This window comes from Corvus kubaryi, unplaced genomic scaffold (genome assembly GCF_017639235.1).
Source record: "Corvus kubaryi isolate FWS band 111438036 unplaced genomic scaffold, C.kubaryi_AGA036_p1.0 37395, whole genome shotgun sequence".
NCBI lineage: Eukaryota > Metazoa > Chordata > Aves > Passeriformes > Corvidae > Corvus > Corvus kubaryi.
In genome coordinates this window covers 1512130-1584218 of record NW_024581134.1, presented here as the reverse complement: position 1 = coordinate 1584218, position 72089 = coordinate 1512130, and the positions used below count along the sequence as shown (strand labels likewise).

General features: G+C 37.9%; 1 protein-coding gene across 1 annotated transcript; it reads left to right on the top strand.

Annotated features, from left to right (window-relative positions):
* Positions 1–35875: 35875 nt before the first annotated feature.
* On the top strand, positions 35876–46918 carry LOC121670079 (testis-specific serine/threonine-protein kinase 2-like). Its single transcript, XM_042039831.1, has one exon. It carries the CDS (start codon positions 38810–38812, stop codon positions 39803–39805), a length of 996 nt encoding a protein of 331 aa, XP_041895765.1. The 5' UTR covers positions 35876–38809; the 3' UTR covers positions 39806–46918.
* The last annotated feature ends 25171 nt before the right edge of the window (positions 46919–72089 follow it).

Sequence of the window (72089 nt, the reverse complement as noted above, 5' to 3'; positions counted from 1 at the left end):
TAACTGTCAAATTACGATACTTGTCAAAACATATCGCCTTCTTTCTATCACCATATGCCAAGATAAATCTTCACATTCTCACTTGAATGTCATGGCTGCTTCAGCATTTTGCACTGAATATTTCTCAAGTGTAGAGCAATCTTTGAAGCAATACATTTCTTTACTAATAAAGTAACAAGAAACTAAGTATCTCTCATTATCATTAATTTTCACATCAGCTGTTCTGTGGTATCATGACTATGGCAGGAAATGGTCTCTTTGCCTATAATTAAAGGCCATAAATATATCTGTACCTGTCATAAATGCAAAGGACAAGATTTAAAGAGTGTAAGGGGGCAAAGTGCCACCTAATTAAATGGGCAGTTTAAGTCCTACTTTCAAAATTTAACGGAATGTGGAAGCCTCTGTCTCATTTCTTCTAATGAATATTTAAAAAATGTGATTTAAGTGCGAACTGTTTGTCTTTTTTTCATTGGCTATAAATACAAAGTGGGCGTCCAACCACACTCTTCAACACTAAAAACCAATCTGTCCCTTGTTAGTAGGTTTGCCATAGCTCTTGGAGAAATACAAACAAGAATTTCACAGTGAAAAGAACCCAAATAAATACAGTTTATCACCAAACTAGTTGGTGTGGAAAAATAATCTAAATGCCAAAATATATTTTAAACCCCCCAAACTTCCTCAAGTTGGGAAACAGACAGGAGCTGTGTGAAAAGATACAGCTTGCTGGAAGGTTTGGGGATTTTTAATTAGCCAAACGCAAAGTAATTGGACAAAAATTAAAACTTGGTCAACAGTTTACTGATGCACTGTTAGTTTGGTCTGTGCTCTGGAGTCCACAGCTTTGGTGTCATTTATTCCAGGTTTGGAAACCCCATACACAAATTGCCAAAGGAGCAGGCAGCTGCCCTGCCTGATTTGGAAATGCAGGAGATAAGGAGCACTCAGCCTGGTATCGTGTCTCCATGTGATGGCAATAAACTTGTTCAGGTGTTTAAGAAATGAAAAAAAAAACTTTTTAAGTTTCCATATCTCTTTTGTTTCTGGTGCCTTATTCTTGACCAAAAGAGAAATCACCTATATGCAGCATGGTCTTAAGATTATTTCTATATAATTATATAAATATGATTGTGATAAAATAGTGATTTTTTAAAAATAAATAACATGGTTGCAGCCTTTCAGCTTGACTCTTCATAGTGAAAGTAAACACTACTTTAGAATAAAATGCAGTAACAATGGAATTCCCTGCCTTCAGCTTTTTTGACTCTCAAATGATGCCAAAAGTCTTGGAAGTCACAGGGTTGCATGCAATCCTATATTCCCAACGCTATTCAGAGACCATGCCTGCTGTTTCTCATTCATAACACTTTTATATAGAACGTTTTGCTTTTAAGACAACTCTCAATATTGTAAACCAGGCATAACCACAATCCATAAAAATTCTCAAAGTAAGGAAGTTAATAGATTGAGGTGTCAAAACATAAAATACCTAGTTACTTTAAAAGATAGCTGGAGCAAAGAAAAAGTCAATAGATAAAGTTGGTCTGAGCCAGTAAAAGAGCTCAGCAAAAAGGAGACATGGAATAAACCCACAGAAGCTGAATGATTTTTATATCAAATCCATAGTCACACAGAATGTTTTTAAACAGCAGGACTACAACTTCTTTGTGACAGCTGGAAGCTGAATAATAAGTTCATGCAATTTTTTATCATATCTGCTTTACACTTCTTTCAAGTTTAGTTCCATTCTATATTCACAATATAACCTCCCCTGACAATTCATTACCTGCAGTTTTGAGTAGGTAATACTTCTAAAAGCTAAGATTATGTATTTTATCTACTTCTGGGTTTTGAAGATAGCATAAAATAGGAATTTGGAAGAAAAGAAGTGTAGATTTTAAATTAGGATTTTTTTCACTTTTTTTTCTTAACTTACAATTTTATATGACATATTTTTAATAATAATAATAATAGAGCATCAATTTCCAGCAGCTCATGGGTATATTCACCCAGTAACTCCAGATTTAAAGAATAAGGAACAAAAATTCAGCACAACACCATAACAAGACATAGAAGCTTTTCAAAATGTTCTAATTTGGTCTTAAAATACTATCAAGCTGTTTAAAATTCTAAGAGATTGTCATCTCATGTGTCTGAATCACATGAAAAACTAAACAAGCACAAGACTGATCTTCCCTTTACAGATTGTGGCTACACACCCTCCCACTAGTCACTTTATTATATTATTATAAATACTTTATTTGACATATCCAAGGAATTTAATGCAAAATCACCCACTCCAAGTCTTAAGTGTCACTTTCTGTACATAGAGCAGCAGCTTAAAGAATCTTCAATGTCCCTACACACCAAATCCTTGACCCTGAAAGACAAACTTCAGGTAAAACCTGAAATCATGTCTCATCACAGATAGCTTCTGAATTTTCCACAGCCCTGAGCAGTCCACTCATTCTATAAATGAAGAATAAATGACTCCTTTCACCCAGAAATATAAGATATTTGAAAATGTTCAATCGCAGCTCAGGGTATTTTAGAAAGTTATTCTGGCAATTCTCTCACAGCCTTATTAATAATTAACTGCCATTATAATACAAAGCCTCTCCATCTAAGAGCACAATGACCCAACCACTGAAGGGTAATTTTCAGCCCAATGACCCTGTGATAGGTGAGGTACCACTGATAAGACTTCCTTCACTTTTAAAATCCATTACAAAACAAGACAAAGGACTAGAAAACATGCAGTAATTTGGAGAAATGAGGCTGCAGTGGCAAAAGCCTGGATGAGATGGTTGTTGTTTTTCTCTTCATGAAGCCACTACACTGAAACTCTAAACAGTGCGATGTAATTCCAAAATTGCTTCCTTAAAATCTCCATGAGCTATTACAAGACAAAGAGTTTCTAGCTGGTTTTGCAATCCAGATGTAGGGAATAAGTTAAGGTAATGCAGAAATATAAAGCTTTGGCGAGGAATAAAAGGCAAAAGCCACCAAACCACAATTCAGATCTGCTTTTCAGTACTCTGCCTCCCATAATTAAAAAGAATGAAAGTTGCACTTTATCATGGTCTTTTAAAAGACCTGTTACTAAACTTAATATTACATTAATGCATGGGTGATTTGCTGAATGGACATGGCAGCTCATTTATTTCAACAGGCCATGCACACAGTAAGTTCCCGTTCAGGAATAGTTAAGAACCTTGTCTAGCAGGGAATAACATTCAAAAACAAGAATAAACCCACTGTATTCTTTATTTTCTTCTAGAAATTATTTGAATGGTTCCAAGTGAATTAATTTCTCAATATTTGAAGACTGAAAATCTGGTTTCCAAAGTTATTCAATTATAACACAAAATGGCCAATATCGCTTTTTATATACAACTCTATAAGGGATTACATCAAAGAGAATGCCTTACAATTACTGTGATAGTCAGAAATAAACAAGTATGAAAACAATTATTTCCCTCTAGAGTGGATAACACTTCCAGTTTAACAGTCATGAGCAAAGTAATTTGTGAAGTTTATTAAGATTAGGGTTTTACAGGCTTTAATTTATTGAGACAAAGCTTCATTTATGCAGAAACATTAGGACATACTACTGACTCATTTTATATTGAATATTCTTCCTGGAATAAATTTTTCACATAATTACTTCAAATAAATGAGGTGTTTACAGTCAATGAACTGGTTGCCTTTAATCTTTTTCTGAAATTATACATACTTATGGAAAAATAGCATAAGTTTTTTCAAACTGCGAATTAACTTTATAGTAAAACAGATGAAGTGCCTTCCTAAAGAAATCCTTTTACTTGACTAAATGCATCCCTATGTAATATAAACAATTCCTGTTCTAACTATGCACTGACTAGGTCTCAAATTGCTAACTCATTCCTCAGATTCTTCTACAGAGAACAGGTATTATCAGATCAAATTACCAAACTGTTGAGAAGCTGTTTTTTTAATGCATTTTCAGTGGTTTGGACCAGACCTACCACAAACAACATCAGGGTGTTCAAATCCACATCTAAATGAAAGATACATCACTGAATCCGGTGAATGTTATTGCAAGCTGCAACACCTATGTGTCTGCTTCCCACTGTTTAAATTAGGGCAATCTTGTATAACCCTTGCAGGGTAGATACATGAACCAAGCTCTCTTCACAGTCTACTCATCCCTGCCAAGAGATCGATTTGTCAGTGGCAGACGAAGCTGCAGACCCCCTGTGATTAACTGACTCCATGGCTCCTGAGTCAGGCTGGATAATCTCACCTTGTCTATGCACTTTCCACTTCACAGCATCAGACTAGATATCCCTGAATAATGGGAACACAGGAGTATCCAAAAAGTTGCTAGTGGACCACTTCCTCAATGCTTTAACAATAAGGTGATTTACCCTCAAATAGCGTTTTAAACATATTGCTCAAAGTAGTCTTCAGCATTCAGTCATTTCCAGTTAAAAAATAAATAAATAAAAGGAATTCTTCCTACTCCTGTGTTTAAATTTGTGCCCACTGCCTCTTGTTCTGTCACTAGACACCACTGAAAAGGGTCTGCTCTATTTCCTACACACCCTCCCTTCAGATATTTTCATATATTCAAGAAATGCCCCTGAGCTGTCCCTGCACCAGGAAAAACACTCCCAGCTCGCTCAGCCTTTTTGCTCATGTGAGGTGCTCCCATCCCTTAATCACCATAGCAGCCCTTTGCTAGTATCCTAAAAAATAAAGTCTTCCTCCTAGCTGGGAATAGACTGAGCCCCTGCCTCAGCTGAAATTTGCCAACTGTGACCTCCCTTAACAGGCAGCCCAGTATAGAACAGGCTGGTCTCTCACGGCTCTGAGAAATTCTTATCATCTGAAGATTTCTAAAGGCAAAAGGAATGAAAATGTCCCATTGAGTTCAACTGGAAGGACTCTGCTAAACTTCAGTAACTCCATAAGCCAAACCCCTTCTGTACCTACTGTCTGTCTCTGATGGCAGATGTGCTCATAATACACTTCAGCCTGGAGGACTTTGTGCATTTTTATGTTAATCCAGTAATGGTAACCTGATTTACATAAAGTCTACCACTGCAATTCTAAAGCTCTGCAAAACCATTCCCAAGGGTTTGGTTGTTTTGGGTTCCGGTTGCTGGTCCTTTTTTTTCTTTGAGAAGACTCAAATAAATGCACTTTATTAGGGGTGAGAACATGGGAAAGAAAGAACGGAAACAGAAGTATCTCAAACTCTCTGGGAATACAGTAAATTCAGTTCTTGGAAGATTAATGGAAATAATTCCAATTAAAATACTATCTTGCTTCTGTTCTACTGACTTGCATTTTAACTTTTTAACAAAATATTGACTGACTCTTCTCAAGCTAATACTGTAAATGTATATCTTACTCTCTTTGCAAGTCAATATTCAAGAATTTAACCTAAGCTTTCTTTTCTTCAATAGGACGAATCTCTTCTTGGGGTAAAAACCAGCTGTGCTAGAAGGACAGACCTGGGAGTTCATCACCGTGGAGATAAATCTTCCTTTCCTAATTCACACATGCATGCACACACATGAGCACTGTGGAAGGGGAATTCCTCCAGATATATCACCTCAGGAGCAAAAATGATTGTCAGAGTGCCTCCACTTTCCAGCGGAAGAAAATTTACCAAAAATATTATTTAGAAGAACATTCTGTAAGAGTTGATTAGAGAAACCTTGTAACTTTTCCAAGGATATAAAACTATATTTTTTCCTTAATAAGTGAAATCTTCAGATCATAAGGCTGACTTTGTATTTTATCTCTCACTTCTAACTAGGAAATCCATACAGGTTTCTGCCCACGCCCAGATATTATTGGATACAATAAAGTGAAACAATACAATACTTTATTAAGAAGAAATACAGGTACCAATATGAAAGATACTCAGAATTTGTATGTTCAAACCCAATCTTCAAGCAATCTCAGAACATATGGTAACTTTTAAAATCTGTTTTTAAACCTAGAAAACAATAGCATTTCAAATTTTTATGCAATTTAAGTACAGTACAGGGAAATTTGCAGCACAGGCAGCATATCACATAATTAATTGCAATATTTAAAGAACAGGAATTTGTTTTAATTAAAAATGTAGCCTTGATCTCTTTCTCCTGTGTGAGACTTAATTTTCCTGAATAGCTGATCAGTTATTATTCATATCCTTTCTTATTGAGCCCAAATAATGATCATGTAAAGATAATGAGGGATTGTTAATGCATTTTTGTTGGTATATTGGTTAATTTATAAAAATCTCAGCGAGGGTGAGCAAAGCTGTGCTGGTCCAGCAGGTGGTAAAGATCAAAAATGAAATAAATCAAAGAGGACGTGCAATAGTTGCAGGCGCTATTATAGCAACTCACTTGTGATAGCTGAGGGTTTAACTATCAGTTTCATTAGATGTTACTATTCTTTGGTGTAGGCAGCTTTGAAGTGAAAACTCCCTTGATGTACAGCCTTGGAAATAGGAGCTCTCAGCTAAAAGAAAACACCTCCTCCCCTATGACAATCCTGTGCTTTTGGTTATATTTCTTCCTTTAAAAGATGTAGTTCAAAAAAAAGAAGTTGTCATAGTTTATCATTAGTATGCTTGTTTCGAACAAGTTGGCAAAAAGTCTTCATTTCTTCCCTCTGTTCACCATCATGCACAGAAGGGTCTTCACAGACCACTCTTTTTGGTAGGGGGAGTCCTTTATTGCACACAAAAAGTAGAGTTTTTTCCACCAATCTTGCTGAGCCTTTGTATTCCTCGCATTCCTTTCACAAAAGCTGCACACTTAAAATTCACTACCAATTAAAACACTGCCATGGACATGACAGGACTGTACTTCTTAGAGCAAGCAGTTATATTTGGTGATTCCCACATTCTGTTCTTAGGGAGAAAATATGCAACTATTCATTTTCTACCATGCAAGTTTAAGGAACTGAATCCCGAGGTCCAGTCCCTCCTGCAGGCACCTGGGAGGCAGCACAAATTAAGATTCTGGTCTGACTCATCCCCTAGAGAAGCTCCTCTGTACTCAGCAATGGTAGAGTGCACTTTGATTAAGCAGGTAATACAGTCATTATTTGTTCACAAAGGTATGGAAATGATTTCCAAGGTCTGAAATGTAGATGAGGAGGCATTTACAGCGCTCACCACAGTCCTTGTCTTTGGGCACAAATCCCAAATCCCCCCATGACACATCAGGAACACATCAGGGGCCAGAGGAGAAGACGTCCCAGAGCATGTCAACCTCTCTTCACAGAAATGTTCACCCCTGGGGTGCCATGGCTGCTGCCCTGCCCATTGCTGGAAGGAAAATCAGTCCTACTGCTCCGTACCTTGTCACTAAGAGCAGGCAGGATGGGAGAGAGGCAGCAGAGCTCTTTGCCAGAAGCCAGCTCGAATGCATGCCTGGGATTTGGCTGCTCAAAGACAGGAAACAACTTATTCCTCACTGATATGAAATGTTAAAGCAGAAAAGTACTAGGATGTCTTTGTTGTTCCTGAGATAATAGAATTACCCAGGAAACTCAGAGTAGTTTCTAAAATTACACTTCAGTCCTGTGTAATCTTAAGATTAATTAACTTCTGTGTTCCTTCATTCTTCCTCTGTGTATAATACTGGTTTATTGACATGTAAATTTGGGGGCGTGGGGGGAGAAATCCTCAGAAGTTCAATATCTTTTGCAGCAGAGTAGGAAAAGTAAAGGAGAGGTCATACAGTAATTCAAAGCATGGGAGTCACAAACTAATATATTTTCCATACACGTTCCCAGAACTCTGCTTAAATGACTGCTGCACATATAAGAAAAGCAAACCCAAATGAATGTCAACCAGATATTGCCTTTTCCTTCACCTCATCTTCATAAACACAGGGAGATCATTTCTAATGAAACTTGCCCTTTCTCAACTGAAAAATTAATCTGCAAGCAAAATTAAGACCTCTTTTCCCATATCCCTCCCACCCAGAAAATGTTAATAAATTTGATCCAAATACAAATGGTTTGGTTTAAGCTCAAGGCATTTTTCCTTTCCCAATGTGTACATTTACTGTTCTCCATCAATGCCACTACTTAGATGTTTGATGTGTTACTGTAGTTAATTTCAATGTGTAGAACTTTTCTGAACTGTTCGTTCTTCTATGCTACAGTTTCCATTGCTCAACAGAGATTTATTATTCTTTAAAGTTATCAGAGTATTTCTACCTTATTGTTTTCCACCAGCCAATTTCTATCACCTGTGAGGAAGAAATCAAGAAACAATGAATGTACACTAAAAATACCACCAACACCAGTGGAAACCATAAATTATGTTTTCGTTTGATTTCTCAGGTCACCTTATTTTGTGACTACATTAAATTAAGTGCCATACCAGTATACTGAGGTTTTATATAAGCCCAAAATTCACATGGTTAAGATGGGTAACTACATGTAGTGTTTAAACAACTTCTACCAGATCAAGCTAGTGGCCTTTTTGTCTCCTCTTTCCTATGTTAGTTTTATTATTTACAATATTTCCACCAGCAACCACAGAGGTTTTGCTGATAATATTAAAAAAAAAAAAACACAACCCCATAAGAAAAAGAAGCCATAAAAATACGGTGGAGAATATGCAGAATGGATTTAAATATCTTTAAGCATTTCTGCACTTTTTGAACAGGAATATAAAACAAACATATTCCATCCCAGTCTATATATACACACTAAAGTAATGCAAATCTGCAGCCAGTGAAGTGCTGTGACCTGCACTGGCAAATGTCCAACCCCACTGCCTTTGTAAACTTCATTAGCCACCAGTGTCACACCAGAATTTCACACCAAACAGTGCTCAGACATGCACAAAAATCACGATCCATGTTCCAGTCAGATGCTAAGGTGGCACCACGCCCTGCAAGCCTCATTGAAATGAGGGGCCTGTATGTTCTTGTGGAGTTAAAAATATCAGAGTACACTAGCTAAACACACAAAACCTAGAGGAGAGGAGTTATTTGACTACAAGGGACAAAGTTATAAGGAAATACTTTCTTCTGGGCATACCAAAGCCTTTTATTTAAAAAAAAAAAGTTTAAAAAACCAAAAACATGCTTTTACACAATATTGTATTAGACAATTGTCTGTTGGCAAAGATGCTCACTGACTGCCAATGTATTGGCACCTTTGCCAGCTCTACTCCTTACAGTGTCTTTCAGCCACAACCTCCTTGATTTAAATGCAAGCACTGCTGACCTTCAGGATTATATATAACCATATTATTTATCTTCCCTGCATGCCAGGATATGTCCAGTGTTAGAAGGGTTTTTTTTTTTTTCACTCCTCAATCTTTGAAGTAACTCTTCAAATTGTACAGAGTTCCATTTATTTGGCAATTATGTAGCTGGGGGAAGGGGATGTGGGAAAACATCATTAGAGAGCTACAGAGGGTTAAAAGCAGGGAAATACTGAAGATCAACCATATGTGTCACGGAAAATTAACACCTTCCATTAATCCAAGACTCTAGCTATATCCTAGATGTGCTTCTATCTCATTTCTAGCAGATAATTTCCAACTGATCATACTTGTCATCTTGTACACTTGTATTGGCAGCAATCCCCTTAATGCACAGTTAACCACAGATGGCAGGACTCCAGCTTCAGATGCAAGATTTTGAGCTCTAACATATAAATAAACCTTCAAGTACCCTAAAGCAGAGCTGTGAAAACTTGTTAGTGCTACTTTATGTATTTAGCTTGAAAGGCAGTGCCATTCTAAATAAGGATGCAGGGAAGGACAACATGATCGTACATTGAAGCAACAAGTCTTTCTGCACACGATTTAACTCTGTATTTAATCACAGTGACACCAACCTCAACTTTCTCATCATCCATCAGTAAAACGATTATGATTCATGTACTTAAAAATAAAGTTTTCAGATAAACTATTTCCAGTTTTTCTTTTTAAGAACATTTCTTATCAAAAAGAATCGCTCAGTGACTCCAAAACCTATAGAAAAAACTAAAATAAAAATCAGAGTACACTATCTAAATATAAAAAACTAGATCAGATGAGCCATTTAACAGCAAAGGAAAAAGCAATAATGAAATGTTTTCTTCTGGGAATACCAAACCCTTCCATTTAAATAAAAGAACCAAAACATTGTCCTTTTACACGAAATTCAATTAGGCTCCTATATAGCGCTCCCTTTAGAACTCTGAAGATAAGATTTCCATATGCTCTTATTGTCATGTTACTTAAAAATCTGCATTTCATTTTTCATTAGAAAACAACATCACAAATTAGGACAAAACATACTTATGTTAAGGATTTTGTATTTATGATTCACAGTAAGGGAAAGAGTCAACCAGCTCACTGCTTGTGAAGCACATTAGTTATGAGCAGAGAAAGAGCAGTGGACAATGAATTGAGTTTGCAAACGTTTACAGGAGATATTTGACAGTGATTCAAACTAAAGGGAAAGAAGCAAATGCTCAGGCAGGGAAACAAGGACCAGTCAAGTCATGGCAGGCAAGTCACAAGTGACTGGACAACGGGAAATACTGCATTCATTCTGAAAAGGGGAGAAAGGAGGACTGTGGGAACCACTGACCTGTCGGACTCACCTGTGACGGTGAGGGTGATGCCATGAAGATTTTTTGCCTTTTCTTTCATACCCCTGTTATACCTTTTTACAACTTCTGTATTCCCAGTGCTTTTTGCCTACATTCTTGGACTTGTTTGTCAAGCTGAGAGACGAGACATTTTAGAAGCTTCGTAGCTGGGGATCAGTGTGCCCCAGACCCCAAGGTCCTCTCCAGAACACATTCTCTAAACTAAGATAGAACCATCCAGGGGAAGGTTCCTTGGGGAGGGGGGGGCTCACTTGAGCCTCTCATTGGGGAATCTTTGATAGATCTGCTAATTAGTAAAACCTATAATGTTATACCAGATCTTTGGGGGCAGATACTCGGCGGGGTACATCTCGATGCACATGACCTGGATGTGTACACCTAAGGATCCTTAAAATAAATACCAAGGTAAAATCCCTTTTCCCCTTCTAACCGTGTATGCCTCTTGATTTTAAGACCAGGAAAAGGCATCAAGGGGACCCTGGCACAGGGTGACCAGAGAAGCTGTGGTTGCCCCATCCCTGGAAGTGTCCAAGGCCAGGTTGGAAGAGCAACCTGGGATAGAGGAAGGTGTCCCTGCCCATGGCAGAGGGATGGAACAAGATGATCTTTAAGGTCACTTCCAACTCAAGCCTTTCTATGATTCTATGATTATGTATTACAACCCTTTATCAATTTTTAAAAAATTTATCAGAACAAACAATTTCAAGTGAAACTAGGAACAAAACCAAGTTGTGGGAGATTTCCTTGCAATTAAGAGGGAAGAAATTAAGTTTTGGGTTTTTTTGTTTGTGTTTTTTTTTTAAAGAGAGTTGAGCATTTACATCTAAAAGCTTCTAGAGAGAAATTTATATCCTGGTATAGAGGCTTACTTAAGAATCACCAGGAGCTGTCAAGCACATATCAAGATTGGAAGAATACTACTTCACCTGCAGAAAAATCTGTAAGGTACTCCAAACAATTTTCCAAGTGTGATATACCTGGTCTTGTTCAACAATAAATGGCAACAATGTGTAAAAATGCAGCACAAATGGAGAATTTGGTCAGACGACCTTGCTCTCTGAACTAGAAAACTCAAGGTGTGCACTTAATAGCATGAATAAAATACAGAATTTATAACTTTTTGAAATATTTTCTTAAAATATGAGAGGCAATTAGTTCAGTCTCATTGTCATGGAGCCTTTCCACACGCTTATTCAGTAAAGAGTATCTTAAAAATGGTCTACCCTGCAGGCAGTCATTATCTTCTGACTGTCTCTTTTGCACTTGTGGTTAATTCTGGTGGACTGAGAATGTACCAGTTACACTGATGTTAATTTATTCTTCCTGTTTGGTTGGATCATAGATCAGCATCATTGGTGCCCTGCCAGGCAGCAGAAGAGCAACAATATCTGGCAACTAAAGAGATTTAAAATAATTGGTGGCAATATACCAGCTCCAAAATGACTGAAGGTCTGGCTCCTGTTCAGTTGTCAAATGAAATGTTATCTTAATTATAGGGTCTAGGCTTTTCTCTGAGCATTGTAGGATTTTTTTTTTTCTCCTTTTTCTGTACAGCTATGGAATCCCAACTGTTACAGGATTACCTTTTCATATCTTAATACTCCAGTCAACACAATCATAGAGAAGCTGTCGTTTGAGAAAAAGAAATACAGGAAGGATGAATTCCAGAGGTAAACAACATAATGAGCTCCAACTCCACAAGCAGTACAGATAATGCTGCCATGAACTGAGAATATTGGTGTTCTCTCCTCTCTGTGCATCATTTAAAACAGGATGCTGTACTGATCCAGGTATTTCATTCTGGTTTCCCCATCACCAGTTTTGTGTCACCTTGCTGATGTCTACAGATAAACTCAAGATTCCCACCACGTGCATATCAGAATCAGAGTAGATGGAAGGAAGAAATTTACTAAGTGGTAATACATTCATGGGAGGATTTCAACCACAGACCTGCTGTACTGACTTTCACATATTTTTCTGCAGCTTAAACTGTAAGGATTTCATAAAGGAAATGTGCGCCATTCACTCAGCTTTGTTTCCTCTATGAAAAATCTTGCTTCCCATTACCAGGACTAGAGAGCTGTGGGGTTTGAGACACTTCTAGTGTTTATCTTTTGTCAGTCTGAAGATTTGGCATATCCCTCAAGATGGAATATCTCCTACAGCAGTAACTCAAAACCATTATTAACAGGAGTAACACATTGCTACATGCAAATTATTTCAGTCTAACTTGTGTTAACATCATAAAAACACTTATATAATTAAGCCCTTCTGTATTTCAGAATGCAATTTTATTTGGGATAGAATGAGAGAATGTGGGCAAGATGGACTGAAATTAGCAAATCAGACTTCTCAATACAGAAGGGTTAAAGGGAGTTCCAGTCACGACAGGTAGTCAAAATCATTAAAGTAGTAATAAAAAATACATTCTGTTATTTTGTTCCATAAATCATGGATACCACCAGAACTAAAAATCCCAAAGTATTGCCAAACCAGCTTTGTGTAGATTGAGACCCAAACAACTTTAGTTTCTGCTTACAAATGGAAAAAGTACAAGAAAAAAAAGATTCTCTGAGAACAAATAGGATCTCTATAATTGTATTGTTGGATAAACAGCATAACACAAACAAAAGAGATTTATAGATCAACTGTAAAGTCTGCTTTAGAAATGTTACCTTGATGTAAAGATTTCAGGTGATACAGAACTTTGGTAAATTGTTCATACAGTTGCTGTTAAAATTTGGTCCCTATTTCCTACTTGAATTTGTCCAGACATTGAATCTTCTATTGCCTTTATCTGCTAGATTAAAGAATCCCAAAAAAACCTTTCTTGATTTGAGAAAATTAGGAATAGCTGGAAGATGATAATCAGAATTCCTCAACTCAGCTTTCTTTTGGAGCAGAACACATAGTGTGGAACTTCAAAAAATATGTACCCTTCCTTTGGAATGACAATTTGTTTGATCAGCAGAAGAGACAAATTGTCAGTGATTTCCTATATGCTGTAGAGCAGCACTAATTGTTTAAGTGATAATGAATCACCTATTCAGCCTAAACCCCTGTGCCACAGAAAATCTCAGTAATAACTTCTCCCCTAATTCCCACATTGCACCCTTTGGGCAATCCACATCTTCTCTTCATGATTCACTTCTTTCTAGGAGACTTTGTGAAATGATTATTTCTTGGCTCTGTACCCATGAAAGGCATAATACACATGCTATTCAGGGTTACAGCAAATACATCTGTGATGAACATCAAATTCAGTCTGAGACAGGTCACAAAAACTGGAGCAAAAACAACAGAAAAGGAAAATTAACAGTGAGAAAAAGAAGAATTAGTAATAAAATTAGTTCCTTGTACACTGATGGTCTTCCCATGTACTTCATCTAAATGACATTTCTCTTGGCCTTTCCACATCTCAGAAAAGCACACCTAAGTCTTGAATTTTATAAAAATCATAGTGTTTTGATTAAAATAGCTACAATTTCAATAGAGGATGACTCCTCCCTTATCTTAAAGCCTCTGACATCCTGTTATGTATCTATATGTATAAAGCTGATACTCCACTGAGCTCTGTGAAGTCATTTCATATAACACAAAATGATTTCTATGGAATTTTCTATCACAAAATGATCATCTATTATGTGTTGCACTGCCTTCTTGCAAAATGCTACATTTTTAGTATGTCCATAGGCAAAAAGAAAGCAAACTACATTACCTGAGGGACAGTAGGCTCTGTGTGCCACTGCCAAAATTGTAAGCAGTCATGCACACTTATGAAATACATTTTTCCTGTTTCTCCCTTCTTGGGGGTAAAAAAATAAATTAACAAAACATGCCAGCTTCTAGAGCCTGCAAAAATTGCTTTTTCAAACTTCAGTTCATGTTATCTTTTCAGTTTTTGTAATAAGGATCCCCTCTCACGCAGGGTAAGTACTGTCCAAGTACATCACATTGCACAGTAGCATGTAACCCCAAGAAATGAGAAGTAAATGTCATGTCACACCCCTACAAAAGATGTAGATTTTTTTTTCTGGTGGTAAATCCAAATTAAGAATTTAACAGCCTTATTCATAAAAAGAGAGGAATATTTAATACCTTTAGCACCTGAAAATACCGTAAGAATACAATCCCTCCAGGAAAATGGTCTTCACTATAATACAAAACAAACCCTACACAGTGACATTTATTTGCAGGCCTCCTTCTGTCTCCACACGTGTGCCACAGCTCTTGTGAAAGCATCAGACCTGGTAAATAGGTCATGCCATGCCTTAGACCCTAAGGGACATAGAGCATCCTCGGGGACCAGCCTGCAGGCTCTGCACAGGTGCAGCAGCAGCCTGATGTGTGGAGCTCACCTCGGGGAATCCACCCTCACCCACAAGCATTCCTTGTTTCAAGGCAGAACACAGCAGCTACCCCCACAGAGCAGGTTAGTATCCAACCCTTTAATGTTTATTTGTACAAATCTTACATTGGACACATAGAAATGGAAGGAAAAAACACACACAGATGCTAGCAGTCTGATGTTTTATGAACCTTCTGCAAGACTCCCTCCTCAGCAGCACCCACTGTACTGTGGTTCCCTCCTCTTCTTGTTATGCAACATTTTCCATTATCTAATACATGAGAAAAGAACACTAAATTTCAAAAGGTGAACTGTTTCAATCTGTATCTTAAAGTCTTACTCTCACAGCTTATTAGTCATTAAAAACAAAATACTAGATTGTCTTCACCAGAGTGCAGAATTTTACCACGTAGAAAGAACTCTGCTGGGTCCTGCACTCTATTTAGACTGAAACCTGAAATAAATTTGAGACAAGTACATTACAGCCCACTCAGTTCACCTTTTGCCAAAGAATTAGGCTTCATTCCTAGACTAAAGACTCAAATTAGAATTTGCGTTTTCTTTGCTTAATGCTAAAGTCAATAAAATAATCTGTCTCTAGAATGAGATTAAAATGGAAAATAAGAAGCTTTCTACAGAAAATCTTTTACATGTTAACTCTAATAAAACTAAACAGATATCCAATCTAAATTACACCAGTAGGACTTCAGCAAAATACAGTGAAACTACAGCAAAAATGAATCTAGAAACCTGAAAATTAAAGGACTGAGGAAATATTGTTAAATACTTGTCTGCAGTAAAATGTGGTCAGAATTCATTCATAGGTTATGTACCTATTCTGAACTCCACAGAGGAAAATCTGGTACAATGAGGTCAAAAAAGGACTTCACTCAAGTAAAACTTAATTTTGCAGATCAGAAATGGCAAGGGGAAACAGTGGCTTGCTGGAGAAAAAATTATACATTCTTTTAGTTGAAAAAGAAATTAATTGTTTGGAACATCTTGTTCCAAAAAAAAATTGTACTTTTTATCCTTCAGTTGAAATGCATTGTGTGTCCTCCCTTCATACTTGGAAAGAACCCCAATTGCTTTGAAGTTCATCAGCCTAATGAGGAAGTCCATATAGCTCAGGCAACTGCTGCATACTTAGCAGCTCTTAAAAGGGAGAACCATTTATAAACCTAAAGGGATGGTTATTCAGATACAAATAGAAATTCACTTTAGCTCTGCTGCTGACATGACTCATTGGACTCTGAGTGCTAGATTTTGATAAAACATGGAAAGATATCACTGAAGTTATTTGTTTTGATTCACTGCAGAAATGAATATGATCTATCTACAGCAAAAAGAAAGGTACAGCTTTCATCAAAGTTTTGCAGTCTTGGCATCAGATGTGTGCAATTACTGCACCATCTGAATTCTTTAAGGACTTCAGCACAACTCAAGCAGCCTGAATAAAGGACTGCACTTTTTAAATGATCTACCAATGTTTTAATAACAAATAAGGCATGTTTATTGTATTCTATTTCTAACCTTATACAGGATTTAATCTTCTGTTGAATTTCATATGCTTGAACAAGGTCCCATGACTAAAAAATTAGTAAAAAGTGACATTTTCTATTGGTACTGAAGGACACTATATTTAATATCCACATCAGGGAAGCTTTACACGTGACCTGTAAACCAGTTACTCCCTTACACTCTAAATTTCATTTTCTAATCACAAATTACAAGAAACACTTATTTACACCACTAATAAAGTCATGAATTTGGATCACACGAGGGGAAGGAGAAATAAAATGTCTGCATGCTGTACATTTCATGACACATTTTTTGCTGCCTGCATATTCACATATTTTCATTGCTTGGTTTTTCTGTGTTCCTAATTACACTGTAGATAAATTTCTTAAGAGAAAGAGTATTTAGAAGGAACAGACCTCTCAGAGACAAGGGCAACAATTAAGCTGGAAATGCCTGCTTTTTCTTCAGCATAAACTGAAGCATAATTATGCAAGTGATGTTGCTGCCATACCATTTCATTATCCATGTGCCAACACAGAGGGTTTCTATTCCTATTGGATGGAGGTACCCAACTCAATCTAGGCTGTGCCAGCGTGGAAAAATCTGAAGTTGCCCAGTAATTGTGAATGCAAACATAAATAACAGAAAATCTGGAATGGAGTATTTAGAGATGTGCATGCTTCCTGAATACCCATGATTAGCTGGAGATAAAGACTAGCAGAACTACCCCAAAATGCATTTACAGGGTGCAATTTCTTTCTGATAACTTCAGAGGCTGTCGTTTTTCTGCTTCCTACAGTGCACATAAAACTGAACTCTGAAGTTTGCAGACCATGAAAAAGGAATGCTAAAATAAGATACTGAAATCCAGAGTATTAAAGGGAAAAGAGGGGCATGTGAGAAAAAGTCACCCCCATTCCAAAACAAGATTTTCACTAAAAGTTAAAAATAAGTATTGAATATTTTCAAAATAACTTCAGCTTTGCCCCTTTGATCTGGAATGACTACTCGTAATACTAAAATATAAAACTTCTAAAATAGAATTACGTACTTCATAAATGAATGAGGGAATTCACAAATGAATATTAACTGCCTCGTATTTTTCTCTGTATTCAAACTGTTTTCTTATTTTTATGTGTAAGCATAGGTGCTTGCAATGATGCAAAAAACATTAATGGATGCTGTCAAGCTGCAAGGTAAACTGTAGGAATTTTTAACAAATCTGTAGAACTTTTAAGTTTTCCTCGTCCTCAGTTTGCATGTTAAACATGCCATTAAAGTTACAGCATTCCACAGATGCCACCATGTAAAACAACTAGAGGAAATAAAAGGGGAGGAGAAAACAAGGAAATTTAATTTTACATACACGGATAAATAGATGGCAAACATGGCCATGAAAGCACATTAGCAGAGAGCAAAAGCACAGGGAATTAAAAGTAAAGAACACCATCTGGGTAGCCTGGATGGTGTGATGGTTCTGTCCCCTTTGTCCAGCTGGCAAGGGGCTGGGACATGCTACAGCTAACACTGCTAATGTATCTGAGAAGCTCAGCCAGCTCTGGGCTGCCCAGAAATCTTCGTGTCTGGCTGCAGCAGGAATGAGGGCACTGGCACTTTATGTGGCAAAAATGCAGTTTCTGTGATTCAGGATCACTTTCCTATCACTCCAATCAGCATTAGATCAAGCCCTGAAGTTAACTGGCTCAACAACATCCATCATTTTGAATTAACTTCTCTTTGGATTGGTCACTTCTTGTATGGACTAAATTCATAAAGGAGTCGATTGAAGGAAACCAAGAATGATTTTTCATATTTTCTACTGCAGAGAAAATATCTCTAAGCTGTTCTCTGTGTTCATTAAGTTCAGAGTTGCCACAAGGAAATTAAATTACAGCAAGGAGAATTTCTATTGGATTTTGCTACGTTTTCTAACATTTTCTAATTAGGGCAGTGAACACTGATACAGGTCACTAGGGACACTGTGATACTCATCATTGTATGTTTCCAATAACACATTGGAGAACTTAGAGAGAAAGCTTTAGATACAGTCCATTCTGATACAGGAAAAGATGATGAAATGGTTGGAATAGCACAAGCTCTCAGAACAACTCCTGATCCCAAATTCTCATGACTGTGACCTCCTGGGGTAAAAAAAAAAAAAAAAAAAAAAAAAAGGGGTATTTGGTGAGATGACTACATTTTCTACAGCATAACACACAAAAATACCACCCCTTTATGGGTGTTTCAGCAATTTTGTTTTCAGTTAAAATGCAGCTGCCTTCATCCTTCAGTAGTATTTTTCCATTCTGCTTCTTAATTATCTCTTAGAATAATTACCATGTCATGGCTTGCAGTCTTTCCTCAGTTGTAACCACTGTTAATTTGTCTGAGAAAAAGACAGCAAATTCAAATTTTGCAAGAATCTGAGGGCTACGATGACCCGTCCATAGAAAACAGCAGCATAGGAGATAGAGGTCATTAATCTGAAGGGATTCTTAAACTTTAAAATTGGCCACATTTAAACTGCTAGCATTCCAAACATGATAATAGACTCCCAGAGAGCCCATGGCTCTGCCTGAGTGTTTTGCCAAGCCAGGATGGTGCTGTTGCCAACAGCTGCAAGGGCTGAAGTAGGTGATACTGTGTTCATAGAAAACTACCTTTTGTATTTATTTTTCTGTACTGTCCTTGCACCCAGGAAGTAGGACACGATGACATCCCTGGGAATAAATAGGTGGAGCAATGGGCCTCTGTACTCGACCTGTGCTGACCAAGATCAAACCAGCTCATAAACAGGAGGAAATATTTCTTTCCTGTGTAGTACATGACAGCTCACAGCAGACAGGTGTTAGCTGAGAGTCCTTTCTCATACTGAAATATATACTGTAGAAATTGTACCATTCTTCCATCACACTTCATGGTGTTCAGCCCAATGAAAATGTATATGCAACCTGAATATGCCAAAAAAACTCCTCCTGAAAAATAAGTAATTTCATTAAATATTCCTAAAATAGAATGTGCAGGTATAATTGAACTAGCAGCTTTTTCCAGACAGAAATCAAGAACCATTGCCAAATGATGTGTCAATTGATATGATCAGGAACTATATCTCCAATGATAGTAGCATCCAATTGTCACCATTTAAAAGTTATCTGGTGCCAAATGCTATTAAAATTCTTCTTAAAACCTCAATTTCATATTGATGTTAATATGCAAGAAAGGTTGGCACCCTTTAATAAACTTCCAGTTTGAGGTTGTCAAGAGTGTGATAGATCAAACAGAGGTTAGTGCAAATTCCAGGCTGTCAAGAAATACCTGACAGAGAATAAAGAGCAAAATTCTGCAAACCATTTCAATTTGACATTGATGGTTTTTACCTTGGAAAGGACCAACATATGCAAGATTTGCTCTGGGAGGTGCAACAGTAAGGTATTTAAGGGTAGATATAGAAAATATATAGTCAGGTATTGTGCTACCAATTGGTATTTACAGACCCTTATAAATGCACAAACCATGAGCAAAATAAAAATAAGTGGACTGGGGGAAAAAATAGCAAATGGAAAGCTTCTAAACTAGACAAAAGCATGGTCTGAGATGAGGGGAAGTATTTAAGGTTTCAAGGGAAGGTACTGCTGCTTTTTGAGGCTGAGAATGCACGATTCCAATGCACAAGTTTCATAATGCCAGTGAATTTGCTTTAAAGAAAAATCTAGCAATGATAAATCTACAGAAAGACATGGAGAACCCTTGCCATCATAAGAGTAACCTTACTTTGGCATTACAGGGAATAAACAAATAGGCTTTTTTTTTATTAGACTAAAACAGCCAATACCCCTTCACTTTCCTCAGTTTATTTGTTTTGATTTTTTTCATGTGATCTCATATCAAAAATCTGACAGTGTAGGGCCAGAAGTAGCTTTATTTTCATATTTGATGGTCATTTCTTTCCTCAAAGTCATGATGTTGCTTCCATTATTTTACTATCTACAGGTTGTACAAGGAGCCAATGTCATTCTAAGCACTGAATAAATAATACTTTGAGAACTATTTAACACATTTCTTTTTCATCTATTTTTCATGTAAATCTCCCTTGTTAATAATACTACAGAATACAATCCCTTTGTTTCAGTACTCCACTGAAGCCACTGAAAGAAAATTGAAGTTTGCAGTTCTCCAAGAACAAAGTCATAGTCTTAGTCCCATTTTATGACTCCTGTGGGCCTGAGTGGGTGTTAAATCAAGTCTTGTAATATTAAAATGTCCACATGCTTATGACAATTTAGTTGTCTGTGTCACACTAGAATTTCTCTTAGTTGTCTGCTGTTAACTGACCATGCTACTTTACCATAAGGAGTTTAACTATTACCTTTGCATTTGGAGATTCTGGTAGCTAGAATGAAGTTATGTCCTTTGGTTTGAAGCTTTCATTAAGAAAAGAATTCCCATCCATACACTTAGAGTACAGAGAAAAGCTTGAAAAAGACCAATCATCCAGCACCCGAAATCAAGGATAAATTCCTACCAATGAAATGTTTTAAATTTCATTAGTTTGGGGTTTTTTTTAAACCTGATGCCTTCTGAATGCCTCAATTTGACATTGCCAAAATAAAAGTGTGCTTTGCATTTACCATGAGCAGCACTGTCCTTCATAGAGACTGTGCTCTTTATCTTGTAGTGCCTCAACAGGGCAGCTTGGTTTTAGCATGTGCATATTTTTCTTTAGATAAATCACTGAGCTCCCTAATGAGGGCTTTTCTCTCTGTGAAATGCAATAAGAGGCCAATATATGTTCCTGGACAGGTGCCCATCGCAGAGACCTTCGAGGTGGCTGTTAAGAGCTGCATCCATCTGCCAGAAGTAGCTTTATCTGGGATCAATAGCAATGCCAGTGTCCAGGTAATTAGTACCTAATCTGTATCTGTCACATCCTTTACCTCTGTCATTGACTGGAGACCCGCCCTGCATTCAGGATGACATTTGCTTGAGGATAAGTCTGAGAAAATGCAAATGAAGCACATGTAACTCCAGGCTTTAAAAGCAAAGTTAAGCTGTACCTGCCTCTTTCAGATGGTTCCACAGCTTTATAGTAAAAACAAAAAAAACCCTAGAAATACCCAAGATATGGATTGAATTTGTAAGAAAAAAATGCCTTGGAAAATCTTCTTTGATTTTTGCATCACCACTGGTTGACAACTGAAGAGAGGTCAGTAGAGCTCAAAGCCTTATGTATTTTCCACATAAATTATTTAGAAAGTTTGGTGCTGTCCATAACTTTCCACTTGAAGTATAAATGCTTCTAGTTTTAAAACTCTCTCTTCCTTTGCTTGGAAATGTTTATCCTGCACTTACAACTTTCACTATTTACTCATTACCAGTGCCACTGGGCCTAATTGATACCTTGTGAACGAACACTGGCTGCAAAATAACACAGTTACAACAGTACTGACTTTACTTTCAGTAAATAAATTATCTTTATAACTCTCACCTACATAATACCCCACAACCAACAGTCCCCATGTGCCTTCCCTACTGGGCAAGGCTGTTAATCCTATTTCAAAACAAAGTTACCCAAGGAAGATGGAACTAGCCCCAGAGAAGACATGTTTTAAGTGTATGCAATTGGATCTTTATCAAACCATTTCATCCTTTCACTGTGTTAGCTCAGAAAAGTTAAGCAGGCAATCTCATCATCTCATACTTATCAGGCCACTGAACTCAAACATCTTCCCTTTATTCTGCTTATAAATAGCAAGAGCTTTATACAGCAGAGATTTTAATTTTTTAAGCTTAAAACTGATTCTAGATTGTTACTTTAAGACAGCACAGTCAGCTCAAGATGTCATTGGCACCAAGCCACTCAGAGATATTCAAACCTCCCATGGACTGCTTTGGCACATGTACAGTACGCAGTGTTTTTGTCCAATAAGTTCTTAGTACAAAAATGTAAAAATGAGGTGCTTCAGAGTATTATAATTTACAGAAAAGGTTCTAAGCAGCTAATTCAAATAACTTCAGGATTAGAAAATTTATCTCTCCCAATGCTGAAGTGGTGAAATGAGCAATAGCTCATAAAGTAATAGTAGTGTTGGAATCCATTCATTCCCTGATGACCTTGTATTGGCATTGAACTTCAGCTGGCACTGAGATGCAGAAGAGAACCAACAGTGCTCACTGATGAAACACATAATGAATGCAACCTGCTTTCTGGAATATTTGGTACCTTGTGCAACTGTTCTGATTTTCTGATATCTCATTAATTCTGTTGCTCTTCTGCTACTGGAAAAAGACTAATTTTTAACGATTTGAGCAGCTTTTTATATTGCCTTTACAGCATACTTAAAGTTTAAAAAATTATCATGATCCTGATATAAATTCTACAGCCATTAAGCTGTTAATATCCAAAAAACTAATTTAAAACTACAGAACTCACTTTGACCTGCAACACAGGGAAAACCTATTACAATAGATAAAAAATTATGCCTTGAAAACTTCATCTGTTTTGTGGCTGAAATAGACTTATATTAAGAAAATTTTAGTTTGAATGCATTAATTTAAGTGTCCCATTCTCATTTATTGCCTGGGGTAATTAGATTTTTTTTTTTTTTAGAGTTCAATTACATTTTAAAAATACTGTTTGTTTTCTTTCACTGATATAATGAAATGGGGATAAAGATCACGTAACTTTCCAGCCAGAGGGCTCTTTTAATGCTTGAAAGATGAAGAGCACACAGATGACAGAAAGAAAGAAAAGATGGCTTTTTGTACTGCCATGAAATATGCTGAATATATGACTAAGAAGTTGTTAAAAGGCAAAGAAAAATTGTTGAAACAAATTGGGTTTGAGGCTATGTGAGTATGTTTCACTAGGAACATCCTTATTATTTTCAGAAATAGGAAAAATATCCTGAGCTTTGAAAACTAAGATAACAAATGCTATTGAACAGGAAGATATTCTTAATCTCTAAAGACTTTAATGGGTGTCCATTAATTCAACAGGGTCTATCAGGCTCTGTTTCCACATACTCAGCCAAATATGGTTCACAATACAGTTCATTGTATCCAAGAGAATAACAGAAGGGACAAATTTTACTGGTTTTACCAAATTTGGGTTACCATGCTTGTATTGAATCAATTTACTGATTTGAAATGCTATATCACTAAGATTTTACATAACCACACAGAACCCTTTGATTTATGCAAAGGTAAGAAATATATCAAACTGGTTATTGGTTACTTAAGCAGTTCATGGACAGCAAAAAGACAGTAGTCCTGCTCACAGTGTTTCTTGTCACCTATTTTCTATTTTTATTTGAATAGAGCACAGCTTTGTGAGCTGGACATAGATATAAACACTTTAAGCTTTCAGTATTGTGTTAATTTTGTCTTAATGTCTGTTTAAAATTTAGTTACTGGTTATGGTCTGTCATACAATCAGCTAAGGAAACTAAGATTTAAAGCTAGCTGCTGGTTTTTAGCACGGAGCAGAGCTATCAATTCTAATAGAGTCAAATGAAAATTTCCAGAATGAGAGAGGCAAAATGTCTTTAAAAAGGCACTAATGTAACTCCCACAATCTGAATAATTATCTGTAAAGTTAAATACATTTGCATAAAATATTTGTCTTTTAATGATACCACTGAGAAATTAATAGTTTTATAACTTTGGTAATGTTCAGAGACAGCTGTGCCTGTGATCTTGCCCCTTTATGAACACTATTAATCAGCATAATTTCTGACACACAAAAAAAAAAAATTCCAGGAGACAAATGTTTCGGGCCTTTCTAAAACACATTTACAGAAAAGTTCACTCCACAAACCCACATGTATCTAAGAAAATCAGTGAGCATTGTATGAAGTGAACACTACTCTAGAAGAGTCTAATCTCTTCTTGTCTGCTCTTGGTCGTCAAGAAACACCTATTGGTATAATTGATGCCTTTTCCCAGTCTTAAACACGGTTAGAAGGGAAAAAGGGATTTTACCTTGGTATTTTAAGGATCTTTAGGTGCACACATCCAGGTCGAATGCACTGAAATGCACACCGCAGTGCACACCCACAAAAGATCTGGTATCACATTAGAGGTCTTACTAATTAGCAGATCTATCAAAAACTCCCCAATGAGAGGCTCAAATCAGCCCCCCTCCCCAAGAAGCCTTCCCCTGGATGGTTCTATCTTAGTTTACAGAATGTGTTCTGGAGAGGACCTTGGGGTCCAGGGCACACTTATCTCTAACTATGAAGCCTCCAAAATGTTTTGTCTCCTAGCCCAACAAACAAGCCTAAGAATGTAGGCAAAAAGCATCAAGAACACAGAAGTTTTAAAAAGGTATAAAAGGGATTTAAAAGAAAAGGCAAAAAATCATCATGGCATCATAATAACTCATATTATTACAGTAATTAATTAGTAATTAATTAGGGCTGGCAAGACCTTTCAAGTAACAACAGTTGGCTTAACTGCATTTATTGCTTCTCCTCTTCTATATCACTTTGTTGGCCTACTTCAGAAGTGTTTTAAATAGAAAATAGAAAGACAACAAAATGCCTTTTTGGATACTTTGGAGATGTTCTGAATATGTAATTAGGGTCCTGAGTTATAATTTTTCGGGTTGTGCAGGAAACTGGATCCCAGGGAGTTTTTTATAGGCTTACTCACTCAAAAACACGCTGCCATCGTCACATCTGATCACCTCACCTCTTTTGCTGAAAATCTAGAAAAATTTAAAACGTGAACCATTTCTCCAATTAAAAACTCAAGGGTTAAAAAGAAATTAAGACAATCATAATCATATCTCAGAGACAATTTTTTTCCTCTAGAAATCTGCTTCAAAAACTAGATAAAAACCCTTCACTGTTCCTAGATTTTAATTTGCTTTGTCTGTGCTTGGGTTTTCTGCGTATCTCTCTGTGGCCAAGGGTTCAGCTTTTGAAAACTGTCCATCTGTTCCCATGTTAATTCTGCTATGTTTATGCTAACTCCTAATGGTTAGGTTTCCTTATGTGCACTTTTTCCCACAGAAACTTTTCAGCAGAGCTGACTTAAGACAGCCCAGTGATTGCAGGGTATTAGACAAGGAGGTGGGTGCAGAAGCCCATTGTAAGCCAGCAGTCCATACAATGAACATGGCTTACAGTATGGAATCCACACCACATCTTCAGAGCCTTGTAAGGATTTGTAAAACTAAGCCTATGCATTTACTAATATCCAAAATTCAGGAGATACAAGCAAGGTGAAGTAAATCACTTGCAATAAAAAAGCAAAGTCATCCTCATATACAGCAGGCGAATATCCAAATGAAAAAGTTCTTTTTCTTCCAGGTGACAGTATTCCTGTAATCTAACAGAGTCCTCTCTAAAACAGAGGGATTTGCCTATTTTATTCAATTATATTTAGTGGTTACAACAATGTAGCTCCAACTTCTGAAAAACGCAGCGAGTTTTGCAGATCTGTTGAGGATGAACAAGTTGTCAAGCCTTTGTGTCTGATTTTGTACCTGTAGTTAATCTGACATAGCTGCAAGATTAAAAGACAAACTGACAAACTGCTGCCTACTGAAATTACTCATTGTTGGTTAAGGTCTGACATACCTGGCCAAAACATCCCCAGAACCCTGCATTTCAAAGTTGTTATAAAATAACAGAAGATATAAGCAGCTATGGAAGTTAAGCCAATCTGTGTTGGTGTTCCTCCCCCTTGCCTGGAGTAGAGGCACAGCCTATGGGGTTTCCCTACTCCCTGGTCAGTCTTGTTCCCCACTGGTTGTTTTGTGTTCCCCTGCCTGGAGAGGACCTTGCTGGTCCCATAATCGCCTCAGTTCTTCAGCAGTCCCCCAGCCATGTGGCTGGAGAATAAAGATCTCTGAAACTTCTATCAAGAATTGCTCCCTATTTCCTTCCCACGGGCCTCACTGCCTAACGCGTGTTGCAGGAGACCCCACTGCAACAGATCTGATGACTGAACAAGGTCAAGACTCTACTGCTATCAAGGAACTATCTCTGCTGCAGGGAACAGATTTCCTTTCTAATGGACAATCCTGTTAATTTAGTTGTAGAAAGAAAAGACTCCAGTAACTTGAGACAAGAGACACACTGTTTAGATCAAGTAAGGGGGAAAAAAGCTGTATAACAACCTCTAAATTCATTTCCATTGTCAAAAAGAAAAGTAGAAAAGACACTAAAAACAGACTGAGATGTTCTCTGGAAGAGGAGAAACATTAGAAGCAGTATCACTCCCAAAAACCTAGGTCTCTCTCATTCATAAGGCAAGTGTTATTTCCTACACAAAACTGAAGACCAGGGTCTATTCTGAATTGCAAACTCTCCCCTCTTCATAATCCTTCAAAGTACAAGTCAGAAAAAAGATTATATTAATTTCCTGCTTGATTGTCAGCTTTCCCACTGGTATTCCACATCTGGTCTATTTTATTATTCAGTTGTATCCACATCTACCCCAATAAGGTATAAAAAGATATTCAGAATTTCCTTGACTTCTTGTTAGGTGTAAGAATACAGGCAGCTGTTTTTAAAATGCAAGCCACTGATCAGAGCTTGTAGCATCATCTGGCCTGGAACATCATGTCATGGAAATATTTAAATTCCTCATTGTCCTTTAGGAACCTGTATCTATTAAAGTCACTTCTCCATTGACTATATTCATGAAATCTAAAAAAATGTGGGCAGTACTTCTCTGCCACATTGTTTTCTTCACACTCTGTATCAAAAAAATAGGTGCAAATGATTTTTTTTTTTGCACAACCTGAAAATCCATTTATATTATTAATAAATTTGGTCTGTGCGATTTTAATGTCAGAATCCCTTTTCTGTATGCACAACACAGCAAAGATAGATTGTTTATTCCAATTTCTAATCTTAGTCAATATTTTCCAACTTAATGTAATTTCATGTGAACTAGAATGGAACTCAGATCCTTTTCTTATTATTTTCACAAAAAAATTCAAGATGCACACTGATTTCCGTCCCTCTCCCAACAGGACCAAAGTTATCAATTCATTTATACAAGATGCTTTAGTTTTCAAGTCATGTTGGCCAAGTCAAAATTTTTCACTTGCCCTTTAAATTCTTAGTTTAACACAAAAACTTTTGATGAACACTGGGGCATTTCACTTTTCAGTGGTTGAACATAGCAAAATACACAAAGTCTAATCGTGGGATAATATTAGTGAAAGAACACAATAAAACTTCCAATTTACTTGTAAGAGTTGATGTTTCATTTAAATACTTAGTCCATTTGAAGATGTAGCAAGAGCATGATGTTAAAATCTTTATGTTAATGTATTTTGCCTGATAACCCTGTTTATATTGGTTTACAGTTCAGCAGCACATTAGCAGCAAAGTAGAATAAACATCAAAAAGTGATGGAAGACTTGAGTGCCTTAGCACAAATAAGGAAAAGGTTTCACACCACACTGAATTTATATTAAAATCTCTCAGTGATTTTGAGAAGAGCTTACCCCCACACACAATTAGAAAAGGCAGAATAGGTCCTGAGTGAGCTCTGTGAATTCTATATGCCTTACTCTTCCTAATGCAGTGCACCAAGAAACTGTTAGAATAATCATGCTGGTGCCAAGGCTCCCATTGTCTTTAATAAGCTTTTCCATTTACAAAGCAAGTGCAGTCTCATGCAGGCAGGTAGAGGGTAAAAGCAGAATACTTAATGGAAAGTGTCAGTCCTGATGCAAGAGAGCTATTTCTGAGGGTCCATCAGGAAAACCAGTCCTGTAATAGCCAAAACATGGTAATTAATATCATCATCCAAAAGCCAACTGGCAGGAGAAGTTCAATAAGCTTCACCTCTTAATAAAAACCTCATTAGCTTGACTTGGCTTCTATTATGTTATTTTCACAATTCCTGTCTTAAGTCTTTGTTCTTCCCCTGTCTTCTCTGGGTTACTCACAATTACAGTTCTGCTGTGAGTCCTCAACAGAAATGAGGAAACTCTTGCATTTCAGGGACAATACATAGGTTTTTCTACTTATTCAGTCTTTGACTGAGAAAATTACTGTATCATTTGTATGCAACATTGTGAATATCTCCAAAGAACCACAGTATTACTTGGTTCACAAGTAGTTAGCATTCACAAACTAGACTGATTGATCATTAGGGAATGTCAAAATGATTTTGGGGTACTTACACTGCTGCATCAAAAACCTGGTACCAAAATTTATAATAAAGTCTGGTTCAGTCTTGCAAGGAAAAGTCACAATAAGGTCACTGTCACACCAGATCCAGCCTCAGCTCCCTGCCACAGTTTTGGTACCATTATACAACTTTGTTGTGCAAAATAGAACTACACTCATAATTGTTTCCTGAAAAGGAGCTTAATTCTTTCTAAAGCTAAAAACTAATTAGCTAACACCTACCACAGAGATGATTTTGGAGAAAAATCAATCAACACATTCAAATACAAAACAAAATTTGGGAACTTGATGATCAGGAATACACCATCAATCAGAAAGAAAATTGTCAGTGACAAAATAAAAAGATAATTTTACTACACACTGTCATGTAATTTAGTTGGTCCTTTTTTCCCCTCATTTCTTAGATTCTTTCTGTGCTTCTGATTTAGAAAGAAATGTTACAGCTACAAATACACACCAAAAATCCATCTACAGACTGCTTTAAGCATTTGCTATGATTCAAAGGGAATTAAGAATCCTTAAAAAGTCTATTTTGATTTCTTTATGTCTCTAATGCTGTGCCAAGTCTTCACAGGTGATGATTCCATTGGAATAATTAATCCTGTATAATAGTGAGTTAAGTGACATAAAATTTGTATTAGGGAAAGAATGCTGATATTAGCCAATATTTACTATAGGAAAATCACTTAACACCAATTGTGACAAATTAGGTATAGCTAATTCTGTGTTCTCCCCTGATTTTAGATATAATGAGACACAGCTGAATTCTGCCCAAAGCGATGTCAGTTGCCTTCCTAACAGCCTGTGAGGTAACATGGTCTTCCCCAAAGTTACCCAACGTTCACATTACCCTTACATCCTCCCATGTCATGGAAAACCTGATGGATAACCTGGAAGAGAGACTTTTGCCTTGGTGTGGATTTTGTTTTCCATTTAGCAAATTTAATTCTAGGTTTCTGCTTTTTGGGTACTTTTCCTTTGATCTTCAAAACATTGCAAAAGAATTTAAGAACGTGTAAGCTCAATTGCAAACATTATGGAATTTTACCAACACCTTGTTTTCCCCCCTCATGAAAGACAGAAGATACACAGAAATACAGATAATAAATTACAGTTACAATGGAAGTTCATTTTTTTTCCCATCACTTTCATAAGTGACTCAGAGTGATACTCCCTTCTTTCTGGGTATTTGAAAGCTTATGATTTAAAAGGGGATTTAATGTTAAACATGGCAGTTCTGCAACTAAAATCAGAACAGGTCTAAGTTGTGAGTGGTAGCACTCTCAGGAGTTATTTGACTACAATTAAGGAAAAGACACTGAGAAAATCTAGTTGATAATACTAGCAATTACATGTAATTATAACACTGACTTTTTAGAAATAATCTTGCAGCTACAGACCTCTAATCCTTACAAACATAATTCATCAATGAACTAAACTGCACAGAAGTCCAAGAAGCAATTTCAGAAAGGACAAAATAAAAGGAAAAATAAGAAAATCTGTCTAATCCACATGATTTTAATGTTACCTGGAAGTTCAACATCCCCCAAACCACACCTTTCAATAAAAACATATTGTGGCCTTAGGGACACTGAGTCATTTCTATCACTGAGGGCCAATTAGCAATTTGTTCTCCCCTTAATGCAGTCAATAAGAATTTGAACAAAGAAAAGGTGTCATACACCAAACTGCTCAGAAAGTACACTGTTATTGACCTTAAATCACTCAAACCTAGCAGTCAAATCAGATCTAAAAATTGATAAAAATAGTAAATAATTCTTATTTTATAAAAAGCTCCATCAGAAAAGTCATTCTGACTTCAGCCAGCTGATAGAAGCAGGTGTTGACATATGTGGTCAATGACTGCACTGAAAGGATTATGCTCAATATTCTCTGCTGATGCAGTGATTGCAGGATTTGAGAGTGAAGAAGGCAGAGCCAAAATTATTTAATTATTGATTTTCCACACATGGGTTAAATTTTCCTTATTATCAGCTAATATGGGGGAGGTAGAAGTTCACACAATTGGCATGAGAGCATGAAATTACATAATAGTAAAGTAAAAAGTTTCAGGATCAGATGTTTGAAAAGCAACTTGCTGCATAACAGCTTATTCTAGAATTTCAGTCATGATTTCAGGCTCAAGAAATGCTAAGGCTCTCTGAAAAAAGGGAGAAGCTTAGAAACATGCTATGAGAAGTACACAAAGCTCAAAAAATGAGGGTCACAAAGACAATAAGAATAGTCTGTAGTATCAAAAGCTTTGTAAAACACTAATTCAAGAATACAAATAACTCTGAATACCTAAGGGACCACCTGCTTCCAAAATGAAGCCTGTTTCATTATGACAGAAAAATACTGAAAAAAATTCAAAGAATAAAAATTTCATGATCAACAGTATTTTTTTCAGAGCTCTGAGGGATAACTTGTGGAATCTAGCAGCTTTTATTTTTAATTCAGTGCACTTCAGATCAGATCTTGGGCCCTCAAGCAACAAAGAGAGACCGGAAAAAAATAAAACAGTAAAAAAATTTGCACATAGCCACCTCAATAATTCAACCATCAGAAAATGCCACTTGCTGTCTCTTCCATCTCAGATGGGACACAAACTCAGGCCTGCAGTTCAGCTTGGCAGGAATTTCCTGCATCTGTGTTTAGTTCTACATTAAGATGATTAACACTGTGATACTCCTTATAATCCATATGCCATTTTCAACACATCACATTCATGCTTGGTGCTTGTTGTTTCATTTCTTTGCATTTAATTGGTGGCCTTTGTCCATATGAGCTGTCTACAGAAATGCAAAGACCTAAGGAGAGGTGAGAAATGCAGCCCGGGTGCAATCCAGACTCCAACGAGCAATCACCAGGGCAACAGCATCTGCTTACATCCTTCAGTGTAGCAGTTTCCCTGGAATGAAGGGATACAGCATAATTTATCTGACTCACAGGTATTTATATCTCCTCATTACCCACCAGAGTCTACATCCTGTTTTTACTGTTTAAAATAATGGAGGGTAAAACACAGTCACTGCTTAAAAAAAAAAAAAATTGCAAATTTTGGATTTGAGGTATTAAAATATCAAATGAAGTGGGATACAGGAAAAAAACTACTTTCAAGTCCTTAGAAACAATATTTCATATTGTACATGGTGACTTCTACCCTGAGTGATTTAATGTGCTTTGATCTATAACTATGAACTCCTAAGATGAACAAAAACACTGACTTGCAAATCACCTGTAGGCATAGTTAATGATTTCCAAAACTTCATGTCACTGAATTCAGCAACTTTCAGACTGTTAAGTACACATTCAAGTAAATTTTTTCTGTTAACTACAGTCTGTGAGCTAATGTTTGTCTCTACGTCATCATTTTGGACAGTTCTAAACACAGCTCAGACACTAACCCATCCTTCATATCCTTTAAACAATTAGTTGCCCACCCTCTGCTGTCACTTTTTTTACTGTATGAAAGCATCTTGTTTGACAATTATTTTTATGATGATAATTTTTTTATTGGTAATGTCATTTTTTTTTTCACAGTCTCCGAATTTCTTTTGCAAAAGTCTCTCAAAAAAAGAATTGCACAAGTATCAAACCAATAATTGGGGTTTATTGGAAGCATTTAACTTGTTAGTTTCAGTATTCCTTAATATTATTCCTTCTGATTCAGGTCATCACACTGCTGCTCTCTGCTGTCTGTAAGAAGAATCCACATGAAATTATTACAGATATGACATTCATTTTCAGCTCTATAAAACACGTATATACACCACAAATTTTTCATTTCTAATTTTGCTTTCTTACTAAAATCAAATCTAATTTTAACTGGCAAGAAAATCCACGTAATTGCAAATAGCATGAGTTAAACGTGAGAAGAATCAGAAGGTTTTGCAATGCAGTTGCACTCACACTTGAATTTTGTACAAACCATGAAATATACGTCCTTGTTTGGTTCCACCTTTAGTCCCTAATTCTTTATCTCTGTTTTACCATGATCTGATAAAAAAATTCATTCAACAAATACTTTTCAGTATGTAATGAACGGGTAATTAGGTCCAAATTTTCACACTGCAAGTGATCTCTGCAGAGGCTAACTTCAAAATTGTACAGAGAATACAGCTGTCACTTAACAGTAGTTTGCATATTTTCCATCATGACAAGGCAGAAAATGAAACTTTTAAGAACAGGAAATCCCTAAACAGCTCGAAGATTTAACAATAGAAGATGAAAAACACCACCATTCTTGTATGATTTTTAAAATGGATGATTTGAAGTCATTAGAATGAATATACATCTAGGGCAGGAATTCTCCTAAAGTCAAAAATCTTTCACAGTAAGACTTTATATTGAGCTGGGTGCTCCTACCTATAGTTTAAGAAGAAATGCTGTATAAGAAAGAGAAAACAATTCTTGTCAACTGATGGCACAATCCCTGATCGATGTAATTGTGTGAATATATTATCAGGTACAGGTCCAAAACCCTTGCAAGTACAGCAATATTTGTGAGAACATAGTAATAGTTACATAGCCTATAGTAAGAAAAATTATGTAAGTGAAAACTTGACATTTTACAGAAAGTGGGCTTAGGTGTTCCCTAGTCCTATGGCTTTGTTCTCCTGAGATTCAGTTTATGCTGCCCCTTTTCCTCTGCCCATCATTTATCATTTCATTTCTATTGTACCACCCATGGCCTCCTGAATAAAACCCTTCAGAATCCTGAAAATCTGAAGTTTTGCCTAATTATATGTGCAACACCAAACAGAAGCACAGCTACAACAGAAGTTGTGAATCTATTTTTGCACGGGTGTATCAGAGATATTCTGATTTAAAGTTTGGCTGGAAACACAGTGAGCCTATTTAGATTTTGGCCTCTTGCTCCAAAATCCCTTCATCCATTTTATTTAGGATGCTGCTTCTGTTCCAGTTCCTGATACGATGGGGAAAAGGGCCTCTATAAATGCCTGAAAAAACACCAACAAAAACAACTCACAAATACAAAATTTTCTGCATTCTGAGTTAACAATAGCAGCTGGATTGTCCCCAACACATGGATGGGATTAGTCAGTCTTCCAGGTGCTCATGGCTACAAGCAATAAACAAAACTGTCTTAATTACGATTTAACATAAATTAGGATTAGCATACCCAGGAAGGCTTAGTGGGTTATCAGCAGCATGCATTTTACCTAAGCTAGCATTTTGTGTGCTCTCAGTTATACCATCTGTTTATCTCCTCGTGTAGGTTGACTCTGACAAAAGGATTTCATGACAGGTAAGGCGGGATTTCTCAAACTCTCTATGGAGTCTAAATCTAACAGTGTTATCACCCAAGCAGCCAGGTATTTCATCCAGCACGTGGGATTTATTTTTAATTAAACTGTTTATTTTCAATTTAAATGCCTAAAAAAAGCCCTAACATACTTTGAAGAAAATGTTCCCCAAGTAGTGGTCAATACCTGTGACTATTTCACAGAAACAGTCTGTTCTCATTTTGTTTTTATGCAACATTCTTATGAAACCTGGACTATTTTCACCCAAGATAGTTACAGCACGTACTTATTCAAAGTACTGTATACATAAGCAAAACATTAAGGAAATTAAAAAAGGACTTTTCTAGTGTTCTTAAACTCATAAGTGACTAACCTAAAACACAAGTATGTTTCTGTAAAAATTGCTTGAAATTTTTCTTTTCTTTTTTCTTTTTGCTTGTTTTTGAGTCTTAATTCACTGAAATTTAATTGTGGAAAACTATTTTGATAGGTCCTAGAATATGAAGTCTTGTCAGTCCAGAGAAAAGACATGCACAACATCCAAGTCCCCAGTGGAAAAGGACATGAAATCCAAGAATTTCAACTCATCCCTAATTCCCAAAGACTCAACTTTGGGTAACCAAAAAAAAGCATTCCCCTCACTAAGATTAGCAATTTGCTTTTCAGTTTAGCCATTCTTGCCAGATTCAGCCAAAATATGATGAATGGCTTCGGCAGAGTTGTCATCACCAGGATGTCAACATTTTCACATGAGTATCAGCAACTCCAGCTCTCCTACAACCCAGAACTACAGAGGAGAACAGAAAGCCATGGAGAAGCCAGACCACACATTGCAACTCTACATCAGGACTTGCACATAAGATGTTGTACTTTAGGAACACAAAAATCCACATAAGCAAGGTTGGAATTAAAAGTCAAGACAAAGTTTTTATCTCCAGAGATGTTTTACACAAATAAATCACATTTTAGAGTTCCTGCAGACATTGATAAATATTCCAGGAAGTTGCCAAGAAAAAATTTGATGCCTGCAGAGTACTTCCCATGACAATACTCTAAAAAATCCATTAAATTTATTGCATGATAATTCTTCCATATTAGAAAACCAGGACAAATGTGTTGTGAAATCTCTGTGAAAAGAAATCATAAATACTAAAAATCAATACCTAATTCTGGTAAGGCTGGAAAATGCTTTCAACACTCTCATGGTTAAACCCAAGATGGCAACTGAGGCCACACAGCCTCTCACTCACTTTACCCTGGTAGGCTGGGGAGTGAATAAAAAAAACCACATGGATTGAGATAAAGGCAGTTTAACAGGTGAAGCAAACGCCATGTGCACAAGCAAGGTGAACCAAGGGATTCATTCCCCACTTCCCAGGGCAGGCAGGTGTTCAGCATCCCCAGGACAGCAGGGCTCCATCACCTGTAATGGTGACTTGGGAAGACAAACACCATCACTCCAAATGTCCCCCCTTGCTCCTCCTCCCCAGCTTTATGTGCTGAGCGTGGTGCCATATGGTCTGGGATATCCCCTGGGTCAGTTGGGGTCGGCTGTCCTGGCTGTGTCCCCTCCCAGCTCCTTGTGCCCCCCAGCCTCTCTCTGGTGGGGTGGGTGTGGAGCAGGAAAGGTCTTGGCTCTGGGTAAATGCTGCTCAGTGATAACAAAAACAGCCCTGAATTAGCAACAGAATCCAAAACATAGGCCAATACCAGCTACTGTGAAGAAAATTTACTCTACCCCAGCCAAAACCAGCACAAATATTATTTTAAAAATGTATTATCAGCATAATCACTAAACTTCAAAGGTAGATATCTGATGCAAAAAAAGAGAAAAAAATAGAAGTGTTTTTTAAAAAAGGAACTTAAGGTGGTGTGGGGGTGAGGTCCTGGCAGCTTTGGACCCTTGTCTTCCATAATGAATTCTATTCAAGAAAAAAGTGTGCTCCAGGTACCCAGCTTTTATAAAATGGTGCTGTACAACTATAAAAAATATCTCTAGGCAGAAGATTTAGCATGCAAGGAATACTCATCCAGGGCTTAAAATGTGTCTGCCTTCTAGCTATTCTCCCCACTGTCAGTGTGCCATACGGTTCCTATTGTACCAATCCCTGATCCAGTGTTAAGCATCTGATTTTTGAGATGCTGCTGGTACACTTGGGCCACACTGATGCAGTGGGGATTTCAGTGCTCTCTCTCTCCATCACCCGACCTAAGAGGTTTATGAAAGAGGATGACAGCAGAGCAGGAAGAATAAAGAAAGCAACAGACTACCAGGCCTGTCTGAGGGATGAAGATTCCAACACCTCCATGTGCACAACATGTACAGGAAGGGTTGGTTTCCTTTGTTATTTAAGACCAAATATAACTTAAGTAACTAAAGAGGAAACTACTGAATTGCTTCTGCCAGATGTAATGAACTAATAGTTTGCTCTTTCCCCTTTGGATTCAGAATGAATTCTTGGCCTATATTGGCATTTCTCTCACTGGAAAATTTAATTTGCATTATTAAAGCCCTGAGTCTATTACATTTACAACTGACACAGAAGGGCACCAGAAAAAAACTCTGTATAATTTTGGTAAATTTGTTAATATTGATGATTCTAAGTACTACTCAAAATTCTAATTAAACACCAATAAGCTGCTTTAGCTAAAGAGAACCTTAAACTAACACCAACAGAGACAAAAAATGTATTTCACTGATAATAGATCTGACTTCTCACTTAGATTTTGATTAAGTTTAAGCACATTTAACATCGGAGGAATTAACTGCTTTGCTGAATATAGATCCTCTCTCTTAATCCATTGGTTCCATGGTGACATTATGACTGATCGTACAGAGCAGGGAACAAATACCTACCACTCTCCAGACCCACTGCCTGTGACAACACCAGCAGTCAATTACTCAAAAAAATTATGTGTAAGTTGATGCACTTGGATTTGACACTCAATTTTGTCTTAATTTATACTAATAGTAAAAATGTGAGCATTCCCATAAAAACATGATCATACCCTTAAATTACTGTAAGAAAAAAACTGTAGTAGTACTGTTAATACTATCACACAGGTCTGGTGGAAATCACTGCTTAACAATTTCAGTAAAATTACTGTTTTTCTGCATCCCTTTGTATACATTTCAAAAGAATGTCTATAAGAAGATACACAAACATCAGGTAGAGCACACATGATACATTTTGGGTACCTTGCACCAAATATAAAAATGTCTAGATGCAAGACAGATTTCCTAAAGAATTAACAGGCAGACATGAAGATAAGCCATCTACACTAAAAGTTGGAGTGGTTTTAAGCATGAGTAGCTGATATGAGGCTATCCAACATTTAATACAAGGCCACATTTTTATTTACACTTGAAAAGAACCAATTAAATTAATGTCCTGGAAACAACTACATGTAATAGCCCACTGTAAATCTTTATGCATTCTTGCGTGTATTTTAAAGACTTTTCTTCTTCTTTGTTCTTTCCAATGTCATCACAATAATATATGCCTTCCCTCTCACAGTTCAGATATTGGCTGCACCCTCAGGACAGACAGAGGCATGATACTGAATAGTTAAACCTGTTATTTGAAATTATCGTAACTTCCATGCCCTTAAGAAAATTTGCTCTGGAATAACATCAGGGAGTTGCTCTTTTCCCCTTCTCCAAAAATTTTCCCTTCATTTGTGGCTGTTGAAAGACTGAAACAAAAACATGCAGAGCAGCATGTGCTAAGTATCTACTACAAATCCTCCTTAAAACAAAAGACTTGATGCAATAAGAACATACACCACTTAACATGGAAAAAAAAAAAAGGTTTAATCCCTTGAGAACTACTATCATTCCAAACTTACAGTTTAACTTTCTGGTTTGTTCACATTTGTAGTAACTTTAGTCACTCAAGAATAAAATCCTCAGTTTAAAGGAATGCCATCAATTTGAAAGCAACTCAGGGTATTTTACCTATAATCAAAGAACAGAACTACAAAATTATTATTACTGAAAGTGATTGCAGTTTTCTGTGATTTTCATTTCTTTAATCTGCTTCTGTGGCTGTACTCTGCAATGGTATTGTGGCTGATAAAAATTAACTTTTCTCTACAATTTCTTGGGAAGTTTACTAGCACTAAGTGCTAAAAGCAAGGAAAGAAAGCTGCATGTACAGGGAGATTATCTGCAGTGACTATTCTGAATTTCCATAGAATTATTGTCTTCTGAAATAAGGAAAAGACTTCCAGAATGCTCATAACAATACTGACATAAAACAATACTGAACTGGTGGGACTCCCTGGTACTCCCTGGAAGACTCAGGTCAGTCACCCGTTATTGCAATCAAACTCAACAAACAGTACTTATTAAGAAATCAGGATCTATCATACCACAAAAAAAAAAAAAAAAAACAAAAACGAAAAGGGTTTTTGAATGCACTGCTCCACAAAGTCTCAGCTCTCACATGGTTTTTGTTATTCTCCTGAGATCCGCCAAAAATCCACAGTATATTGTAGTAATGATGTACAGTAACAGCACAACTGAAAAACAGCATTACAAAACTAAGATATAGAAACTGTCTTCCTACTCTGAAAGTCTTAAAAAGAGAAATATATGTTTGAGAAATGATCTCCATTTTCTGATTGCAATGTGCAGGGTCGACCACCAGTGACAGCACAGAGCAGCCAGTGACTCCGTGCTAAGTTTTGGCCTCCATGATGTCACAGAGTAGTTCCATGAAATCACAGAAAGATCCTTCCAGGGCAACTGTTCATGAGATCACACAGTAACCACCCACACACCCAGCCCAGCAGTGCCCCTGGCAGCCACCATCGGGCGTGGAGCACAGCCTACCAGCACAGGATGCACAGCAGCTCCCGCTGGGGCAGATCCCTGCAGCTCTCCCAGGATGGATGCCGTGGTGCTTAAAAAGAAGGGCTACAGCCTTGGTGACACCCTTGGAGAAGGCTCCTACGGCAAAGTGAAAGCTGCCTACAGCCACCGCCTGAAACGCAAAGTGGCCATCAAGATCATTGACAAGAAGAAAATTTCTCAGAATGTCCTGAAAAAATTTCTCCCCAGGGAAATGGAGGCTTTGATGAACCTGCAGCACCCCTCAATCATCGAAACCTATGAAATTTTTGAGACATCAGCTGGGAAAGTGTACATCGTGATGGAGCTGGGGGAAAAGGGAAGCCTCCTGAACTACCTCACTAGCCAGGGTCCGCTGGACGAGAGCATCGCTCGCACCAAGTTCCAGCAGCTGGCCTCTGCCATCAAGCATTGCCATGACTTGGACTTTGCCCACAGGGACCTGAAATGTGACAATATCCTTCTCGACAACGATCTTAACTTCAAGCTGTCAGACTTTGGCTTTTCAAAACCCTTGACTCGGGATGGAAATGGGAAAACCATTCTCAGCAGCACCTTCTGTGGGTCTCTTGCCTACTCAGCCCCTGAACTACTCGAGCACGTTCCTTGTGACCCCAGGATTTCTGACATGTGGAGCCTGGGCATTATCCTGTATGCAATGCTCTATGCTTCACAGCCATTTGATAGCTCCAATGTCAAGGAAATGCTCCAGGTTCAGAAACAACAGAAGATTCCCTTCATCAAGTCAAAAAATATCTCTGCAGAGTGCAAGAACCTCATTGTCCACTTGCTCCACCCTGATGTGTCTCAGAGGCTGTGCATAGACAAAGTTTTGAGACATCCCTGGTTGCAGACTCCAAAACCCATGCACTGTTCCAGTCCGCGAGCTGCAGGAGGGGATGATCCCAAAGTCTGTGAGAAGAAAAGCCTGAGCAAAACCAAACAGCAAAAAAATGGGATGGCAAATCCCATTGTGTGCAAGTGTAAGGAGTGGAGGAGGAAATCAAATCCTCTTAAGGATAGTTGCCTTTAACAAGGCCACAGAGCTGGCCTAACCTGTGAACTGCATTAGTTTAAACTCACATTAAAGAGAACCTAAGATTCTGTGTCACTGCTGTGTCCCCGCTTCTGCACAGTGCACGTGAATGAAGAGTTGTAACACTGCCAAAGTCAGGACTGTGAAAGACGGGGGAACAATGAGGGAGGGAAGTTTTAGAACATATAAACAAACTGCAGAGGAGCACTTTGTTCGTAATACTTGAAGGAGGAATGTATTTCAAACATGACAAGGCAATTTTTTTTGTATCTGAATATCAGACCTGGTGCACTTTATAACAATTTATAACTATTTCAGTACTCAGACTCTTGGATTTGCCTAGATGTACATGCTTAGGAATCAAAATTTAGCTGATTTTCTCTTTTGAGTCTTTTAACAAAAAAATGTGCAATGTAAACCATTTCCTTATACTTAAAAATTAACTGGGTTACAGGTTCCTTGTACCATAACTCAGGTTTTAAGTCAAAATGAATGGGGAAAGAGTTTTCATTAATTAGCAAGGGAAGTTTTAAAAAACACAGGTCCAAACATCAGCTGCCTTTAACTGAAACTTATTGGCTGAGGAAAAGACACACATGAATAACAGATTTATTTTTTCTGTAAGAAGAAATATTACATTAGACATTAGAAACAAAACATCTACCTTCAATGCTACAGTTGTTTAGCCTAAAACTTAAAAAATAATGTTGATTATTTTATTTGCATTACAGTCCTGCAAGGTAGTCCTAATCAAGGATCATTTTAAAAGCCTGCAAAATAAGAAGTCTCCTGTCATAATGATCTAATGCATTTATCTCTAGGTCCCATAGGATTGACTCAACTGGATAAGCTATGCTAGCACACATTTACAGTCCAGCCACTTCCTTCAGAAAAACATCAAAAAATGTCATGTGGGTAAAATCTGATCCCAGTGGAGACTTTGGGAGCTTTATTACCCAATTCTTTGGTACTCAAATAATTGCCTGTCTCTAAAAGTAAAGGAAAACACATGTAATTTCATGGGTCTTCTTGACCAGAGACATCTGACCAATTATCCATCTACGAGGGTATCTATCCAGCACGTGAGAATGCCAGGCACACAAATGATGACCTATTCATAATTTGGTATTGCTTAGAAAGGGTCAGGCTACTATGTTTAACTCTTTATAAAGCAGAGACAAAGCAAAGATGAAGTGCTACTGAAAAGTAGCAAAGTGTCAAAAAGGACTCTATCATACAATTTGACAAGATAAAAATTATATTTACCCATTATTTCACCCATTACTCTTTACAGAAAATATGCTGTTTCCATCAAAATATTATGCTAAAATATCAAACATAAAATACTGCTATCGACAAAGCCATCAAATAAAAAAACACTGACCATAATTACAAGCTATTATTTCCTTTTAGTAAGTGTGGGCAATAAATCTATTCTGGGGAAGAAAACTTTTTGCTTAATAAAATGAGAGATTATTGTTGATGCTATCAAATGCACTCTGGAACAATTACAAACCTTACTCTGAATAGTCTTCTACCTCAGAGAGTGAATTAAAAGATGGATTGTACAAACATCCATTCAGCAGAGCTCTTACTATCCTAAATAATCCAGGGAGAGACTAAGCCAGATCCAGCTCTAATTAACACTCATTGCTAGTGGCAGGAGAACATTAATAAGATGCATTTCCACTGCCACACGTTTAGAAGCCACAGCCATTGAAAAGGACACTTGGACAAACAAAATGGAGCTTATGAATTCTTTCAGATAGCAATTCAATTGGAAACTTAAAGATATAGCTTATTATTGTATTGTTTTCATTGATTTAACCTGGGACCAAAACACAGTAGTAAAAAGAAGCTGAAGCCATGGAAGATATTTTCCTATTCTATCTTTGCCATTTATGTGAAGTTTGAGTTACCAGACACCTGATACAAGAGGACACAAGGTGATCGGAAATGCTCACACGGAATGTACCACAAAGAGCATGTGGCTCCTCATCCCAGTGTACTGGCAGCTCCTTGGACAGGATCATGAGCCTCCACACTGTGATGCATATTCATATCCAGACTACTGCTACATCTCAGGCAGTTCAGCCACATTCTTATTTCCAGTTGTGTGTCTGTGGCCAAAATATGTCTAAGTACACAGTCAAAATCAAAAGGCAGGACAGCTCCCTTACCCAGAGGCCATCCCAGCTGAATTTATTACAGATGTGAGCCACTCTCTTGTGTAGATTGTATAGAAGAAATACCTGCGATGTGTCTAAGGAGGATGTATTTTGCAGTTCTGGTTTACTTGGGAATTCAGTTTTATTCCAATCCTTTCAGTAAGACAGGGCTTGTCATTGAAAACAAACATAAATGAGTCGTAAAAATCTTCAAGAGAAAGAGGACCTATGAACTGTATTGGTGAATATCACAACAAAAACCAGGCACACTAAAAACACAATTTCTATTGAATGCAGTAAATGGGGTAAAATGTGTCCTGCTATAACTGTCAAAATGACAGTGGGTTTACTTTAATTAAAGATAAGAGAATCATATATTTACTATGGCTGGAAAAGACCTCTAAGATCTCTGAGCCCAACCATTAAATCAACACTGCCAGGTCCACCACTAACCATGTCCCCAAGCACCTCATCCATACACTTTTTGAAAACTTCCAGGGGTAGTGATTCCACCATTTCCTTGGGCAGCCCATTCCAATGCTTGAGCACCCTTTCAGTGAAGAAATTTTTGCTGATATCCAGTCTAAGCCTTCACTGGCACATCCTTCCTCTTGTCCTATTGCCCACTACCTAAGGGAAGACCGATCCTCCCCTGACTACAGGCATTTGTAGAGTTTTGAGGTCCCCACAAGCCTCCTTTCCTCCAGTCTAAATAACCCCAGTTAACTCAGTTGCTTCTCAGTTCCCTCAGCCTCTATTTCCTCCAATTTAAAGAGGAATCAATACCACGTACCTAGTATTGGTGAATGAAAATGGAGATTGTTGCAATCACTAATGTTTCAGATAAAAATTTAATTTGCACTTTCCTCTACACATTACAAGTGATTGAGTTTTAGAATCATCTTTTCCTTAGCCAGAAGTGTCCACACTTTCCTATCTTATATTGTTGGCACTTAAAATTAATGGTTTTTATCTAAAAGATACAGCAGTCATAATAAATGTTTAAGGTAACTATTTAAATTTTGGCTGTATTAACATTACAATGTAAAGAATCCTAATTTTGCCTCAATAAATCAAAGATTAAACTCACTCAGACATTTTATCTTGCTTGCCCTTAGAATAGTTAAAGAATTTCACTTTAAATATGAGTAATATGTCGTCATTTTATGAGCTTTGTTCATTTCCACAGATTTAGTTTGAAAATAAAATTATTTCTAGTACTTACTGGAATGCTGCTAATGAAACTATTGAATTAAAATTTTTTGTCTATATCTAAAAATCACTTGAACTCATTTGGAGGGGTTGAATTCTTAAATGAGGACCTGCCTCAATTTATGCTCCTTGCTATGGCACTCAGAGCCATATGAACCATCATGGACATTCCATTAAAAGATAAGGTTCAGAAAGTTACAATTTGTCAAAAAATTCTCAGTACTATCCCTTAAAATACCATGCATAATACTGACTGAAGTATATTTTAAGACTCAACTTCACAATGAAATTTTGTAAGATTTTTTTCCGATTCCTGCAAGAGTTTTTAGTTCAATGAGAATTAATTGTTTTGCTTGCACAGATACTGTTTCCAAAATAAACCCTCTAAACAGGATCACAATGATCTCTGTAGAGCCTTTGGAAGTGCTTCAAACCAAAAGATTCCAGTGGATAACTTTGCTGGTAGTACAAAATGGTTTGATTTGGTGGCATTGCAGGCAGACACCCACACCAATTTGACCAAGAACACAGTGTCCAGGACACCACATCCCTATCCCGGGATATCATTGCATTTTCCCTACACAGGCTGTATGTTTAATTTGCTGGTTGTGTGACGTGTGCTGTCCCCCTCCCTGCCCTAACAACCAGTGGGGCTCTGGCGCCTGCATCCTGGGGACTCTGGGGACAGATGGCTTCAGGGCAGCCAAGGGCTGTCTGGAACGGTGACCCAGACGTCTTGCCACTATGCAAATATCACCATCAGTCAACCATTTTATTATAAATAGTGGACAGCCCAGGGCCCACTGAGCTCTCCCGCATGGCAGTGGCTGCACTCCAGGAGCTCCCCTTGAGTAGGGACACCTCTCAAGGTTACCCCTCAAGGCTGAAAAATTCCTTGCCACAACAGATCCTCAGTAAGTGATCAATAGCTTAGTAATGTTTGAAATCTTAGCTAAGTGATACAAAGGATTGACTGTGCACATAAACTCCTCTGAACAGAAACCATTGATCAAGTCTGAGCCTAGGACTGGATCCAGCTGCAGTCTGAGAAGGAGTTTAGAAAGCAAGGTGGTCCTTCCTGAACCTCATGACTCAATGGGAGGGTCTCCCTGACAGCTTCTTCTGACCTTGTCCTTTAGGCAGCAAATAGTCAAGTGTACCTTGTTAAAGCACTCTCACATTTACCATCTAATTTTGTTACCTCGCTGTTTTACATCAAGGTTTACTGCTGCTTCTGTCTCAAGTGGAGTGCTTCACTCCATTCATGACAATATGCAATGGGTAGAGAGAGCAGGTGAAAGGGGTTAACAGAGCAGCACTGGGGGGAGCAAACATTGGAGGGAATAAACATTTGCTGATTCTCCTAACACAGGAAGGGTAATAGCAAGTTATCTGTTGTACCACTTGACAGCTTGTAAATGGATGAATGACTGCCTTTAATAGTGGTGATATTTACTGCCTCAGAAACCTAATTCCTTTGACCTGAACAGAAATGGTCACGGTCATTAGAGCTATATAAATATAAAACTCAAATCTTCCCAGGCACATAACAGTCCTACCAAAAAAAACCAAGATTATTCATAACACAAGACACAACCAGAACAAAAATTAATTTTTCAGAACCCGAGTGTTGAAAATTGCTCATGACAAATTTTAATGGACCTGAATCAAAGTTCATTCAAGTCATTTGGAGTCCATGGTATTGTTATTTGTATCAGCACCTAAACCTTCATCTTATTTACAAAGATAATTCATATTATGCTAAGTTTTACCCAAGCAATTTCTGCAAGATGAGAACATCTAGACATATCAGGTACTTAGTTTACTAGACTGTATTAGACACCTAAGGTTAGCATTAGTCCCAAGCACATTGCAGCATTTAATGCATTTATCTCCCAGTATCCTTGTAAAGAAGAGGGATAACATTATCTCAGCTTTACAAAGTGAAACTGAAACACAGAGTGAATGCGGTACTTTTAAAACATATTAAGTACTCAGATCCTATAAGCACTGAGTGCCTGATTACTGTTAAAAATCTGAACATATTGTTATACAGACTAAGCCACTGAAAAACACAATCTGTGACAAAAGTGGTCTCAGTCAGAAGCATTAAAATCATGAAATATAGCGAACTACTACTGCTGCCTGTCTGTTTTTTCTGTCTCTGATGAGGTCTAAGTAAAAAAAAAAAGGAAACAAAAGACCACAAAAAAAAAGCCCCAAACCAAAGAAACCTCACCAATTTTAAACCTCCCATTCCATGTCTAGTTGAAATATGACTATGGTATCTCTGTTACACACATGAAGCTATTCAAAGTTTGCCAAAGCTATACTTCAAGTCACTTCTGCCTAGCATTACATAAAATTCTAAATATTCCAACATACACAAACCTAAAAAAAATGAGCTGAATTTTCTTCATGCTTTAATCATTAACTTTCACTGTACAATCCCATCATGTAGAAGTAAATAAAATGGAACAGGTTTGCTTGCTCTGCAGCATCAACTTGTTCTAACAGTTTATCCCTACCAGTCCTGCTCAACATCAGCAATCAGCTGTGAGATGTCTTTTCCTTTAAAATACAGTTTAACACAGAATCATCCATCCAGCGAAGTATCTGTCAGGGTATATTCACCTGCAGTTTAAGAAAATTGTGGGGGTTAATCAGAGAGAAATCTCTGCTTTTCTGATGCAAAGCTGTGAGCTTTAGATTATCTTAAAGCACGGACAATCCACCAAGGAACTACATATTCAGAGAGTTTTTAATGAATATGTATACATTAGTCTTTTTATGATTTTCCTTAAAGGAAAATATTACATCAAAGCAAAGCTAGTTTGGCCTATTACAGAAATTATTTCTTCTGTATGCTTCAATGCACTTCAGAAACCCGTTTTCTTAGTAAAAAATATTTCCTACAAGGAGGAAGAAATGTTTCATTCATTATTTTCCAAATAAGTTAAAGAAAAAAAGGCCAAAATCTTATCTTGATTTTGTTAGACTACTGTATTTTTAAGCCGTGATATTTAAAAAAAAAATAAATAAAACCACTTAGAGCAAAATAATGCTTTCTAGGACTAGTTTCTTTCATATCTAGCCAAAGGACCATAGGTACAAAAGAATTAGGAGTGTCTGAATCTTGTGCTAACTTCACATTACTGCTGGTTCTGACACAGTCCACAACTCCAAGACTGTTCCCACAGTACTGTCTCCTTTGTCTTCTTACTCCTTTACATCCTTCCAAAGCATACTTTGCATTTCTGGGAAATATTACAGAATTCCTGAATAGTTGTTCAATAGCAGGTTGAATACACCATATTGCTCACTGTTAAAAGAAAGATTTTAGAATGGTTCACAGTATGTTCTAGTCTTGTGTCTAGCCTTCTTTCCTTTTTGTGTCCATATGCAACTCCCATTATCCTCCTTTCTCAGTTGTATGATTCACCACCAAAGACTTCCCTCATGCTTTTATCATAGCAGGTGTTCTATCTCTTAAATGTATTCGTATGGAAACCTAGGAGGAAAAATAGTGAACTAAAAAACTAAATAGAATGGAATGTAAATGAAAACATTTTAAGTCTATGTTTTAGTGTATTGACAACAGATATTATTACACTGAACAGTAGCAGAGGTCTCAGAACCTGGTATTGTTGAACAATAGCATAAATTTATTGTATTCATGAGTGAAGATGCCTCACACAACCTGTAAAAAATAAAATCCAAGCTAAATAAAGTTTGGTTGTAGTGGTTTCTTGTCTTGAGGAGAAGGTCCACTCTAATTAGGCTGCCTTCTGTAAGACCACTGTTTTATCTCCCTACGTGCTGTAAACTTCACATCCTGTCATTACTGCCAGTAATTTCTGTAGAAACCACCACTAATGAACGTGAAAAACAGAGCAACGTAATCCGGAAAACTGAAGTAGGAATCAGGAGGAATATAGTAGAAAAATTCTCGGTATTCCTGTAGAAATTCAAAACTACTTTTTCCCCATTCATTTGTTTCTACAGTTCTTAGGGTTTTGGTTTATTTTCCAGTCAAGACATAAATCTCCCATAAGAAAAGAAAGCAAAATACAACAGAACAAAAACACACTGTGGTTTCTAATGCAACAGTTAATTTGGCTCGTTAATTTGGATTTATCCTAATTTCATAAGTAATAGCTGTCTGCTTTTCTTCTGCCTTATTTCAGCTAAAGGACGGCAAAGCACATTATCTACATAAGCAACAGCAGTTTTGGCCTCTGATTAGGTGTTCTGTTGAAGCAGTAGCCCCAAAAGGGCATTGTGTATACTGCTTATCATCTCATAATTCAAAATATTGAAAAGTGAGAATTTTTTAAGTAAGGCAAAGCAACTTTTTGTTTGCCAAAAATTAACACCTTGCATAGCCACACTTTTCAGGTTAGCTTTTGAAAGGGAAACAGACACACAAAGAGAGCCTGATCTCAGTCTTTGCTAAAATCACCACAGTCAAGGCTAGTGAGCCTCTGACCACAGAGACTTCCTCAGAAATTATAGCCAATTATATTCTTTCTAGAAGTTCATGAAGTATGACGGTATAGAACTTCATTAAGAGGGTCTAGACTGGCCACACCTACTCTAAAATAAACCCTTCCTCTCCTGCCAATCCCAGTTGAAACAGATGGGGAAAAAGTGCTTTGGGGCTAACATTTCCCTTGAGTATGTTTCAGTGATGCAATAGAAAGTTGGAGCCACATTCCCCTGCTGGACTACCAGCTCTGGTATTTCACAGGCTACTGCTTTGGATGCACCTCCCTCTCCTTCTAGCCCACACCACATCCACATCTGAGGCACAGCTAAGATCTGGATACATGAAGGTGCACAGCCTTATGTTGTGCTCAACTACAAACACATTCTGATCTTCTGTAGAATCTCTCAACATTTATTTGCAACGTAAAAAATTGAATTGTTCTGGCTTTTAACCTGGGGGCTTTGCTCAAAATTGATGCTAAGCTTGAGAGTAATTAAATATGACACAAGGTGGTGTCAGGTTGGATTAGTTTTAACAAACTACTGTATCAACAAAGAAGAAAGTAAGGAAAAGATCGGATTTTCTAGCCACAAATATTCCTTCTCCTCTTTAGTGAAATTTCTAGAGACAAGGAATTGTGTCACAGCAACTGCAAATGCCAAAATACACTTTCAGATAATCCTGCAAAATCTGCTCATAAAGCTGTCCCTCAGTGTTTGGGAACACTATGAACCCCATGTTCTCTTAGGTAAATAGTCCAAGTGAAGTCACCTCTATTTTCAGACCAAGGGCTGGATATTCGTGTAACTTTTTCTGTTTTGCTTTGAATGCAGAAATTGGCACTTCAGATGAAGTCATGAAAACACAAATTAAAGTTTACACTACAACAGCCAGCAACTGGCATTTACATTGAACTCCAAGAGTGTAACATTTTGCTTGCAGCACTGGGCAGAATTTCCAATAATTTTAGTAAAATCATACATGCATTAATTAAACAGAAGCAATCTATATAACATTACCACTTGCAGGTGAACTTGTATTTGGGGTTCACATTAAAAAAAGAAGAATATAGAATCAGCTCAGCTTCATGGATTAAAAAAAAAAGAATAAACATATTATGGTTTTTTGCACCACAAATCTGTCTGGCCTGGAAGCCAAAACAAGTGCTGGATGTATAAAAGCTATGTAAGAAATATAAGGCTTTTCATATAAAATCATATCACTAAGACAGTAAATACTAAGTAGTGCGAGTTTCAACAGTAAGAAACTATATGGCTCATGACAGTTACCTCTGGTTTGCTATCCTCTAGTTATGTTCTACATTTGAGAGGAATCACAAAATACCTTGGAAAGAGTAGAGCTCCACACACTGACCCAAGCTCCAACCCAGTTTTCATGAGGCCACTTCTAGTCTAATGCGTGCAACAAGAAAAACACAAGAAAAAAGACCAAACCCATAATGAAGTGCAACATGCATAAACATGCTGAAGTAAACTAGCATACTGCAAAATAATCACTAATAAAATTACATTTAAGTTTTATTTACAAAGTGATTGCCGTAGAAACAGAGTGCCTAAGCAATGCTGGGAGTGCTGTACTGCAGCAAGAATTGGTACAGCAGGAGTTATATCCCAAAGGCGATGGTTTTGTTCCTCCTGTTTAAGTCCTTATTTTTGGTCTGTTCTGCAAAGTTTCACTAGATGGATGGTGTCACTGTTTACCTTCCCACACTTCAGAAAAGGTACTCACTGTCTGAAAGGGAAGCTTTTCCTCAAACCCGAAATAAACTCATGGAATAAAACACTATCATGAAAGCTTTAACCTATCATAAATATGTATGCAGTACACAAATAATGTTTTAAATACAATGGCAAGAAAATCTCCTTTAGTAAGCCGAAGACTTCCGAACTCACAAAAAAAATTATTCCTAAGTATTAAAGGCTGCCAAAGGGTACCTGTTGAACATTTTCCAGTGTGGGAGTGTGTCTTGTTTGGTTCAGTCCGGGTCTCCCCTTTGGGTTTCGTGTTACTGTACCATCCCAGTTTATACCCTCCTGGTTTCCCGTTCATAACCCTGCTTTCTCTATTTGTCTCCTCCCAGACCCCTGCCAATCGCCCCGGCACCCCTCCCAAGCTTCCAGAAAGTTCTGGCAGGGGTGTCGAGTGATTGGTCTTGGGGGGAGGATCCCTCCCTTCCTTTCCCAGGATAGGTTCCCTTGTGTGTCCCTCATCCCGCAGACCCGTCCTTCTCCTTCCCTGATTCGATGCCGTTGTCATCCCTCCCGTGTCGCCACCCCCCCATAAAACCCCTGGCAGGCGCGCTCAGGGTTGCTCATTGCTGGACACACCCGGGGGGTGAGGTTTCCTGTTCGGAGACACAATAAACCTTCCGGATTTCATCCACAATGGAGCCTGCCTCCTTCTTCCACCACCTGCCTCTATTGCTGCGGTCCTGTGGAAGGACCCACGAGCCAGACCTCTGGTCTCCCGGATTCCGGAGGCTGGCCCCGCAGCCTGCTGCGTCCAGAGCTGACCGGGCAAAGTGGGAACTGCTCCGAAAAGGACGCAGAGGCATTCCAGGAAACAAAACTTTCCGTTCAGTTATAAGCAACTACAGATCTAGAAATACTCAGAGACATGTTCCTTGAAAGCAGAAATGCCCAGCAAGTCAGTCACAGGCAGTACTGAGTTTCCCATTATTTTCTCATGGAAGGTACAATTTTTCTCAGTTAAGTCAATGTTCCAGTTCGCAGCTAAGGCAAAAGAAAACTGCTGGTAAACATTACATTCAAATATAGTGAGATACTATTTCTACCAAGAACAAGTACTCCTCACAAAGCATATTAATATCCTTTTGTATGGTTTAAAATCCAGAGAGAATGTCGGTTATCTGAACAACTCATGTGCTGTCTAGCGTAAAAGAAGGTATTTTCTTTTTCAGTCTTTAAACCCTCATAACTGTACATGAGGCATTAAAAATCCAAACAAGATCATTTGAAAAGTCCAAAAACAATTCAAAATACCACTGTTCTTCAGCAATTACTTTTGAGAGCTGAAGCAGGAAGAAGCAGGTAATTATCTTCATCACTTTCACAGCTCTGAGTTTTCCTGGTGTCAGGAGGGGCAGAATCACCTCCTTGGACCAGCTGCAAATGTTGCTTTTATTGCAGGTCAGGGCACTTTTGGCTTTCTGGGCTGCAAGGGCACATTGCAAGGTCAAGATGAGCTTTTCGTCCCTCAACACCCCCCAAGTCCTTCTCCTCAGGGCTGCTCTCAATCCATTCTCTGCCCAGCCTGTGTTTGTGATTGGGCTTGCCCTGATCTGGGTGCAGGACCTTGCACTTGGCCTTGTTGAACTTTATGAGGCTCGCATGAGCCCACATCTCCAGCCCATCAAGGTCCCTCTGGAATGGAATCCCTTCCGTCCAGCGTGTCAGTCACCCCACACACCTCAGTGTTGTCAGACTTGGTGGGGGTGCCCTCAATCCCACTGTCCACATCACTGTTAAACGGTGTCACTCCCAAAACTGACTGCTGAGGACACCTCCCATCACTGTTCCCCACTTAGACATCGAGCCACTGACTGCAAGACTGAGTGGGACCAGCCAGCAAGACAAGTTTAATTTTAAAGATCTATTACACTTACAAAATTGGGACTTACCAATGCAGAGTAAACCCAAAGCAATTTGGCAACATTGCAGTTTGCTATAAAGAGGCCATTCAGTGAATAAGCAACTATTTCAAGGGTAACACTGGAAAATGTGCCAGAGCAACAGATTTATTGATTTAAAACGATAAAAAGGCCATATTTAGATAAAGGATAGATCCAAAGCACTCTAAAATCATAAAAAGTGTTCTGCTTGGCTTCAGTAGGCTCTGCTTAAGGACATAGTTAAAAATAATACAAGGTTATTCATTGCAGGACCACGTAAGACCAAGTAGTTAAACACCACCACTGCCTTTTAAAAGGACAGATGTGGTATGACTAATATTGACTTTTCTAGTCTGCATGTTTAGTGAAAGATTAGTATAATCTGCCATTGATTTTGATAATGAAATTAGAAAGATTATATGAGATCATTTTGTTCTGAAGTCACATAAGGTAGATACAGGAGAGAAATCTCTTCAAAGATGCCCTGGCTTTTCACCCATTCTTAACCTCTAAAAAGAGGCACCTTTTCTATGGAGTGAGAAAGGAAGCAGATTCTACTTGACCGGAAAATAACAAGGATTATTGAAGAACTTGCGTTAGTCTTTCTCAGGATTTTTATCAGAAGATATTACTAATATTGATTTTCTAGAGCCCCACCACCTGAAGACTTGCAATCACACAAAAATCTGATTCACAGAAAACGGTGCCGCTCACAGTCTGCATGCACGCTCCCTTGGGGTGACTTTATGGCATGTATCCCCTATCACTGCTCTATGCCCAGAAATTAATTTTGTGCCTTTCTGTGCCTTTAAACTGAGCCTGAGAGGGGGGAGAGGAAAAAACTGAGCAAACGTTTCAAAGCAGTTGTTCAAGGACACAGATGCACGCTCCTCTCTGCTCTGCTGCTGCGGGGAGAAGAGCAGAGGAAGTGCCCTCTTTGCTTTCCAGCTGTCATAGGTTAGCAAGCACAGTCCCGGAAGGGACGTCCTTGCTAAGGGGTGCTTACAGTTTCCTCTGGGAACTGACAGAACCTATCAGCTGGCCAGTTTGAATATGGACAATTCTCTTAGCCACTTAAAGTTGTGATCACCTCTGTGATCCACATTTAAGAATAGGCAAACTCCCCTTCCAAGCTCTCTCTCGTTTCCGGCGCTGGCACAGGTGGCTGCAGGCCCCGTGTGGGGGCCAGCGGGCCCAGCCCAGGCCCTGCTTGGGCCAGGCCGGGCCGGGCCACGGCCATCCTGGAGCCATGGACCTGTTCCAGCCGTGGAACCCCCCCCACTGCCTTGCCGTGGGCAGCCGGAGCAGCTCGGCTCTCCCCCCTCTCCACTGCGATAAGAAAAATTCAACATTCCAGCTGCAAAGCTGCAAGGCCGAGGTGAGATTAACCCTTTTATTGCTGTGAAGAGCTGAAAACCTGAGGGAAGAGAGAGAGGAGATGCTTAAAGCTGAAATTCTGTTGTGAAGCTATGATATATCAGAGTATCCTGTTGTAATTCCATGAAGATACGGGGGGTGGAGTGTTCAACTCGTGAGCAAAAGCACCTGCGCTGAGATAGGCAGATGCTGACGCAGCTGTAATTTCATGAGAAGTTTGGACAGGGAGAGATGGACCAGATGAGGACTTTTGCTCCAAATGGGAAAGGAGAAAACCTCAGTCCGTAGAGATGCTCCCAGAGATAGTCCTAACGATGAAGATGATGAAGACCCTTTGCTCCCAGGGAAGGAGAAGGGCCTCTGTTTTTGTTTCTGAACGGCTCAACCTTAAAATTGTACCCCAAAAACCTTCAAGAGTGGACCCTCAAAAGCAGTTGCGGGAAAAACTGCAAGTCAGGGCAAGACTCACATGCAGGCAGAGAGACTCCTCTTCCTAAATGGACTGAACAATATTTGGAAGTGGGCAGCTGTCTCGTTGTGATAATGTTTTCATAGCACAAGCAAGAAGAGACTTCTCTTTCTAAATGGACTGAACAAGGTTATTATGGAAGTGGTAAACAGACTGAACATCTTAAGGGTTGTCTTTTTACATTGTCAGTGGGAGAAGGGAGGAAGGTGGGGGGAGGAGGAGAGTTCTGAAGGTGGTATAATTTTTTTTTCCTCTTTTAGGTCTGTTAATAAACTTCTTTATATTCTTTCAAGTTTGGTGCCTGCTTTGCATTTCTCCTAATTCTTATCTCACAGCAGATAAACAGTAATGAGTATTTTGGACCAAACCACTACACCAGCCAGCTTTTGGCTCCTTTTCTCTGGAGGGAGACAGAGAGTTGAGCTCTGTTTTCCTGGGACTTCGGGGCTTTTTTCCCTTCTTCTCTTCTGGACTGTTTCAACATCAGAACACATCGGGAGGATTTTCTACCGAGGTGGAGGCCCTGGAGGTGAGCCCACACTGACCCAGCTCTGAGGAGGAGGAGAGAGACCACACCTACGGAAGGACTCTGAAATTTCCCCAGTTTCTCTCCAAAGTGAGAGGTTTTATTATTCAGCATTATTATCCTTTTCCTGTGTGTTTGTTAAATAAATAGTTTTTATCTCTTTCACTTTCCTCTGAGGAAAATTTCTCTTTTTTTCCCCGAACCTGGTGGGGGAGGGCTGGTTGCAACCTGCCCTCTATCAGAGGTTATTTTTCCTCCAAATTTGTCCAAACCAGCACACACATACACAAGAGTATATAACATTAAGTTCTTTACAAGACAAGAAAAAAATCTTAAGTTTCAGTTTTCTTAAGTTTATTATCCAAGTACTAATTGTACTTTTTCTGAAATAAAACTGAGTCAATGGGGATCATTAGCTTTGTTATCCCTTTAATGAAGGGCTTCACAATATAATTTGACATTCTAGTTCAGACCAATAAAAATTTTTGTGCGGTGACAACTACTGAAGACATTTAATAATAGTCACAATAGCCAGATTTACTGACAGCACCTTAAGGAAAAGTCACACAAATTAGATCTGTTTTTATTTATGCCTTGCAGTCAAAAAAGCCTGAGCATCAAAATGAAAGAAACTAAAATTAAATATTACTCATTTTGATAAAATCATTTCAAAGATTAAAAATTAGACGTCACCTTGGACTTTTACAGTAATTCATATTTTTCTCCATTTTCTCTTTAAAAGCTACATGTTATTCTATTAGATTTTTATTGATATTCAATCAATCTTGAAATAATTTGAGTGCATCTGGTTTTACTGTTTTGCTTCTACCCTAGAGCTTGAGTCAGAGAATTTCTCAGAAATCATAAATATGCATTTTCAAGTTAGTACAGGGCTCAGATCTCAAGGATATAAAAAAGATGGTTTGTTTTGCAAGTTTCTTTCCACTCTGTCACTGGAAGTAAAAGCAGTATTACTTTGCTTTTTGAGGTAAATAAGGTCTTTCTGCTGACACAAAACCCTGATAGAATGGAGCCAGGATAGAAATGTAGATCTGCAGGGAGAGAAACCAAGTACAGCAGTATGAAAGGACACTTGAGTTATCTGTCAGATGGGGTTCTAAAAATCTTCTATAGTACAGTTTGCTTTCTTAGGTGTCTCTAAGTGGCATCCATTACTTAGCCAGATTATCCCAGTGTTCATTGTCAGACAAGAACAGAACCAAGCTGCATAACAGATGTGAGAAAAAGGGTTTACAGATAATTGTTCCAAAATTAAAACTATGTTAATAAGAGGGATTATGGTAGCATTTTCCTGCTGTGGTTACTTTTTCTCTTATTACCTAGAAAATTGTGATCACAAGGCCAAAGCAGGAAGGTTATTAATTACTTTTACCTTCCCATCTGTGTTCTTTGAAAATTACACCAATTTGGTAGAGTTTCAACATTCTAATACTCAATCCAAGATCTGGAGACTTGACAAAACTGCTGGCCAAAGTGGGAAAGATAATCATTACTGTTATCAGCGAGTTCTTAAGATTTCAAAGCAAAGCCTAAAGCACAGCATATGCTGCCTTAGTGACAAACACAGTGGTCCTAACACACTCTGAGTGTGTGAATGTAGTGTCACTTTTGTAGCAGTCTAACCCCCTGAATGCTGAATTCTTTCCTTTTTCAGGGGAACAGAGCTGTTTTCTGTATGCTTTTGGCTGATCTCAACTATTTTCACTACTGAAAATAGTCATATTTCCTAATCAATAAAACTCAGAGCAAGATCTCAGGGCTAATTCTATTGTCACATGGTGTTACAAAAGACTTTAATCAGAGATGCTTTGCCCACGGATGATAAGACTCAGAATTACATAAAGATAAAGCAGCTAAATCACTCTGCTTTGTAAATTACAGCTGATGGTTTATTACTCTCAATGAAGCAGGAATCCTTATAAGTGAAATAGCCCAAATTAATGTATTGCTACACTTCGTAGATGATTGCAAGCCCTCTATCCTCTATCCTGAAGAATAGCTAATTTAAATATGTTAGAATCTCAAACTCTGAGCCTCCTCCCACTCTCAGTAATTTTGCTGTGGTGTAGCCAATGGATTTCCAAGAGGTCACCACCAATTTACAGCAGCATCAGGATTTTCTGATCACTTTAGAGTGAATTGATAGTGTGGGGAAAGAAAGCCAACAAGTCAGAAAGTCAGTGAATGGGTATTTAAAAACAGGATACTGTAAAATGAAAAAGTATGTGCTAAAGAATGGGATTCTAAAGTGCATCTATGAAAACAAAAGCAACATGAAATTGGAAATATATATCAAAGCATGGTGGACAATTCAAAGCAGTCATAATGAAGGTAGCATAGCTGTGATGGGTAAATAGTTTATCCAAACCTAGGAAACCTTTAACATGCCTTTGCAGGGTCAGTACTTTGCACAGAGTTACCTGAATCCATTCAGAACTGACAAAGGATGTCAAAGCAATGCACTTTTACATTGCTGGTAATAAAAAGTCTGAATGAAAAGACTCTTTAAAAACCCATTTTTCATTAAGCTATAACTAAAAAAAACCCCAGTATTAAAAGGTTATGTGATCCTTTAAGAGGTTTAGAAATTACCTTGCTCTCCAAAAGTACAAATAGAGTCTTTGAGGCCAGCTATCATGTGTTTCCATGAAAGGTTCTACATTAACCTTCTATTCATAGATAAAAATTGATTAACAAATCAGAAAGCTAAACCACCTGAACAATAAATAAAACAAAATGTCAAGCACTTGCTTTTGACTTTATTTTATAATTACTTTTGCACATTAGGAACATTGCCTGTGACATGGGATGCAAGCCAGATGAGGCAGACAGAAAAATAGCAGAGCAAGAACAAGGCTTAAATACACAACATGCCCTTCTTCAGTGTCTTACCAACAGAAGTGTTCTGCACTGAGGAACCTCTCTCGTACTGGAACCTCTGGTGTTATGTTCCTGCATTCATCTTTTTTCTCTGAAGTTCAGAATAAATCACTTTGTTAAAACGATATTTAGGCGCAGTTGAGCAGTTCAAGGTACATTTCCCAGGTCAGGTTCTTCATTATTTTTTCTTTATTAATTCCTTTCATAATCTGCCATTCTCACTGGTTCCTAAAGAATTAGTAATGCAGCATTTAAAGATTCAAATGAAATTAACTTTTCTCTCCAATCTCTGACTGCCTCATTATTATTCTGCAATCAAGAACCTCATGTTCTTTGTCCATTTCAGAGACAACCATTCATCTCTCCCATTTCCTATCACTGTCAGAGGCTATTCCAACTCTATTTCTGTCTTTGATTATATTTCCTGACGTCCAGCTCATAGTACATAAGGTGTGACATGAAGTTTTATATTTTTACTACTTACACTGCATTGAGTACAACACAATTTTGCTTTTAAAATTTGTAAACTGCTTTTGAACCACTGAGTAATAAAGTGTGCTCAGTTACCTAGAGGTTATTAATTTCACTTCTGCATAAGTCTTCTCAGCTTTTGCTCATACAGTATTCAACTACTCCAACCCAAGATTATGTGAATATATACAAAGAAAAGTTTTTAACTGGTATTGAAAAAGGATGCCAGTTTTGTAGGATTGTACAAAAGGCTGCATAGACACTTCAACATATTCACTGCACAACAGAAACAACTTCCAAGTGATTTAATTCCCCTACGTAAAATGTACTGAAATTTATTTCTTGATAAATATGTTACTTTAGAATAATAATGTTGGGGGTAAAACTTGACAACTGTTATAAATCAGAGGTTGCATATTATAGCAATTATTTTTCAGATTAAAGATTCTCCATTTTATGTTCAATGTTACGAAAGTCATTATTAGAAATGCACGTACACTCAAATACCTCTGAAAAAGGCCTCCAGTTTCCCATGGCTGCTTTACTTTTTCAGGTTTAAAAGAAGTGTTAAAGACTGTATCAAGTATTATGGCAATCCAGTGTTGCAGAGGAACCACTGTCCATTAAAAATTCAAAATTTCAAAATCAACCTGGTAAACAAAAATAAAAGAAGAAAATTTTCTAAAAGTGCATTGACTCAGTCCTTCCTGTCTTCTCTCATTCAATACCAACACTGCTTCTGGACTAATGATCTTGTACTGCTGTAAGATGTGAGGAATGGAAAATTGGTTTAAATGTTCAATAGGGAGGCAGAGAAAAATTTGACATTTTTGGGTGTGAGGATAGCACTACATGTTTAAGAATATTGTATAAGATTACATGAAATACTAGAAGATTAAGGATGCCACGTTTAAAATCCAGCATTATACTTTTAAATATTTACTGTCTTTTAATTACATATTTTAAAAACTGAAAAGTATGATCAAATATAATTCCATACAGAATTTTACACGTGTATAATTAACATATATATTAAGAGTTTCTTTTTAGAATACAAAAATTGAAGGCGTAATCAGTAACCAGCAAGTGCTAATTACACACTGAATTTATGTTTGACAGATAACATTTTGAAAAGCACCTGATTTTCAAAGCACTATAAATTGAAAGCACAGACAAATTTTCAAGTAATACATCCAGTATCAGTTGCATTTTAGTGAGTGGTAATTATTTTGAATACACTTCCTCATGGGTGTACTTGTGCGTGTGCATGTGATACTGAATGAACACAAGTGAAATTAAAATTTCTCTGGACTATACTTCTTTTGCCTTAGAAGAAGCAAATATTTTTTTGTAGGAGCTTGGGTGGGTCGGACGGTCGGGACGGACGGAGATGAGAGATCTCTGAAGTCAGATCTTGGAACATGCAGTTTATTGCAAAGGGCGTGGGTACAGGGGCACTGCTCAGAGCTGCCAGCTGCAGCTCGAAGCGGGCCCAAGAGAGCAAGGGTGTAAAAGTAAGAGCAAGTAGGTAAGAGTGGAGTAAGAGTGAGTGAAGAGGAGGTAAGTAAGAGAGTAAGCGGGTAAGGGAGTAAGTAGAGTGGTTTGTGAAGTCCTGGTTACAATACAATAAATCATCTTCCTTACTGAATATTCTAATTGTCACTAACCAATCTAATACAAGATACAAATCCTATAGCATTTACATACAGCCTGTAAGAGTTCTTATATTACCATAGAGTGTTACATCTTAACTCCTAAAAACTACTCTTTGGACCCCTTCTGCTGAGCTAGTAGGGTCTGCTCTGACCCTTGGACCTGCCTGCAAGCAGAGGGTATTGTTCCATCAAGAGGGGATTACCTTCAGTTGGCCATACCATTGTTTTCCAGTTGTTCAGTAACTAAGACTTGGTATCTCAAAGGTGGCTTTCATTTCGATGTCGCTTATAGTTTTCATATTCCCAAAATCTTTTGTCAGGCAATCATATTTATAAGGCTTTCCTGTTTCATCTTCCCCAACATTTTTTAAGTTCAAAATTGTCACAGTAGGTCTGAACAAAAATGTGCAATCCTGGTAAAAGTTTAGACTGTGTTAGAATTCTCAGATTTGATACATACAGGGGACTGTGACATCATGATTTTGCCACATATGAAACAATTTCCACCACTGCAGAGCACCTCAATATTTCTGCCCATTTATAAGAGCAAACAGTTCCACTTCAGTAAAGACTCAATATGGACAAAAGACTCAAAGCTCTCTCTTTCTCACACTTTGCTCTGCTCTAGCTTGTGCTCCTCTCCCCCTGGGGTCACCGGTCCTGACAGAAAACCTGCTTCAACACGGGTTTCCCATGGGGTCCCAGCCTCCTTCGGGCATCCCCCTGCTCTGGCCTGGGCTCCTCTCTGGGCTGCAGCTGCATCTCTGCTCCCCACGGAGCCCCTGGGCTGCAGGGGCACAGCTGCCTCTCCATGGGCAGCACCAGGGGCTGGCTCTCTGCTCGGGCACCTGGAGCACCTCCTGCCCCTCCTGCACCGACCTGGGTGTCTGCAGGGCTGTTCCTCTCACGTATTCTCTCTCCTCTCTTCCAGCTGCTGTTGCACAGCAGTTTTTTTCCCTTTTTAAAATCTGTTATGCCAGAGGCACTGCCACTGTCACTGCTGGGCTCAGCCTTGGCCAGTGGCAGTCCATCCTGGAGCTGGCTGGTGCTGGCTCTGCCAGACATGGGGGAAGCTTCTGGCAGCTTCTCACAGAAGCCAACCATGCAGCACCACTCACTGCCAAAAACTTCCCACACAAACTCAATACACCCTCTTTTTCCCCCATGGATAATAAATTGCCTGCTTATACTGTGGTAGTACTGGAACATTTTAATGCAGTCTCAGAGACTGATTATAGACATTGGAAATATCTTGACTTGTAAATCAGCACAATTGTAGTGCTGTCAACCCTTTCACTACCTGGTGAACCCTATCAAAATTAGCCTGTAGTCCATCATAATACAATTTATTATCCAGGCTGGTAACACCTGCTGAGAAGAGGACATGCCTCTACTACACTATTTTAGGTGACATTACTCCACTAGAGACAAATTGTTCTCCATTGTTCCTTAGTGAAAAATGCTCTAGTTCAGTAAGCACCAGGGGTCTGTTTTACCCACCCCAAAACACAAGTTCTTGTTATTACCACAGATAACTTTCAGCAAGAAAACCTTCCTGGGAACTGAAGCTCTACAACAAGTGAGTACTGATAAATCTTATCTTATATATTAAATATGCAGAATGCAACTCATGCTTTCAATATAATCCTAGACGAAGTATTACCAGTAAAAATAATGTGCTTACTCTTTTGATCCACTTCAATGACTTTGTTACAGAGGTAAATGGCATCTCATAGGAAATTCTAAGCAGTGTTTTGTGAGATTTCTACATCCAGCCCTTTTAATACTCCTTTCCCAGTTTTTCCAGCAGGTAGGCAGTCTCCTGCCTTTTGTACAATTTAAAGTAGGCCAGAAAAACGAGTCACTTTCAACTAGCCAATACTCATATAGGCCTGTGCACAACATTTTGTGTAGCCTGGAACCAGTACAAATGGCATGAGAAAAATGAGAATAAGGAAGGTATAAAATGCAGCCATTTGTGTCTCGCTGCAGAAGTTACAGATATTTTGTACTCCAGCCTCTTTGGAATAAATTCAGTTTGAGCATATTGAAAGGGCCCTGGGTATAATTGTCATGTATATGATGGCCTCTGCCTTACAAACATTGACTGGGGACTTAGCAGGACTAAGTATGCAAACTGAACCAATTCATATGTGTTTAATAGCACTGGGATATCCATGGCTGGGAGTAGAATCAAACAGAATAGCATCACAAAATAGGGAAATGGGGGTGGTGCGCTAAATTTACCTTTTTGTAAGTGTTGAACGCCAGCATTTGCAAACAAGTGAAATGATGCACAAGTTTCCTAGGCATTGTAGCCTTTTTGATATGACTCTAGTGAGAAAGCTACACAAGAAGTTTTGGTGGCTTTCTTAAAGCCTCTAAGTAACAACACAACGAATAGGAACATTCAGACTTTTCCCAAATAGTCTTCAGCCTTGCTTTCTCTGAATTTGCAACATATGAATCAGCTCTCATTAGCCAAAGCTTGAAACCAGTATTCATGTGCACCTATTTTGAGGTAGGTCACCTGTATCCAGCATTGCAATTAATAATTAGTAATTCATGACTGACTCTAGACATTATAATGGTACAAAAAGAAAAAAGTTTCACAGCACCCTTAAGGTTCTACTCCTGATTAAGTGATTATTCTCTGGTAAGATATTGGCAAATTCAGTAACTGATTTGAAGTTCACATCATGCAGTTTTTCAATACTGTATTTTGCACCAACTTTGGTAACATTGCTGCAGGCTGACAAATTCTGCAATTCAAGTCCTAAACCTTTTGAAGTTTTACTCTTAAATTTTCTTGGTATCTTCTGATTTTGAGATGAAAGTGCCAACATTTAAAGTTGCAAGCTTTCCATTTTGTCACTGCCCATCTGGGGATAGACAAGAGCAGAGTAATGCCACACCAAGAGAAATTTCCAAATACTTCAAATCAGAAACCCTCCTGGAAGTGACATTGCCTGTGTGTTTCCTTCTACAGCTATAAAACAACCACGCTGTCTATATCAAGCCTTTAGAAAAACTGCTTATCAGTGTGAGAGTCCTCTCATCTGCTGATACAAGCACAGTTCTTTACTACAGGGTAGATTAAAAAAAGAAAAAATTGTGATTTACACCCATTAATCTGCAAGTGCAACAAAAATTGTTCACCTTTTCCAAGATTAAATTCAGTATCTTCTGTAGTTCCCTAGGTTTGTAAAAGTAGTCTGAAAGTATTGGCATGCTACTGCACTTGCACTGTATTAATTATAAATCAAAGCACTTCCACAGTATCTTCCACTTTAGAAGCTCATGTTCCACTAGCAGTGGTTTCCCTGTATGCAAGATATTCTGGAAATAAGAACTATCAAATTTCAGAAACCTCAGCTGCTGGTATAATGGTTATTTTTACCTACTTCTTTCATTGCTTTTCTGTAATCACTTTCTAATGATTTAAAAATCTTCTGGCTTTGTTTGACAGAAAGGTAAATCTGCTGCTGTATTTGATCACCAGCCTGCCTCTGGCAGGCAGCCAATAAAAGGTTTCTTTACCAGTACTGGTAAAATTTTGTTTCCTTTTATGACTAACAAAACTATGAAACAACTTTCTTAACTAGGCAAACTTAGTGCTAATTTGTTTAAAGCTTTTTCTTTGATTCCTTGCAACCCTTAAACCAGTGATGCAGAATGATGAGCATTAACCTCACACTAGGCTCATTTCAGAGACTGAAATGGCCATAAATGCATTTTCTATTTGATTCATCACTGGCCTGCACATTACACACTCTGTTCCATGGAGGCACAATGGTCGTTGAACTCTACATTTATGTGTGTTTGGGGCAATGAAGATCCTTAATTTCATATTTGTGACAAACTAAGGTTGGGGCTCTTTAATATCCTCAGTGGTGTGTGGATCTTCAACACATTAAGAACTTTAATTGCAATTATCCCAATGCCTTCTCTGGTTAAAATTCTATCATTAACACAGAATTATACTGAATATTTCTAATATAATGAGGCTATAAAAATCACCAGGATTCTATAACATGGGAAAAATTTCTCTGGATCTCATCTGGCTTGTAGACTATAAAATGAAGCATAATACTCAATACTGCACTGAATTCTAGACACATGAGTATAAATGCCAACATTTTTCGTTATATATATAATATTAAAGACTTTTTAATGCTAACAATACAGGGTGTCAATAAATTGTGAAACTTAGTTTTGTACTAAAATTTTGAATGCATGCTTCATTTAATTCTGGGTTGCTGGTGAAGTGGTCCAGGTGGTGGGTTTTAATTTCAGATGCTTTTCTCTGCATATTGAGCTCTGTCCATTCATCAGTTTTTAACTCTTGGTCATAATGACTTTTTTTAAGGCAATGAATTCCCACTTCAAATTTAAATTCCAGATGTGGAGTCTCCTTCTGCCTGCATGTAATCCTGTGCAACCTGCTCTGGGTGACCCTGCTTTAGCAGGAGGACTGAATCATATTATCCCCAGAGGCCCAAAGTAGATACATTTGAATAGCTATCCCTGGAAGCCAAATAGTCACAATCAGATTTTAGAACTCATATTCCACTGATAGACCAGAACAAATCCTAAACTTGCTTTCTGCCTGCATATTGAAAGTAAGAATACAATATAAAATATTTTTCAGATAATTCTGACTGAAAATTTTTGAGAAAAAATTCTCTCCAAATGGATATTGGTCACACTGCATCATTTTTATGGTGTTTGTGTATGAGAATTAATGTACAGAAAATTATCACATTTGGCCAAACAAAACCATTTTCAGAAAATGAAACCACATATTAATTTAAATGAAAGCAAATACAGCAAGTAGTTACAGTTACTATGGTAAAGTGTCAGTGTGTAGAATTTGCTGCAGCATCTGTTATTAACATTGCAAATACCTAAGTATTTAAAAGTAAAACTTCTAAATGTCTTACTAGCTAGACTGCATAATGAGATCCCAGAAAGGACATAAGGAATTTTCTGTTCTTTTAGCTTTCCTGGCATGTCAAAACCAAGTGTACCATGCCTTCCCTTGCTTTCAATAGAATACAATTATTTTAGATAAAGAGATACCATTTAGCCCAGAGCCCACAGTAAGGATAGCACAAGGGTGAGGTCCTCCTTCCAGCTAAATAAACCAACATGCCCCATGTGTCTCTGAAAGCCCCTATGAGTTCATGTCTCAGATATCAGTTATTTTAGTTGTTAGAAGGATTTCCACTATGGAGATTTAGACCAGAAATAGGAACCTCCTTAGAACAGAGAACAGAACACATCTCGTCTGTGGAAATAATATTTTAACATCATAACCCCTGTGTGTGAAGCGTGGATTGACCCACCCAGGCAGCAGCTCTCCTGCTCTGAGGTTCTGGGCAGCCTTGCTCAGAGCCAGTCCCGTGTCTGCAACCTGCTAAACACACAAAACTACAAAAGTGTTTTAATCCTGCACCTCAAAGTGACAGTATCGTGGGTTCGTCATCAAATCACTTTGATTTCCTTACACTACATCTGATTTAAGCCTTCATTAATTCTAAGAAAATCAGTAGGTGATTAAAGCAATTAGCACATTTTGATTTTTCACAACTCTGTAGCTACTGTTAAGCTGCACGTGATCTTTCTATCATTAACTTGGCATTTTGTTGCAACTAAAATATAACCTAAGACTCAATAATCACAGCCACATGATTGCAAGCAATCAGAAATCAGGTGAGTTACAACAAAAAATTATGATTCACAAAAGATTCACCCATTGTATTACCATGCTCTTTACTAGGAATGGGCATTGATATCCAAACAGTGGAATACAGGGGTTTACATTGTAAAGTTACTTATTCTTAAGGCACCTATCTAATCTGATTATTTATAACACTGCTGCTAGGTAAGTTCATTTTACTTGTGTAGTTAAGCCTTGTATTTTGGAGTAGAAGGTTACAAGCTAGAAAAACCTGGCTGAAGACAGTAAATTTTGCCCTAAAACAAAACTACCCTTCCTATTCTATCCATTAATTGTCATTAGATATGCTTCCCTAATGATTCACTAAAACAAATTCTATGGATTTTTTTCTCCTCACTGCAGATGGAGAGAGAAGATCTCTGCCACTATTCTCTGCAGCAATACATTTACATATGTAGCAACTCTCATTAATTTTCATTTTCATGATTCAAGACAATCTGACATTTTTCTCTTCACTAGTTAAGTAAATTCTTTTCACAGTATTTCAAAGGCTGTTTTTAGCCCAAGTTTTTGTCAGCACATTAACAGTTTTCTAGCGGTTGAGGCTGACAAGCATTAGTATCCAGACATTTACATTGCAATCAAGCTATTCATAATAAAAAGTTTCAAATTAAACCTCAGAAGCTGTGACAGTGTATTTTTTAATAGCTAAACCAGACTTACACAATCAGACCTAAAAAGATAGGGAGAAAAAAAATCAGAGCAGTTATGATTTGAACTTAGACTGAAAAATAATGCAAATAGAGACCAGGCTTAGTACACCCAGCATCTGACAGGAGACCCAAATTCATCTCCCGAAGTGGAGTCTTTTAATATATTAATTGCCTTGGGTAGAAGTCATACATCTGTTAAAAGACCTGAGAGAACCAATATGTCTTTTATTGTTCCAAGAGCTTCTCTGTACTCTCTTCGCTTCTGTGCTCAGGAATTTTTCAGAGACCTCAGCCTTCTCCAATAAATTTAGAAGTACTGCTGGTCACAATTTGACTGTGATAGTTTTTCTAAACCAAAAGGCCATGCTTTGAGTGAAATATGAATACAGAATTCCTGCCACTCCTTCCCCAAATAAAAACTGAATCTCCAAGCTTTTCTCATCAACCAAAAGAGGTTTTAATTTAAAACCTTGGAGACAGTAAGGAATACTTAAATCCAGCCTCTTTTCCTGATTTCCTCTGGGATTTAAGGCAGGCTGTGTAATCCAGCAGCTCTAATTAGCACAGCAAACTGCAGTTTTGCTTATAAGAAGAAACAAATTAAAACTTTATTCTTCTGTTTCTCAGTAAACTGTATTCCCCAAATAAAATAAATTCTCAGAAGAGTTGTAAGAGTTATTGCACATAACTTTAGTTTGACAAAGACAGGAAAAATATTTCCATCTTTTCATAATTTACCAGCTCGATTTTTCATTGATATTAATTTTCTGTTAATTTCCATCAAACACTCAGGCAAACACATGAAAAATTGTACTAGTAATGGAAAGATCTAAAAGAAATAGGTCACACACATGAAAATATTTCCATTTAGAAAAATAAGGGTAACCATATAATACGTACTTCTCAAGCCCATTCAGCTCATAGCACACTGCTGGTGTTTTCTTTGAGATTCTTGACATACAGCAAAGCTTTTAATGAATCTAAATTTGGAAGTACACCTCACAACTCTAGAGGTTGGAATGGTTTTAAAAATTACATTATAACTTACTGTGTACACAATAGCTTCTATTCAACTAATTCAAAGTCTAACCATATTAATTCTGAAATGCAAAATAAATGTATTACTATTCATACAGCTTTTGACACTGTGGTGTGTTGACCCTGACTGGACAACATATGCCCACCCAAAGCTGCTCTATCATTCCCCCCCTCAGCTGCACAGGGAAGACAAATAAAGAAAGGCTTGTGGATCAAAAAATGGTCATGGAGATCATCACCAATTACCATCACAGGTAAAATGGACTCAGCTAGGGGAAATTAGTTTAATTTCTTAACAGTCAAATCTTAAAAAGACCTTCCCTCCCTTCTTGCTGGACTCAACTTCACTCCTGATTTCTCCACCTCCTCCCCTCCAGTGGCAGAGCAGGACAGGGAATGGGGGTTGTGGTCAGTTCCTCACACATTGTTGCTGACACTCCTTTCTCCAAAGGGAGAGGACTCCTCACACGCTTCCCCCTGCTCCAGTGTGGGTCCCCTTCCACAGGAGACAGTCCTTCAGGAGCAGACTGCTCCAGTGTGGGCTTGCAGGTGGATATCTGTTCCACTGTGGATACCCATGGGCTGCAGAGATGGTTCCCCCTCCAGGGGAATCTCTGCTCCAGCACGTGGAACACCTCCTTCCTCTTCTGCACGGGCCAGTGGTTGCCCAGCTGCTCCTCTCACTTAGTCTCAGTCCTCTCTCTGGCTCCAGGTGTTTCTGCACAGTAAATTTGCCCCTTCCTAAACACAGTATCCCATTACCTGCTGAGCTCAGCCTTGGCCAGTGGCAGGTCTGTGGGAACAGGTGCCATTGGCTCTGTCACACATGGGGGAAGCTTCTGGAAGCCACCCCTGCATCCCCCCTGCTACCAAAATCTTGCCACACAAATCCAGTACAAACTCTTGCTATAGTCACATGCCCATGCACATTTCTGAAGATAAAAGAAAATGTTATCTTCAGAGGAGATGCAGAGACTTCAGCCTCAAAGATACATTCACCTGGTGGTGCTGGATAACAAACACCATGAAAAGAGTTTTAAAAGACACTTTTCTACAGTACAGAAGAGTAGGGGCTCACAATACCTCTCTCTCACATTCTTCGTGTGTGCACCCACACAAAAATACACACATTTATATCCACAATGCAGTAGGGTGGGAGAATCATTTCCCATTCTCTTCTGACCAAGGAGAATGAAAGTATTCTGACAATATAATTTGAAAATAAGTATCATCATTTTCAAATCAAATGCAAGTAAAAGACTTTTTCATCAGTCATCTAGAAATAGCTGTTAAATAAACCCTACAAGTGAAAGACACATTAAACATTCAGCTGAATGGCAAGTTATGCCCTGACAAAACCAAGAGTCACAGTGAATTTATAGATCCAGTTTTCCTCTACATTCTTTCTTCAAATAAAATGTCAAGTTTTGATTATATATCAAAATATAAAATTTAGAAAAAAGACTCTATCAATACAAGATAAAGAAATCCTGACTATGCCAGACTGAAGCAAGATACCTCACAGGCTTCTTGACAGTGCCTAATGGGTAGGAACATCCAGCTGCAGCTTGTCACCTGCACCAACACCTTTCCTCCTTTCTCCACTGTACCTGTTATTCTTTACCTTCTTCTGTTGAAAGTAAAAGCTAGATCAAATAAAGGATTTAGGATCTTAGAAGACAAACTCTCTAATACTTACAATTTCAGTCCCATGGCACCCAAAAGGGGTGGCAGAGCCCCGGGCCAGGTCCTTGCATGCAGTCCTGGAAAGCATCTGTGGTACCTGAATTCAGCCCAGTCAGGGAGATGGACACGAAGGTGCCTAGATCCATGTGACCAGGTCCTGCACATCAAAAAGTGAGCTGTGTTTAAGAACTGCATGTTCTCACACCTCACTCAGAACTGGAGTCTTTCTGATAGGCATACCTGAACTCTCTGGGTGCATTTCCAGGAGGCCCAGCTCGACCCATGGGCTGCCTCTGTCCCTGCACCCCCTCTAACACCAATGTGCTCACACACGCTCTCGTTTTGTGGCTGGCATCAGCCAGCTGGCCCCAGCAGGCAGGACATCTCTGAAGCACAGAGGACTGGCTCAGTTAGGGATAGAGTGGTCCACAGGGCTGCAGAAAAACTCATGCTTAGCACCATCACCAAAGGGAATGAAGGCTTAGCTACCCTGTGCTTAGAAGTGGGTTGGGAAAGAACCTACCAAGCACAACAAAAAAAGAGAGATCTGCCTGCAGGATCTCCCTCTACCCAACACTTTTCCAAACTTTCATCACTACCACTGGGTGCAGTGCCAGCCATTTATCACCCAGAAACTTGGAAGAAACATTCCCCATGTTGCCCACTGGAGCCAAGAGCAGGCCCTGTAAGCCTGAATGCTGGATATAAGAAGTTGGGAGGAGCAAGTCTTAAGTTGGCAGTTCTACTCTCAGGGCCATTTCCCAGCTCAAATTTTATTAAGATTTCACACTAAATCTAAAGCCTGAGACTGCCATGTCCCAGAAAACATAAGTTTGAATGATATTCTGACTGATCTAGAATACTTTTATTCCAACAGTGACTGAAATTTATTATCAGAATGGATATTTTATTCGATTTTTAGGTGCTGCCACATTAATGCATGCCAGGAGGGAAGCCCATATAATTAAAATTCTATGAATATAAAATTAGTGGAAACTTAATTATGAAGAACTTCATAAACAGAAGAAAACAAATAACACAGAAAAACAGTGTGAACATCCTGACAGCAAACCAGTACTTGATTTAACATCCATTATTTTATTAATGATGTAACATGGCAAATGTCAGTCTTCCAAGTAGTTTGATTTTGACTGACCTAATAAATTATGTCAGTGAAGGAAGAAGATTGTTTCTTAATTCATAAGCAATTCCACAGGTATTTGTAGAATAACCCCAGTGCGATCAGTGGAAGCAAGAGTAAACTTAGCTGACTACATCACCTTTATTGCAAGAAATACACATCCTGTGTTACAAAGGCAGGATGAAGATGGGAGTAACCTTACATCACTTACGAAGATTTCCAAACAGGTATTTAAAAAAAATCTCAACCAAAAACATAAGGATTCTTCTGTGCCACTAGGAAAGAATAAAAAAAGATAAAAATGACAATCTGGGAAAAATTAACAACATTTGACCATCATTTAACCACCATTTAATCACCAGTTACAGCTGACCAGTAAAAAAGTGTCTGTGTAAGGAAAAGGAGTTGAGGTGGTAACCATCTCCTAAACTCCACTCCTACAATAAAGTTAAACACTATGAAATTAATATCAAATATATAGATTTGTGATTCTCCTCAAATACTTCGATGATGCTTTCACTACATATTCTTCTAATAAACATGGATGTTATTAATGAGTGAAATAAATCAATCCTTCTGTTTATCCTAAACTAATACAAAATATCACCCTCATTTGGACATCACATCAAATTAAAGCAGCATACCAGAAATTCCAAGCCGCACTGCATCCTTTTTTAATCTTTACTCTCTGTTCTCTCTCCCTCTATTCAGTAGGAAAATGAATGAGAAAATATGGCCTACATCATCATTCATTTTCAGCTGACCAATTCTGATCTTTTTGGCTACTAAAGTCTGACCCAAACCCCACCAAAATCAATAGTAATCTGTCCAGCCACATGCACTGGCGCTTTACATATTGACAGTTTCATTCAGCAGTGGTTAAACTGTTTATACATGAGACGCAGGAAAACCACAGTATTAACTCTCATCATTTGTGAAATTTTCTGCTCTTAAATGCACTTCTTCTGCTGATAAGATTATTTGATGAGATCCTATTACACAGCAGATAATGGAGTACTAGAAATGGCAACTTTCTCATTTCCTTATTGATTTTCCCTCTTTCAGCTCTCAAGCAAGTGCTTCTCAGCATGCTGAATTTCCCTATTTGGAAAGTCAATTACCATCTACTTATCCTGATGTTAAAGCACTAACAGTGTAGAAGGGGGTGGGGGAAAGAACAACAGTTTTGTGTTTTCCTTTGTTATAAAACATCTTGATAAAAAATATTGTAGGCAAAGATATAATCAAAATCTGAACTGAGTTTCTAGTCTATATAAGCAGGATTTATTGTATGTGCTTCATTTACTTCAAACACATCAGATTCATTAGTCACAACACTGGTATCTAACTGTGCTACTCTAGTGCTATGTGTGTATGCTTTGCCACTGCAGACAGTTAAAATGAGCACTAGCAGAAATCATTCTAGAACATCTGGTTTTCCCTTTCAATTCCTGACCCTACATAGCCACATAATTTCTCTTGAAAACCTGCATTTGCTATGTAATTTTGAAAAAAAGAATTCCAAGACAAATGTAACTCAAGGTACTTTTAATCTAAATGCCAGCACTAAGTGTTTTATCAATTGTTATAAATAACTTTCAAGAGCAGGAATAGAATTTTAAATTTTAAAGAGTACTGAAAATTAGACAAAACGATGTATTTTATGTATAGGCTTAAAGTAAGTTTAATGTCTATGGAAAAATTTGAGATACAAGTAACACATTTTTGTGTGTCAGAAACAAGATAGGAAACTATTTCTTGTTCCATGGGAAAAGAAAAATTATGCTAATGGAAAGAGAGAAAGGTTTATCTTAGAAAGGGTCTATATTTTTTGCCTACATAATTAAACTGTTGCATTAATTATTAGAAATGCTCAGGTCTCAAACTAAGCGTATTTCATAACAAATTTAATTACGTATGTCATGGAGATTGCTGGTTACCCATATATGCAAACCCTCTGTGTTCTCCTGTTTTATTACTGTTTTATTTATTTAGAGAAGTGGAGAAAAGATTCAGGATAGCACAAATGCATTATTTTTCCCTGCCTCCCCAGGTTTTCACTTATCTGCAAAATGATTAAACATAACAGTCACACAAGTCTAACTGACCATGCTCTAATCTTGCAATTGTCAGCCTGAACAAAACCTTTCAAACTTTCTTCTGCTCCAAGAAAAGGTGGAAGAGTACGTGGTTTTGAGCAAACTAATGTATAAATTTGGAGATCTCTTACACACACAGGTGCCAAATGATAGGTTTGGGAGCCAGCTACTGCAGGCTCCCCGTTTTGAAGCTTTGGCTGGCAGAGACCAAACTGTGCTCGTGTGGTATGAAAAATGCATCATCTATTACAATATTTACAAAGGATTTCCTGACGCAGGGCTCTATTTTCCCTTCCATAAAGCAGATGCTGCTGCCTGAAAGCTGAGGCAAGTAATAGAAAACACCACCACCAAAACCAACCCAACACCTGAGCAAACTGGCAAACAGACTGCAAAGATCTGACAGTCTTCATTGAAAATTTGCTGTCGCTTGAATGCTAAAGATTATTTCTAACCTTTGATAAATAGCTTTTTTGAGGCAGCATGATCACACTGTTGCTTCTTATGGGCAGCTGATACAAATTATCATCAAGAAACTATTTAAGAGGCATTGCAGCACTTTCTCTATCGAAAAACACGACCTCTGATGACAAGTAACTGTAATTACATATTTTAGCCTGATTTCAGGGCTGAACAAAAGAGAAACTTATGATAAACTCCCACACTGCCAAACAGGCTATACAATATATCATTAGTGAAAGTAAAACTGGTACAGTTCAAACAGGGCAAAGTCTTTGGAAAGAGTGCTGAGCTTTCCAAACAGTGGCAGCTTGTGTTCTTTGTGCCTTGTGCCTAATCAGTAATTTGTGGGCTTGGTGTTTTCCTGACAGCTGGTATGTGGACACAAGATCAAAAACTGTAGGTGTAAACAACATAAGATTTGTTAGAAATGAGATTCCAGCAAAACTACCTCTGCAAAAGGAAAACTAAAAGCTTATATTGCAGTTTCTGTTTGGAAGGCAAATCCTGCTGAATCTGCATGAACTCACTAAAATCCATAC

Bases quoted from the DNA above. Each gene is read 5' to 3' on its own strand.
- LOC121670079 (XM_042039831.1), top strand. From the start codon at position 38,810: ATGGATGCCGTGGTGCTTAAAAAGAAGGGCTACAGCCTTGGTGACACC.